Source organism: Astatotilapia calliptera, chromosome 16 (assembly GCF_900246225.1).
Source record: "Astatotilapia calliptera chromosome 16, fAstCal1.2, whole genome shotgun sequence".
NCBI lineage: Eukaryota > Metazoa > Chordata > Actinopteri > Cichliformes > Cichlidae > Astatotilapia > Astatotilapia calliptera.
In genome coordinates this window covers 25,360,246-25,421,193 of record NC_039317.1, presented here as the reverse complement: position 1 = coordinate 25,421,193, position 60,948 = coordinate 25,360,246, and the positions used below count along the sequence as shown (strand labels likewise).

Genomic DNA, 60,948 nt, shown 5'->3' with positions numbered 1-60,948 from the left:
ATGCCCAGACTGCCCTCTCCCTGTCCACCTCCCCAATCTCCTTCGGGGTGAAACTGAGGTGTTTCCAAGCAGCTGAAGGATATAATCTCCCCAACATGTATGCCCCGGGGTCTCCTCTTGGTAGGACATGCCTGGAACACCTCACTTAGGAGGTGTTCCAAGAGGCTTAGCCCAATAATTGAATCCCATCAACTGGTTCTTTTGATGTGGAGGAGTAGCAGCTCTGTTCTTAATCCCTCCTGAGTAACCAAATTCCTCACGCTTTCTTTAAGGGAGAGGCCAGGTACGATTTAGAAGAAGCTCATTTCTGCGGTTTGTGTCTCTGATCCCTCCGTTAGTACCCAGAGTTTAGCATCATAATCCTCCACCTGTCTGTTTGCTGTTTTGTGTTTTTCCCTTTGTCCAAAGTCTACATAGGGCTGGGCAGGTGAAGGTCTGCTTATAGGTGGAGTCCTTGTTTCCCACGCTTGGTCATCACACCTGCTGCTCATCAAGGCTCATTTTCACCCAGTATTTAAATCAGCTCTAACATCCACTCTCGTCCAGCTTGTCTTTTATGTCAGTGTGGTAATCAGGCCCTTAACTTCCTCATGGTCATTTAAGTGTTCCCGTTTCTACATTTCTCTGTTTTCCAGTGTTCCCCATCACACTGAGGGGTGGTTCCTTCTCCAGAATAACCCACCTGAGCTGGTCAAGCTGGTCTTCCCCTTCATCTGAGATCTCATCAACTCACCTGCCTGCCCATCCTCCTACAACTGTTCTTAGGATTCAATCAGACCAGTAGTCCCCCATTAAAAATCCTCCTCCGATTAACCAAGTTAGTTATTTTAACCATAAAAATAATAATTCAAAGTATGCTTAGTTTATCCATAATTATTCAAACCAAAACCTATTTTCAAATTATACATCCTACAATAATAATATAGTGAAATGACAGTGAAAACTATTCATTTTTCTCATATATGCCCCAATCAACCATATGTTGAACATATATGTTACATATGTTAAACAAGATTTTTCTGGGCTCTTTTTGTATTCTTGAAATTTTTGAACAAAATTTAAGTAGGCTTTCAATCATCAGTATATATTAATATAATTAATGTTCTCTGGAGATTGTGAAATAAATTTATTGTTTTTGCCTGTATGTGGCTGTTTCAGTTGTCTTAAAATATATCTATGTCTATGTCGATCGTTTATTTTGTGGAAAAGGTGTTTTCCTATCACATACAAAAAATAATCACTGATAAACTTCAGTCAACAACGGGAACCCCCTTTGTGTTTGCAACCCAGTTTCCCCACATTCCTGGTGAGTCTGTGAATGCTCCACTTAGGAGTCCTCCTAGCTGCCTGAAGAAAAAAAGCCGTAAATGTGACTCGGCAGCACAGCTGCTGTCCTTCAAAGCGGGACTTATTCCCCACATGCTAAGTTTCTGCTTGCTTCAGTCTGCCCTCGTCTTTAATACTGCTTTAGGGTAAAGTGAATCAGTCAGGTGTTTTTTTTTAAACGCAGGTCGACTATAATGGAGTGTCGCGTGTTGTCCATTCAGAGTCACGTTGTCAGGGGATACGTTGGGAACAAGTCGGCAACGTTCCCGCTGCAGGTAAGAAGAACCGGATCTAACGTTCAGGTGGTAGTTTCAAACAACCCTCTGTAGTCCAAAGAGAGAGAGACGGGGAGGGAAACAGCATCTAACTTGTAACGAAAACGTAGAAAATCTAGCACCGGTCCACAGCGACACTTCCTGATTTATGAGATTTTGTAACATTTTCTGAGAAACATCAAAGGCCCTTTTTCCATTTTCCACCCTAACCCTAACCCTAATCCCACTAAACGACTGTAAACCTAAAAATACAACAACAAATGCTGTTTAATATTTAAACTGGAGCTGAAATATTCCAGCATGATTCTCATTGTTACTAATATACCACTCATTGTCAGTGATTACATCACATTATAGCGTTCCCATTTTCATCTTTTTAAAAAAAATCTAATTTAACACGTTAGGGAAATGTATCTGATCTATATTGATATTTGAAAATAAATTAACTTTTGTTATTTAATAGAAATATGAATATATAGGAATTATTTGAAATCAAAGTCTTTCTTAACAAAACTGATAAGAAGAAACAGATAATCTCCTTCTTCACTTTCACTGGTTAATGTCTGTGTTTGCCCCTTACAATAGTGCATCCTTAAAAATGATCAGAATTCCCTGGTAACTTATTTAATTGTGGTTGCGTGACATCATCTTACATTATAATCCACTTTATTGTTCTTCTTATCAAACAAGTTTGATAACTGGAGTCAACAGTCCACAGAAGGAGCTATTTAGAAACTAAATTATGCAAAAGTTCTTGTCAAACATGCGATTTTGTGAAATGGAAAAAACTGTTGAAGCTGTCAGAAAGAGGGAGCTGAAACTTTGAAACTCTGAATGTTGACTTGTTCTCACAGTGGTTCACCTTCAGCGTGCTGTTCCCGCAGTGCAGTGTGATTCATTTAGACAGAGTGCAAGACGGAGCCCATTGTTCTCTGTTTTAACAGCTGCTTCATGTCTCTCTTCCCAGGTGCTGGGCTTTGAAGTGGACTCCATCAACTCGGTGCAGTTCTCCAATCACACAGGTTGGCTGAGTGATTTTAATGGAGCAGCAAAGTGCTTTTCATTCATTATCATAAAGTCGATTGACTCCTTTTTCTACTTGTGTAACAACTCAGCCTTTTTATGCTGGTTGGTTGGACCATTAACTTTTGTCACTGCTGCTATATTACATGGATCGGATATGGAAATCATTTATTGAAAGCTTTTGTAAGGGCGGAAAAACAATCGTCCGTTCTCATCCAGTTAGGTCTCTTGCATCCAGTTTGCCATAGTTGGTTAAAATATAACGGCTTAAGTTTAACAGAGTAGATGGATTTAAGTACATTTTAGGGGCATTTAAGGATACATGCAACTTTTTTTGGTTGGTCAAAAGATTAAAAGAAGACTTCTTTGCACGCATGCATTGGGACTATTTTGCTAGCTGTACAGGGGAGTTATCTCTGTCTGTATACTTTGGCTTGTTAGTATTGCTATATGCGACTCAGTGAAAGACAGTCACTGTGACCATCAGCCAGGTTTAGAGGGGGAGAACTAGAGAAGTTAATGTTTTTCTAGGAATCGCCTTCTTCAGCTCTCAGGTTACTCAGCTGTGAAACAGCAGATAAATCCAAACTCTGAGCATATCCATGTGACGGCGCTGTGTGATTTGATGACTTTACCTGTATATTGTGTAAGGTTGGGGTAAAAATTGACACAAGATTGTTGTGAGTATTCTGTTTGGAGATATTGTATTGGCACAGAGACACAAATATCAATATTTTATTAAATCTCTGGGAATACTACAAACAACAGGGCTCATCTCATGCACCACTATCCCTAGATAACATTTGGCGAGTAAACTTCCATTAAATCATCTCAACCGAAAAACCATCCAACGCACCTATCTTCGCAAAACTACCTCCTAATTCCAAACAAGTGAATGGCTCAGTCACACGAGTGAAAATAGAACAGCAACTTCCTTGCATCCAGTTTTAATTTCGTTCACCAGTAGTTTTAGCCAGCAAGCTTTTTTTCTCCTTACAAAAACAAGACTATGTATAAATGAAAACTAACGCACGAGGACAAAAGCACGTATTTTTTGGCTAAGTCCACACACAAATCTTTTTTTTTTACACACACACAAATTCTTTTTACACATACAGATTCTGATTTAGAAGTACAAAATATTTATTTTTTTGAGGAATTTGAGCCCATACTATTGGCTCATATACAAGGACATCCACAATTTGATCTGTGCCCAACAAACAGCATTGCAAAGGGGGGGGGGGTTCACCTACCGTATTTACCACACTAAATGGCGCACTTAAAATCCTTTAATTTTCTTCAAAAATTGACAGTGTGCCTTATAATCCAGTGCACCTTATGTATGAATTCTGGTTGTGCTTACTGATCTAGAATCGATTTTGTGGTACACGCTCAAAAATCTGTCAAAAAATGTTTTAGTACGACTTTGGTAAGCTATGAAGCCGCACCGCTTGATGGATTGTCGGAGCATTACGGCTACCATAGTCAGGAGCCTCGTGGAGTAATCTGGGTCCAAAACTCTGTCAATTTCAGGTCTCAAAGTCAAACGAATAATGCGGCATCACTGAGAATTAAAACTGTCTAAATTATTTCATCTTTAATAAAATGATCAGCATTGCTGCTTTACCAGGTGTAACAATTAAATTTAACATCTAGGCATTCATGAAAACAGAATTTATTAAATTCAACGGAGTTAGAAGTTAGCAGGAAGTTAGCTCGCTAGTTTCCACCTAAACATGATATACCATGTTCTGACTGAGAGATTTCTGGAAAAATTAAGACGTACAGCTCGGCTATCACTTCCAACTTAAATGAAGACAGAAAACTAAACAGCAGTGACATTTGTAGGGTTACTGAAATTGAACTAGCTGGTATATTATGATATGCAACGTGATCGCTAGCGACACAGCTATGTTAGCATAACATAAAGAGAAGAATGAGTTGAGTAAAGTTTGACTTATCTGACTGTTTTGTTTTGCTTTTTGCGCCTTTTGTATGGAAAAAAAGACCCATTCATCGACAGTGCGCCTTATAATCCGGTGCACCTTATGGTCCGAAAAATACGGTAACCTTCATGCTTCCTGTTCATCATAAAGTGCAACAAAATGTCAACGCTTAGGAGGAAGAGAAGTGCTGACATGTGGTATTAGATTTAGGATACTGTAAGTTTATACTTTTTAGGTGACTTATAAACTAAACTGAAAGAATTTAGATAAATTACCAAACCTAATCGATGTTTTAGTCTAAACATTAACTAAAACAAAACCAAAATTTGCTGATAAAACGAACACTTCTTGCATCTGCAAAAGTAAAATCTGTGTCTGCCCCTTGATTGTAATGAATTTATACATTATGTAACCGATTGTAACTTTGGGTGACTAAGTGGTTGCCCAGAGCTTGAGCTTGTTGCAAAGCCACATCCGATCACAAGGGAATTGCACAGGTTTCCTGATGGGAGGCAACCTTTCTGCAAACAGTTGAAGTCTGACTTGGAGTGACTGTAGTCACTCTCAGAGAGATTGTTGAAGGGCTGCAAATAATTGCTGTAACATTTGTAAATGCAGATAAATTGTCAGCATGTTGCCAGCAGTCTGAATAACTCTTTGTCAATGACCACAACTTTAGGGGACTCAATTCAACTGGCTGTCAACTATTTGTATTCTGGTTAAATTACTGTAGGACAGGAATTTTATGTCCACGCAGTAGTCCAGACAGTGGACACAGGGTATCGCTATACAAACTTTAAAGATGTTATATTTAGATGGCAGAAATAGATTTAGGATAGAAGGTAATTAAAGTACCTGCAGACTGTTTAGCATTATCTAGAAGATCATTGTAAAGATGACCATATCAATGTTGATTATCATACAGATATCTCCAGTCCAGAGACCAAATGGACACTGTTCAATTCGCTAAAAGGATCCCCAAAGTAACAGCTAAGAGCTTAAAGGAATCACTGCGGCTGGTTAGCACAGCAGGCATTACAAAGGAGACACACAGCACTCTGAGTCCTGAATAGACGTCTGTGGGAGAATTTCACAAAGGCAAAGACGACGGTTGTTTCACTCCTCTCGCCAAAGAGGCTTGATTGACAGTCCTAACAGGGAACATGTTGGTGAATGCAGACTGTAGAGATTCACAGCAGTTTTAACGGCTGGCATATCTTTTACTTATTGTTTTTCTTGGATTACTGTATCCATCATGTAAATAAACATGGTGCTTCTCAGTCTAGTTCGCACTCAACAACAAGCCGTTTGTGAAGCTATAATGTTGTGCAACTTACAGTGTGCACAGGTGAAACTTTTCAACCTTATTTTGGGACAAAAACAGAAAACCTTTAAAATGTCTTCTGTCTCTCCCACTGTTCAGTTAGAGAGCAGGTTCAAAATAACTGCCCACAGGCCTTACTTCTACCAGGACTCTCCCAGAAAGCTAATCATTGTATTGGCTTAATATCTGGTAGCCCCAGTCTGTATCCCTTATATATTAAACCAGAAATATGTTCTGCTAATATCATTTGCAGTACTGTGGAAATGTCTTGAGGCACACTCTCTTTTCTTTATACTTTGCTTCGAAGGAGCCGGACTTTCTTGTCATTTTTTGACAAATAGGTTTTGAGCAGCAGTTCTTTAAAGTTTCTTAAGAAGTTTTTAAAAGTTTTTCAAAGGGCACTGGCTGTTTTTCACTTATGTTCATTCCGTGTACCTGACCATTTTCAGACCGTTTTGTCTGTTCAGCCACTTAATAAACAGATAAAGAGATGAACATATTAATTCAATTATTTTTGTTTTTATTTAGCGCTAGTTCACATCAACAGTCTCATCAAGTCACTTTATATTGTAACACCAACAATCAGACAACCCCGTATGAGCAAGCACTTGGTGACAGTGGGAAGGAAAAACTCCTGTTCAACAGGAAAAGTATGTCCTTAAAAATCTGAGAACTTGCAGGTCTTGGAAAAACAAAAAAGCTGAACAGTATCTGAAAGCCATGGCCTTAAAAAATAAAAAAAACACCCAGGAAAAAACCTGACACAGGACCCGAGAGATTCATCTGGACCTTCAGTTGATCCGTATACTCTTCACCGAAGCCTCATCAGAAATGGTCTCAATGGAAGGGTCGATGTCAAATTGCCAAATTACCCAATAACTAGACTGAAGATCAGTGGCAATGAGTCTTATGGTGTGATGAATGAAAATTCAGAACAAAAGCAAGTAAACCTCCAAAGAAGAGCTTTGAATGTCCTTCAAGACGCTTGGAAGACTATTCCTGAAGACTAGTTAAATTACAAGAAAGTTGCCTAAGAGCGTTCAAACTGTGATTGACTGATTTTCAAGCTCGTTAGAATTGTACAGACTCTGTTTTTTGCCTTCTATATTGTATTTCCATGGATGTTTGCACATTTCAATACCCACATCTCATTTTCCTTACCCCTAATTTCTTTATATTTTGTATCTCGAGATACTGTCTAAAGATCAGGATGTATTGTTGTTCAAATAGTATCTGTGGATTCTTCAAAGAGTCCTCTAAGCAGCTGGATGAAATAAAAAATCAAATTGAAAAAAAATATTTTTGATTGACAGATTATAATGATTTTTACTTGTTTGACCCCAAAGCAAAAATGTGAGCATTCCTGATGCTATGGTTGAAATCTCAGCAATGGAAAGTAAATGGACTGATTCTTATTGAGCACTTTTCTACCGGAGCACTCAAAGCACTTTATATGACATGGCTGACTCATACACTTAAGTGTTTTTTGTGAAACACTGGCACTCTGGTGGATGCATCAGACCAACTTGGGGTTCGGTATCTTGCCCAAGGATACTTTGGCATGCAGACTGAAGCAGCCAATGATCAAACCTTTAACCCTCCAATTAGTGGATGACCCACTTTTCCTCCTGAGCCACAGGCATCCCAAGTCAATGTTTACTTGCTTGCAATCGCTACTGATCTTGGAGATTACTTCAAGCGAGTGATTCTTAAGCAACTGGTGTGGGTTTTTTTTTTTTTTTTCCCCAACCACTGTCTTTTCATTTACCTTTAAAAAAAAAAAATCTATTTGTGAATACATGCATGTTCTCACAAGTATATTGTGCAATAGTCACACAATTAGACAGTGAAAATGTCATTAAGAAAAGAAATATGGCAGTTACACTAGTGGGCTCAAGGCTAGAGTTACTTTTTTTTTTTTTTTTTTAAAGTCAGCACTGCAGGACAAACACTTAGCTGTTAAGAAAGCAGCAAAACCTGTCACAATTTTTTGCTGCCTAAGATGCACTGAACCAGGAGTAGCCATAAAGTCACAAGCTGTGCAGACTTCAGCAGATTACAGTGAAAGCTATCACAAAGAAATGAAAATGCTGGAAAAGAGCAGGAAATGTGTGTTACTGGTGGAAGCCGATGCTCAGAGAGGTTATGCAAGTTAATTTTCAATTATGCATGAAGGGAAAACGATGAGGGATAAAGCAAGTTAAACAGGGCACATGTGACTCTCCACATGAATCATGTGGCTCAGGAGGAGACGGAAGACAGTTTGGACAGATATGATACATGAGCCTATGATGACAGTTGCATCCTATCACAACAAGCCAGAGTAGTTGCAAAACCTGTAACCTACATGACTTTTTTTTTTGTTTTTTTTGTTTTTTTGTTTGTGAAATTTCTCAAGGTTTCAGTTTACACCTCAGCATTAGTAAATTACCCCATACAGATATAACCTTTGCCCCACATTTAGTTTGTTGGCATTTCTCCCCCCTAATCAACACACCTGCTGAGATGATGGGATTATTAGTTGGGGTTCATGTGTTGAAGTATGCAAAGAATGCGCTTTTCTCTGCAGGAGCAGGAGGCCTACACAGAAATCACTTGAACCAATACAAATGGGAAGCTGATGAGTTTTGAACATTCGATCATACTTTGAATGTGACCCTTCATCTTATTTCCGGTATGTTTAAAGATTAAAATTCTGAAATGTTCCAGTTTCAGTGGAAGCGCCCCCAACCACAGCACAAACTGCTGCTTTGCTGTGAGCTTTCTGTTAAGTCCTCTCTGCAGGAGGCTAACTCGCTGGCTCGTGTTCAAGTTTGGGCTCTGTGTGAGCTCTTATATTTTTTCCTCTGGTATACAGGAGTGTTTGTGTGTCCATTTTGTGTGCAGTCATTTGTAGTCAGAACAGCTTTTTAGGGTTTATTCTAGTTTAATAGTGAAAGAGGGACAAAGAAAGGCGAGCTGGCAGCCAGGATACAAGCTTTCCATTCAGTAGCTGCGGAGGCCCTGCTAAGTACAAAGGGGAGAGGGACCTCAGCAGAGGGAATTAGGTCGATGGAAAAACAGAGAAAGGATGGCAATGTCTGCTAAGTTGATTTATGCACAGTAGGGCTAATGCAGTATATGAGCCCTTCTATTAGGTTAAGTAGTGCAAATGTGTGTCCTCCTTCCTCATTTATCCTCAAAAGGTCTAAAATCATGGTTTTAGACTTTAACACAAAACATCCTTGAAATAAGAGAGTTAACCAAATCAGATCAGATTTAGCAATAGAAAAATTTCATCAGTTTTATTTATTTATTTTTTATCTCTGCCCAGGCTACGGCCACTGGAAGGGGCAAGTACTGACAGCAGAAGAACTGAATGTGCTCTATGAGGGTATTAAGCTCAACAATGTGAACCATTATGACTACATCCTCACAGGTGAGTTTAAGGAGTGTCTCCTTTCAGTATTATTTTATTAGTATAAGTTTATTGTGGGCGGCATTGATCTGATAAGGCTGGGTGGGACATTACGTTACAACACACCTGATGGAGGTAGGCTTTATCACTGAGGGGTCAGAGAGGGTGCTGTACCAGGAGCCTCCTTGTGATTGCTTTGGTTGCTAGAAGATTGCCATGGTCACCCACTGTTTGCATGGAAAAATGCTGTCTTGTCTGCAAATACTTCCCATTTGCATTCAGTCATAGCGAAAACTACAGACGTCCAAGCAAGCTATTAGCAACTACAGCAGTCTACTAGCGATCAAAGCACCTTTTTGGTGCAACAGCATATACCTTTTTGTGACCAATTTTGCACTAGCAACCTCCAGCAATCACTTGCCAAGCCGGATGCGAGTTTTCTCTAGTGCCTGGCAGTCACCAGAAAGAGGTAGATTCTGCTGAGGTGAATATCAGAAAAAATTTGGATTCACTTTCACATTTTGCTGCACTTGTATTTAATTTTGTCATCAGGATTAACAAAGCTTCAGAAAATTTGATTTTTTTTCTATTCTCCAGGTGATGCACTTGCTTCATAAAATGGTTCCAGAGACTGTGGTCCTCATTAGTACAGACTTGGTCTTTGGCCTTCATTACTGGGACTTTAGATCAGCTTACAGTTCAGTTACACAGCAGGTGTCACCAACAACACATTTTTACCTTATGACCAGTGGTTGTTGTCTGTGTGACCGAGGTCCAAAAATCTCATACCAAACTTTAGGAAGCTCAGAAACTAGAAATTGTGTGTGTGTGTGGCAATGCTGCAGTTCAGGTTAACCCAAAATTTCTTCCCAAAGGATACAGCAGGGACATCTCCTTCCTGGTGACAGTGGTTGATATTATTAAGGAGCTGAAGAAGGCCAATCCCAGCTTGGTGTACGGTGAGTGTCAGATTGGATTTTCCATTTTAAAAAGTGAACTTTTTTTTAAGCCTCATTTTTAAAATTTCTTCTTTCCAGTTTGTGATCCTGTTATGGGAGACCAGGGTGCTATGGTAAGCAGTTATCCACACACATCCAGCTGCTGACAGTTTAATGAACAGTGTCATGTTCTTTTTGTGCTCTTCAGCGCACTCTTGAATTACAGTGTAGGATTTGTTTAGTCATTTTGGACTGTATAACAATTTCCATTTGTTACTTGTAGACAGGTTGGGAAATCAGATTTATGTATTTTGTTGTTGTTGCTTGCTCAGTATGTTCCAGAGAACCTGCTGCCAGTCTACAAGAACAAAGTAGTGCCTTTGGCTGACATCCTGACTCCCAACCAGTTTGAAGCAGAGTGAGTGCATTTTAAACAGTTTTTACATCGAAGAATAAAAGAATAATGATCTTTTTTTATTTTTATTTTTTTATTTTTACAGAAGCTTAAAAATACGCTGTAAAAACTAATTAAAAGATGCAAAATGGCAACCATTGTTGCTTTTTTGTGACATTATTTTTCATAGGCTCTTAACTGGGAGGAAAATTAACACTGAGGAAGATGCTATTGAGGTGAATATCAGAAATATTTTGTTTGGCTGTGTTTAGATTTAATTTGTGGCATCACGAATGACAAAGTTTGAGAAAATGGGATTTTTATCTGTTCTGCAGGTGATGGACCTGCTTCATAAAATGGGTCCAGAGACCGTGGTCCTCACTAGTACAGACCTTCCATCAAAACAAGGGGACCAGTTCCTGGTGGCTCTTGGAAGCCAAAAAATAAGTAAAGTATCAGGCTGACTTTGTCAAAATGGCTATAAACTGTGGGGATGCAGTCCTCGTGTAGGATCAACAGAGTAACCTATAAAATTAGGATAACGGCTCCGTTTGTCCTCGTCACTGCAGAGAAACCAGATGGGACCAACACAGATCAGAAAATCTGCATGGATATCCCCAAAGTCGATGCTGTATTTGTGGGAACAGGAGACCTTTTTGCTGCCCTGATGTTAGCCTGGACTCATCAACACCCCAAGGACCTGAAGGTCAGCAACACATAAGTGTTTTCAGTCAAATGCAGATAATATATGAATCATAGCTAAACTAATCTTCCTTTTTAACAGACTGCCTGTGAGAAGACTGTTTCTGTCATGCACCATGTCATTAAGAGGACCATTACTTATGCCAATGGTAGGGTTTGTGCGTGTATCCAGTGACTTCAGTTTGTCATCAGGTTTTTTTACTTTGTCTTCAAGTTGTTTACTGGGGCACTTTTTGCTTCTGTTGTTTATATTTAGTAAAAGCTTTTTATATTTTGAAACAAATAGCTTTGTGACTGTGTATAACCTATCCTTTGAGTTCTTGTTTGTTTAGTTCACCACAGGGCAAAAACCTGTTTGTTTCCCTTAAATGTCTCCCTCTTTTTCAGAAATGGCTGGCCCCGGGAAAAGGCCTACCCCTGCACAACTGGAGCTGAGGATGGTTCAGAGCAAAGCAGACATCGAGAATCCTGCCATTGTAGTGGAAGCCAAGGTTTTACAAAAGTCTTCACAGTGAAGACTGTAATGTTCTCTGTGAACTTTTCACTTTAAGCTGGTAGAAATCTGGGCAGTCCGCCAGACAAACATAGGATTTTCACATCAAAGACTGTCACGTGTCTCTGCCTTACAGAATCACTGGGGGGGGGGGCGTTACTACTGTTTTTAATTTTTTCGTGAGTGGTCAGCAGGATTTCTGTTTGTTCTGCTCACAGACACTGAAATAACTGCCATAAGTGTCTGTTCTGTGGCTAGCAAAGGCAACATCTGCCCTTGATTCAGAACAAAAACAACACATCAGGCAGTTTTGAACCCTTTCCAGACACGGGATGCGAAACATTACTGGCTTCATCAGCCTCTCGGCTGATTGCATTGTGGCATTCTGGCATGGGTTAATTTTAAGTTAATGTCACTAACAATTGAATTCAGACATACTCGGGACTGTGACAGACACAGCTACGCTACAAACACGATATTTGTGGGTCTGGTGAGAAGGCTTCACGCTGCCCCTCTTAGACATGAAAGAGATCTCTCTTCTGGCATAGCAAAAATGCATCATGTGGAAATGTTTTAATCTCATAACAAATTTAAAATGGTTGATTAAAATGGCTGCTTTTTATGTCATCCTCTGGTGAGTTGAGAGACCCACTGAGATGCACGAGAGGCATGCACAGTTCTGGTCTAACAAACCTGTCCATTAATGTGATTGCAAACCTTCATAACTATGCCAAGTTCAAAGCGATTTGTAAAGGTAACTGCTGCAAAGCACTCTGTATTGTACCGATTAGACCCTCAGAATTATACAGAGAAACCCACTGACTTTCTTTGATCAACTGGCAATATTGAGGAGAAAAAGTCTGTTTTAATAGCTTTGCCCTCACCCCAAATTTCTTCATATAAGTAAAAAGTGCAACAAGTGACAACAACCAATATTAAAATAGGCAAAATGCAGGAAGCTATAGAAATGGAATCGATAATGGGATACAGATTTGTGTTTAGCCATGAAGCGATTGCAGCAGATTAATCGAAAGACGTGCATGTCTGAAAGGGGCTCGTGTTTATATTAAAGAATCATTTGTGAAAATAATTTATTAAGCTGAACAGAAAACGCACAAAACCAGCGTTACATGCATGGCCATTCGTCTTCTTGTTTTGAGACTAGAACATCAGTAGACTCTGTGATAACATTAAAACACGCTGGGTTAATCCACTATAAAATTATTTTTAACTGTTAAGAATGCATGCAATGTGCTTAAAATGCACTTCATTTCAAGACAAGTGTTGCCACCTTATAGATCGAGTGGATAAGTGCTGAAATGTGTTTCAGTAGGTTGTAGTCTTGTTCTCATTTTATTCCAACTCTATTTTAGAAAACTTGCAACTTTAACGATAATCGTAATAGCTGATGTCAAAAATGTTCTTTTAATCAATTTTCCTAAAAATGACGTTTTGACGTCCTTTTTTTTTTAATTACGCAATGCTTTCTTGCAGGTGTGTAACATGGTAGATTCATGTCTTAAGCATCTCAAATTGAGGTATTTGCACAGATGATCTTTAATATATTTACTAATGGTCACTGTTTTCTTTTATGACTGTTGTCATATCTCTAGAGGAGCGTCTATGAGAGACCACGTTATACTGTAGCCTTAACAAGGTTAGGAAAGCAAAACAGTGGTTGTGAATGTTTTTGTGTGCTTATATCTGATTCTCGCACATAATGTTAGAAAGTCAAGTGCCAAACCTTGAGCTGCTGCTCTGTTATAGAGCAATACATAAACAATTAAAATAATAATAATATTTTTATTGAAATTGTCATTTCATTTGTGTTAATTTATTTTTTTGTCTGTTGGGTTTCAAGATAAGTGTTCTAAGAGAACTGAGATCTGGTTATTGTAAAGTGAGCTCCCTGTCGTGTTCAAGAAACCAGTTTGAAATGATTTGATTTGTAACATGCAGCCAGAAGATGGTCACAAAGGACTGGACATGCTCAGCAACAACACTCAGGTAGGCTGTGGTGTTTGAACGATGCTGAAGTACTCCACCACCCTCAGACTAAGCAGGTGATAGAAGCCAGGATCTGTGTTTTCATCTTGTTTTTGACAAATTTTGACCATCTGAATGTTGAAAATCAAGACTTGTCATAACAGGCAACTTTTTTTTCTAGTCTTGTCCAGTTTTAATGAGCCTGTGTGAACTGGCTGACAGGAGAGGTGTGGTCTTCTGCTGCTGTAGCCCTTCTGCTTTAAAGTTGGACATGTTCTACATTCATACCTTTGTTGTAGTGAGTAGTTATTTGACTTACTGTTGTCTTCCTATCAGCTCGAAGCAGTCAAAGCATTATATTATAGCTCAGGGAACAACCACTCATTTTTCAGACCATTCTGTGAACTCTGGAGATGGTTGTTTCGGTAAATCTCAGCAGATCAGTATATTCTGAAATCCTTAGACCAGCCCATCCGGAACCAACAACTGTGCTATGCTCAAAATCACTTAAAACCCTTTCGTCCCCCTTCTGATGCCGAGTCTGAACTTCAGCAGGTCGTCTTGATCATTTCAACATGGCTAAATGCATTAAGCAGGTGCCATTTGAATGGCTGATTTCTTATTAATGTTAATGACCAATTAAACAGACGTACCTGATGAAGTGGCCAGTGAGTGTAGTTTTTCTCTGTTAAGTCTAAGTAAAGGAGGACACTGGAGCCATTGTGGAGAGGTAATTGCTCACCAGCTTAAATCAGGTACCACAGTTGAACTGGATCTTATCCATGTGCTTCAATGAGAACACATTTTAATATGAAAAGAAATAAGGGAATATGAAAGGAAGAACAAAGACAAAGATGTCAGCACGTCTTGGCAGGTGCTTACTATATTGTGTGATTAGGGCTGGGTGACAGGGCTGTATTTTGTCACTAATCCACAGTATGAATAGCCAGCATTAGCCCAGATAACCAGACAGGCCAACATGTCTGTAACCTGATCACAGCAACAAAGAAAATGAGTTCTTATTCGGGGCCAGTATACACTAGAGAAATGAGAAAGTACAGACTAAAGCTGGCTAAAACAAGCTGTGATAACCATTTTTGGGAAGCTGGCATAAATGCAACAGAAGGCAGCTTGTAGATGAATTTGATTCATTTTATCAATGCAACAAGGACTCTGGTGCATGTGTTTATTAAGCTTGTCCTGACAAAGACCCCACAGTTAAAACTAATGCTGAAGCTATGACTGTAAAATACTTAACAGCTATGAGCACACTTACACTGAAATTAATCTGAAAAATTAAAAATAAGAAAATAATATTCCAGATATGACTGAGACAGAAGGTTTAGATTCCCACAGAAGTGCGGAGTAGCTGCAGGTATGGGTATGCACCAGCAGAGGGCTAAAGAGGCTTAAAGTTAATCGAGCATGCACACTTGCTGAGGAAATGAAAAAAACCAGTGACATGACACTGCAAAGCGGGAATCTGTACGTGAATAAAATGCTTCATGTAGTATTTTGAATGCAAGGCCAAGAAAATGGTAGAATTTTAGATAAAAGGTGTAGAAAAGCTAGATATGGGACAAAATTGTAAAGTCGACTAAGATGTACTGAGAGTATAGGGCTGATATGTAATAATGTAGGCAGTTAGTAATAGTAGTCATGTTAAAAAAAAAACCCCAACTAGTTTAAAAACAGTGACTTTCTTTTATTTTGATGTTACATTATGATATCATTTTTTTTAAACTGAAGATTCAGGTTTTCTTCCCGAAACAGAAAATTTAAGGGGGTAAAACCTAAATTTGATTGGCCAAGAAATCGCTGCACTAGTCTGCTGCGCTGTATGGAGTAAACATATATTTGCAAATGGTAGCAAAAAATCAATAAAAACAGACATTATATGCCTTTATCTGCTCTTACCTGTAACCAAACTTGCAGCAGCGGCGGGAGTGCGCTGCAGTACGTCTGTGCATGTTTTTGTGTATTTTTGTGCATCTCTGTGAAAATGAATGAGGGGCTGGACCGGATGTAGGACAGGCCACCTTCAGATGGGTTTGGAGGAAATGTGGGGCTTTAACCGACAAACAATAGAGCTCCTGCAAATCCTATTGCCTCAAGTCATTTTTATTGCGTCTCTGGAAACCGACGGAGTAGGGCAACGTTTGTTGACAGGCTCATTTTACGCCCCCAGAAGGCCAGAAAGCGGCGAAAAAGTGTAACTAAACCCACCGAGTCCCCAGCGAATAATCTTCAGGTAAGGCTGACACTGGCTGCTAACGAGAACTGGCTAACTAGCCTAAGATAATAACGGGTACCTATTAACAAAGGATGGGGGAAAAGTTGGCAGGGATTAGCAGCTAAAGAGTCAATCTAATAGACGCCATCCTGTCGCCGGAAAACATTTTTTAGCCTCGCTGTGTGGATGTTGCTTATATAGCATGCTAGCTTGTACCGTTAGCACCTGTCTTTCCTGTGCCGCTCGGCTCATTTAGTCGAACCAGTGTTCACACATTTACTATCTCTATTGGCATTAGCTAAGACAGTTGGGGTGGCTTTTTCTTTAATGTCGTCTTCTTCTGAGGGAAGTGTGTGTGTGTGTGTGTGTGTGTGTGTGTGTGTGTGTGTGTGTGTGTGTGTGTGTGTGTGCCTGCAACTTTGACTTCACAGAGCAGCTAGCTTAACGGCCGCAGCCGAGCCATGTGTGACAAAAGATAAGCCGTGTCAGTGGTAGGATTGAAGGGACCTGCTGGCTAGTTGGTCTCTGAGAATCTATCAGCCCAGGCATGCCGCATTTGGTGCATACAGACATCTTAAGCATTTGCATTCAGATACAGTAGGTTGGGCTGCAACACTTTGACACTAAGGTATGATATGCTAGAGTTCATGGTAAACTATGACTGGGTTCATTTTTCGTAGTTAAATGTTGCTATATTGCACCCCCGCTCTGTCACGCTTTACGTCGTATGCGCCAGCTGGCTCAGAGTTGACCTGCGTACAGATCTCGTACGACTCTTGAGGTTACTAAAGTTCATTGAAGTCTGCGGCTGTTTTAACCCGTGCTAACTTTATTCTTGAGCCTCACTTTTAACCAGCTGGACGAGCAGTGCGTGACAGGCAAGTAACTCTCAGCATTTTTATACCAGAACGGGGATTTTTTTTTTTCCTTTTTTAAAAATAAACCAGTGTTGATAATGTGACTGCTTGGTGCAAGAGACAGCTTGGTCTCATACTACTAAGAGTAAAACCAGAAGGGCAAAAGGGAAGTCCGTTAATAAAACTTCACTTTTTTTATATTAAATATTGAATGGTAAAGTGTGCACCCACTGCTTCACACTGCCATATAGGGCCACTTGTTGGTGTTTATGCATGCCTTTAATTGACCTTGAGAGGAGGATATGTGGACTGGATCACTGCTGCTATTCATTATTTAGTAATTTTACAAGATCAATGAATCCTGTATAAGTCTTGAGCTGCCATTTATGTTTTTAAAGAGCAATAGTGCTCCAGGTCTTTAAGTTTTTCTTTGGACATTGACTGCTCCCCCCCTCATTCTCAGTCCAGTCCTTGTACCTGATGATTTTCAGAGAAATGATATTTTTTGTTTTTGCTTTATAAGTCTCTTAACACTGACACAAATCATTTAGGAATGGGGGAAAAAAAAAGAGGAACCTAAGGCTGGAGAAGAACCAGTGTTGTTTATTCTACTAAGTTGTTTTGTATAACAATTTTAAATCGTATCTTTAGGCACTTTGTTACTAGAACAAGTTACACTTGTTTAGTTGATTCTACAAAAAATTTGTCAGCATGACCAATGATCCCAAACACGCTGACAATGCAGTAAAAGTGTATCTTCTACAAGCACTAGTGTCATGTTATAGAAATTTTAAAAGAATCACTAGTTCTGCACTAAAATGTAATGGATTTTCTTCCTTTTTAATGGAGGCAATGGTGCTTTTTGTTTAGATGGTGCAGGAGGTGAATGCCAGACTCGATTTGATTTCAGTGTGGGAAAAGGTGGATTTTAAAAAAGGGTAAAAACACTAGTTCCTAGGATTTAAGACAATGGTACAAAGAAAGAAAAGGGAGAAATTCATAAATCCTACCAAAGATAACGACAGTAAGTCAATAAAAGAAGGCTGGGGTAGCTAGGTAAAATATAGCTCTGCCCACTGCTACAGTCAATGCTCAAAAAAACGATATCTCCACATCAGAGTCGTTGGACATCAGATCGGACTTTGTGCTAGGGAGCTGGCAGGTTAATATCCAAAATGGCTGCATCCGGCACATTTACCTGTTAGGTGTATTCTCACTAAAGTTAAAAATAAAATCAGCCTTTTCATAGTTTAAACAGAGTGGGATGCTCAATAAAATAGTGCTACGCTTTTCCCTGCAGCACGCTGTGCAATAAATACTCAAAAAGACAACGGCGGCCGTTACAACTTATGTCTAAAAATATATAGTTTCATGCATCGGTTAAAACACTCGATTCCAGGTACACGACGCCCAGCTGGAAACACTTCACGCAAGTCGAGCTGCCCGAGATTCACAGAATTTACAGAAAATGTTAAATTTTTGTGATTTATATCGTTATCGGACGATAGATGTCTTATATCGGGATATGAGATTTTGGTCATATCGCACAGCCCTATACCTAAAGGCATCGTTGACGTATATATGCTATTAATAATTGAACCAGCTGTTGATCCAAAGTGCAGTGACTTGCTCATTTACAAGTTGTAACCTATTGATCTCCTTTATCTAGTAATCAAGCATAGTATTGTCCTATTGGACTTTGAGACATGTGTTAAGACTTTATCTAAGCAGTGTCATCGGGGTGAACAATGTCAAACTTTTGTAGCATTCATTACCTGCATTCAGATTCAGCCTGGTGCATTCATACTCAAACTGTCTAAGAATTTCACATAACTCTCCCTGCTCTTACTAGTTGACCCTCTTTTTGTTAACCTTTGTAGTCTTATACAGAACAGTGAGGGGAGTAGCAGTATAATATTCCCACCTTTAAATGGTCTTGTGTTGAAGGACCTAATGTTTAAATGATCCAAGGCTCTTTACATCAGCCAGCTTTTCACCTAACCTCAGTGATAAACCCATATGTAGAAGCTTTGCATAAAATGTTTGACTAGATTTCCATAATGCTTGCTGTGATTATTGTAATACTGACACCATGCAAAGGTGAGATTGCTTTATTTTCATAGTTTTAAATGGTCCCAGATGGCTACACAGCCAATACACGTTAGTAGGATCATAGTTTTTTTTTTTTTTTCCCCCCCCACACATAAACAAACCAGTATAAATATGCTAATATGATCATGAGCTCAACCGGCAGGTTCACATTTGGAGCCACATTTTTGGCAAATACAGCAGGTTGAGTTCACCTTTTAATCTTCCTTGCTGTATTATTATTATTATCATTATTCCAGCATAGGGCTGGGCGATATGACCCAAAATTCATATCTCGATATTTTTTACCTAGATGGCGATATAAGATATATATCTCGATTTTTTTTTTTTTTTTTTTTTTTAAAGCCATAAAGTAAGAACAAAAAGAGAGTTCTTAGTCAAAGCTGTGTCCCAGATGTCACACAGGCACTTTTATTAACATAGAGCATAGATGTACATAAAATTTACTCAAAAATAAATTATGAGCATTTATTAAATAATAATGCTCCATAAATAAAAGAAAACAATGTTGTTTTTGTGCATAACAAAAAGCTCACAATTGTGCAGTCAAAATGTAAACTAAAAGACGCTGAGCACAATAACAAAGACAGATTTCACAGCTGCTCTGTTCCCAACTTCTACTCTGTGACTGACAGCATTGAGTTTGAAATCCTCTTCGCAACCACGTCTCTTAACAGGTGCCATTTATGGTCCTTATACACAGTAGGGTAATATTACGTTGAAGCACAGTACGTATCACTCCGCGAGGCTCCTCGGTAGCCGTAATGCTATGACAGTCCATCAAGCGGTGCAGCTCCGTAGCTTACCAAAGTCGTACTAAAACATTTTTTGACAGATTGCTGAGCGCTGTGTACCACATAAAATCGGTTCGCAGCCATCAAGCACAACCAGAATTCATACATAAGGCGCGCTGTCAACTTTTGAGAAAATGAAAGGATTTTAGGCTGTGCAGCGCCTCTGGGCTGCATGGCGTTAGCGTGGTTAGCTCGTTAGCGTGGTTAGCTCGTTAGCGTGGTTAGCTAGCTAACACGTTGACGGGGTCCAGCCCCACGCACGGGTCGATGCGCAGTAACTCATTAACGGAGATTTGCCGTGTCCGTCTTGTCGCTTCCTGCAGGTGAAGCGATGGGGGAGGAGGGGGAGTTGTATTCAGTGAAGGAGGGGCGAGGCCGAGTAACGTTGCGTAAAGACAAAAGTGGACGAAAGAGAGGCAAACTTGCGGCTCCACAAGTATAGCTTTAACGTAACATAGACTATATCGATATAAAAGATATTGTCACATCTTATATCTCGTATAAAAATATATCGATATTTTTTTAAAACTCGATATATCGCCCAGCTCTATTCCAGCATATGCTCTTTCCTGTGCGTGCATGATCATAATTAAAGAAACTAAATGCACTTTAAGTGTTCTTTTACCTGCCAAGAATTACATTTGTCTCTTGTGTAGTAAGTGTTGTGGCTTTAAAACACACTCAGTAGTGCTGTGCAGGGATTTAGAGCTCTTCATGCTTTGAAATATGAATGACCTTCATTGTCCAGCTATCACCATATATTTTTATCTCCGTTGGTATTTGGCTTTAACACCCGGTGGTAAGACCCTAGAACTGTACTGTAACGTCAACCTACTCGCTTCAGCTATCACTTGACAGTTTATTTATGCCTCTGTCTGCTAGTTTGTCCGGACCACATTAACTGTGTGCAAGTATCCGAAGCCTTTGGTAACTTGCCCGCTAGCCCTGTGTGCTATCTTTGTGTGGGTGAGGAATGGAGATCTGTAGTAAATCCTTTCCTTACCCAAGGTACTGTCAAGGAAAGAGGATGCTGGCATGGCATATAATATCTCTATATTCAGGTTAGAGTTGCATATGAAATTAATGGGCAACCAGCTTTGACAGGTGGACAGACTTGCCATTGTGTAGACAGAATTGACTAAATGTTTTATTTTATATGAATGCAGTTTACAGAGGTGTTTCATGCTAAGTCTCAGAAAGAAGGATTGTCCATGATATCATTATTTTCACATGACTTGTGATCAACAGGTTTTTAGCTACTAAGCATGTCGCGATGTTAACTGCATCCATCTTTGAAAGCTGTCTGTTGCCACTACCAACTTGTTACTTTTAAACGATTCAATAGCCTGAGATTGGTTGTTACAGCAATAAGTTATTGCTGATGTTTCACTGTTTGAAACAACATAAGCAATAGGTGATTATGTGCATTTGTTTGGGGGGGGGACCTGTATCCCCAAGGCATGGCAATAATCTGAACTCTGATTCAGGCTTTGTGGTCATTTGTTACAGATCCCATCAAAGAATTTTGTGCTTCCATCAAAGAATACCCACTAGGGCTGTAATAAATATACTTAACTAGTTGACTGGTTTTATTAAGTGGAATTTCAGTTAATCAAGATTAAATATATATTGATTTGTTTTAACAAAATTACCAAAAAAATACCAGAAAATTCATAGACGTCTGTTAAGTAAGGTAAATCAGACTCGTTGACAAATTGTGGTAACGCAAATAGCCATCCTCTGAAGGGTCCATCTTCAGCCAGTAAAAAACCAATAAGAAAACACGACTAGATATCACATGAAGAGATTTTTCAAGGATATTGCTGATCATTTCTTTGAACCCATCACTTTCATGATGCAAGATGTTAGTAACAAGCAGCTTATGGCAAGGTCAATCACAATACAGTAAATTATGATTGGTTACTTTAGCGTAACAATGCTATTCTCTTTACTTCACTATGGTTGGGCAGAGACTAGGCCTTCTCTTTGTTAATGTTAATTGAATGTGACATATCCAGGGTACCCATAGCCTGCTAATCAGCACTAATCTGATACACTGGATTAGAGGATGGGAATGCTTGTAAGACACTGCAAACAGTATGTGTGACTCCTTCCTTTCTGAAGTGAGCTGTCTGTCTTTCTAGACTTCCTTCTGATATTATTTAGCCAAATCTGATAACAATTCATTGAGGTGTTTACTTTATGCTGATTTAAATGAAGATTTATGCTTTTTAATAACTCTCGAGTTCATGGGCGAGTTCATTGGTCCCTGGTAAACTCGTGTGCTGATTAGGTAGTTCCTCCTACAGGTTCTTGGGATCTGACTGTGTTCTCGCTGTCATCATCATAATCTCCCTCTTCCCTTCTGTGGGATTATTATGGCGACAAAGCAGGGCAGCTTGTGACTATCCTCTGCTATCTGCAGGCCTTTTCTTTGTTTTGTTTTTAGTATATATTTTTTCTGGCTGTGAACTGGTGGAATACCAGAAGCCAAAATGCTGAACCAGAGTGCTGTCATGATCTTCACTGGGATCTGTGGGGCGATGGTGTTCATGGCAATGGCCTACTATGTCTACTGGTAAGTTGAATGTGAGACAAGCGTTGTGTCCTGTTTCCCCAGCATATTAAGACGTTAATATGCTGCAATGGTACAACTTAATATGCATCCTACCATTTTTAGGTATATTTTCATGACCGCCAAAAAGGTTTTGGCCTTCCACCAAATATTGAATATTGTTAGCAAATGTGGGGCTTTTTTTCCTTAAGCTTAAAATGTTTATCAGATAGCCAAAAAATAACAGGCAGTGCACAGACTTCTGTCAGGTCAGATTACTTGTGGTTACTTCACCCACCATAGGCAAATTTAGTGCCAGGAAAAACCCAGGTGTTTGCTAGAGACTAGTAGCTGTTGAAGTCCAGCCTAGACATCATTCGGCTGTTCCCTGCTGTAAGTGGAGCGCAGACGTTTGAAAGCCAAAGTAAGTTTTTATAATTAAAATGCTTTGATAGAGGAGCAGTTCCTGCCAAGATGTGGTTGAACTTTTCCATAATTTAACTAGTGTCTCTAAATGTACATTTCTCATTTTAAAAACTTATAGCAAGCAGCTGGTATAGAAGTTATATTCAGGTAATGTAGAGCAGCAGCAGCTGTCCAGCCTTAAGCAGCTTTAACACAGTCAGCAGTACTAATCTTTCCTTCAGGTTGTGTGGGCTTACAGGTGGGCCCATTACCTTCAGGGAGCTGGACATCCACCAGCTGTTTTTCCTCTATTTTTCTGGATGTCTTGTATGACAGACCAACTTCAATTTCCAGAGTATTTCTATGTTAGTATGTTTGGTTTTTGCACAACAACGTTTTGTTTGACTTAAATCTATGTTGGTGTTTTAAGCTCAGTATTGTTGAGATTCTCATCCTATTGAGGGAAAGGGTGAATGTGAGCATTAACCCTTTAAGACCTACCATAGAACCAAGGCTGCCAGAGCTTGCTTTATATTTTTACATGCTGTAGTGCCATTTTTGGGAGCATTTCAAGTTGCTATACATCAATACAACTGTTATAGCCCAAATTTTAATAATATGTATGCATTAAGTCCATAGTAACTACATAAATTGCAAAAAAAAGTGCAATAAACTACAAAAAAATTAAAAATCGTTTTAGTTTTTTTTTTAGTTTTTTTTAGTTTTTTTTTTACATATATTTCTACTTGGAGAAATTTAAGAGGTTTATCCCTCAAAACTTTAATACAAAAAAGTTGCAAGAAATAGTTTACAACAACAAGAAATTTATTTTGAGTGTCTTCATAGTTTTATTTTTGAGATACACCAATTTTTATATACTACAGAAAAAACGAAAAACAATCCTATGATGCAAATTTGCAAAGAAAACAGCATGTGCATCAAAATAAACTATTTTAAGCAGTGCAATTCGAGTTGTAAGCATCCCAGCAACTATTCAGAAGAGCATAAAGTCAAACATGACTTATAAAAACACCAGTATAGGCTTTTAAGGCCTACAAGTAAAAAACTACATTTTCCACGAAAATGACATCACTTCCGGTTTCGGGCAGGTAATGGCGGACATGCGATCATTCGCACTGACGTCTATTTCAATGTGGGAAGTGTTACGAACAGCTGATTGGATAAGCAAAGCGTGTTTCTGGAACATTATGTTTTTGTTCCTGCAAGCTCTTTTTATGCAATTTTTGCAAAGCTATATGTGGAAGGAAACCGTGACCTAGGACAAGCTGATGGCATAAGATGCAAGTACAACTCCTCCGGTTTCATATGCAAAAAATAAATAAATTATTGCGCTAGCTCAGCGGTCCCCAACCTTTTTTGCGCCACGGACCGGTTTATGCCCGACAATATTTTCACAGACCGGCCTTTAAGGTATCGTGGATAAATACAACAAAATAAAACTAGTACCGGTAACCGAAAAAAGAAGACCCAGGAAAACAGAGTTAACCATAAAAACGATAACAAAATAAAAGGGTTTAAAGGGTTAAAGCAGTAGTCTTAACACTGAACTACTTACCTAAATAGCTGACATCGAACACTGATCCAATCAGGCACTTGGCCGGCTCACCTGACAGAATGAGTTGCCTTGCCATGGTTTTATTGCAGTACCAATACATTACAGTAGCCAACAGAAAAAAAGTCCAAATAGAGTGAACATATATGTTGTAGAGGACTCGAAGTCATCCTGTCTGTAATGCCTGATTTAGACTTCAGGCCTTTTATAGAACCTACGATGTAACCTATGTGGCTGATGTTAATTACCTTGTGGCGGTGTCTCGGCGTTTAACATCCAGTGCTAGCTGTGATAGATAAATAAATAAATGTGACTTTCTCTTTCAAATGTATTTGTCTCAAATGTTTCCACTTCTTTATACATTGTTTCACATCCGTTCCACTACTTTTAGCAATCTCCCTCCAAGAATCATGCTGACCTTTGTGGTCTTATATTGATGCCATGATTATTATACTGTATATAGACATTTTCACCAATTAATGTAAATCTGCAGTGCAAAAATAGCTAGAAATGTACAGAATGAATTGTGGTTCCGCTCACAAAAGTGAGCTGTGTTGATCCAACTTGTAGTTACATTTCCAGTGAGGTGCACGTCATCTGTAGATTTCTCACTGAATACAGCCTTAGAAGACCAGGTTTCTTACCACAGAACACCGTATGATCATTGTGTTGTTTGAAAAATAAAGTTCACTGCACAAAGATGTTTGAAAAAAAATGTAGAAACCATTTACTGTGTCAAGAGTACATGTCTTGTTTACTGGCATGTTTCAAGTCATCTCCTTAACATATTTGTAGAAGGTAAGTTAGATTTTTAGTGATGATCAAGGCTATACAAGTTTATAACATTTAATGCAGTTTAAAAAAGTCTCCCTTAAACCATCTTTGAACATTTAACTGGAACAAAATTAAAATAACACAATAGAAAAACACTTAGTGGCTACCAATGTTAAACCAATTAATTGGCTCCATAAAAATGTTAAATAAAAACTGCATGGAAATGAATGTGTAAATTATACAGTTTCACATGTTTAGCTTTAAAAAGATCTGCTTATGAGAAAAAGTTAGGGAGTAATAATAATGGATTGCATTTATATAGCGCTTTTCGGGACCCCTCAAAGCGCTTTACAATTCCACTATTCATTCACTCTCACATTCATACACTGGTGGAGGCGAGCTACAGTTGTAGCCACAGCTGCCCTGGGGCAGACTGACAGAAGCGAGGCTGCCATGTCGCGCCATCGGCCCCTCTGGCCATCACCAGTAGGCGGTAGGTGAAGTGTCTTGCCCAAGGACACAACGACCGAGACTGTCCGAGCCGGGGCTCAAACCGGCAACCTTCCGATTACAAGACGAACACCCAACTCTTGAGCCACGATTGCCCCATGAGTTTCCTTTTCTTTTTTTTCTTTTTTTCTTTTTTTTTTTTTTTTTTTTTTTTTTGGCCAGTTAATTCTTAAATGTGCTGTGTGTCTTTTGATTGCTGGTGTGTAAAATTGAGTTTGTCCTGTGAATCATGGGCGCGAGTTGGAGTTGAGTGAAAGTTTGAGGTGACTCAGTTTGATTCCAGCGCTGCACGGGGAACATATGCTGTGTGTGGAGTAAAACTGGGACAAAGTTCATGATGTGTGTAGAAGTAACTCGCCTGAGCTAACATGCACACACACTCATAGTCGCTGCGGGTTGCCAACGCAAATTAAGGTTGGGGAACTTCTCCCATCGGCAGCTTGTGGCCAAACATTACACTCAGCTGCTATCAGTGTGCAGAGTTAAATCTTCCAAGAAAAGGTTAAGGCGTTTAGCTGTAAAAACATTAACAAAAGTCTCACTGATTTGGCTTGTAAACCTAGGTTTTTTGTTTTGTTTTGTTTTTTAACATGGACTCACTATTTTACATAAAAAAACACTGTGCTTTCATTTGTTCAATTATAAAATTAGCAGTTAGAAGTTAAAACAGAGAAATAAAAATAATCGTATAAAAATCCTCTTTCGTGCTTCTAATTTGACTGACAGTCACAGGTAAGGTATAAACTTCAAGCTTGAATTGCAGTTTATCAGTAAGCCTATTATAGACTACTTGTGTAGTTGCTATTAATGCTTCGTGGCGACTTATTCTGGACTTCCTCATTAACCACAGTGTTTCTTAACCCATCTCAGCCATAAGACAAATATGCAGTATTTAACTTCACCCTCCCTATCATGCTGTATGCATGACCAAAGGTCACATCTGTAACATAATGCAGAGTTAGTGCATGCTTGGAAAAGTTTAGGGTGATTTCATGTCCAGAGATTTGTAAACACGTTTATGTTGATGGTCTGACGGGACTGAACCAAACTTCTGCAGGTGTGCATTTAAGATTTAATTTTCTTTACACCCAGACTGCTAAATTGATATATATGGTTGCAGTGTGTGAGATAGTGAATACACCAGATAAGACTTGTTGCCTACACACTGTAATCTAGGTTTGTGTCCGCAATATGGTTGTATGAAAAACTGGTTGGATTGCTCTTCACTGTGATGGTCGTTGAAGAAGTCTGTTGCAGTCTTGGAAAAGGGCTAATGCAGTAGATTGGGTTACTTCATAATTTTGCCTCTTTTAGTACAGTTGTATAATTTGTTGTAATTGATAAAGTACTCAATTTAGAATATAGTTTGTTAGCCCTCTTAACTGATTCACACATTGTCTTCAGTCTACGTTATTTGTGAAGGATGGGTACTGGTTACTAGAGATGGACCGATCCGATATTGCATATCGGTATCGGTCCTATACTGACGTAAATGACTGGATCAGATATCGGAGAGAAATTAAAAAAATGTAATCCGATCCATTAAATATCAAAGCACCTCACAAAACTTGCGACATGGCGTAACTCAGCTCATAACCGTAGCACGTAGGAGCAGTGTGCTCACGTGATAGAGCGGCTGTGTGTATTTGGAGGCTCTCTACCAAACCAGCATATCATCTCCGAGGAAGTTATCCCAGAGAGAAGTAAAGCAAGTGTGTAAGTTCATCTCTGAATGTTTGTAAAGCATTCTCGCGTTAAGCTTAACAACCGATATATGGAGCGACTGCCTCTCTCTCCCTCCCTCTCCTGCTGCTACTTCAATCACGAAACTGATTAATGATCAGCTGATCGGCTTTTCTGTCGCGAGTCCGTCTGTCTTTGTTTTTGGCCCACTTTGCACCAGAAAGAGGAAACCAGCGGCTGAATAACAGCAGCACGTTTAAGCTTGATAATCTGTTGTTAGAATTTATTTAATATAACTTTCTACACCAGGATCTTTTTCTATGTAGCTGACGGCTGGTAACTGTGCAGGGGCGGATCTAGCAAAGTTTGTGTCTAGCTTTTAATAAATAATTATCTGAATCTTAAACCAAAGTTTTAATCTGATGTAAAATATATAGAAGTCCATTACTGTATATAGTAACTGTTAAGTCTAATATACCCTAGTAAGCTATAGTACTTTTTCCTTTGGGAAGACACCACCTGTGCAGTCTGCAAAGATGTTGAATCTATTTAATTATTCTCGAAAAATAATTTTTTTTCTGTGCATTTTTTTTTCACGCTGCATCAAATTAAAGTTGATTAAGTCGATTAAGCATCATGAGGTGGGGGGTGGTTCCCTATTTTATTTTATTTTTTTGCTGGGAAGTTGCAACCCTATTAGTTAGGTTGCTTAATATTTCTGCTAAGTACTCTTTAAAATACCAGAATAGGAAGGATGGAGTAGGTTTAAGTTTATTAGATTGATCAGTATTGCTGAACTATGAAATATTTTGGGTGCAGTGTATTTTTTTACATACAGGTATAACAGAATAGCTTTAGTGTTGTTTATTTAAACTTGAGTATGAACTTATACAAAATGCAGCAAGATATTAAAAAAAAAAACAGTTTTATTGATTAAAAAAACACTATCAGATTCATATCGGTATCGGCCGATATCCAAATTTATGATATCGGTATAGGGCATAAAGTGTTATCGTGCCATCTCTACTGGTTACACATGCTTTGTATATTTAATGGGAACAAGAAACAAGTCGTTTCGGATAACATGTTGAAGACTGTGGTTGAAGACTGTTGTCATTTGGACGCTCACCAAGCACACAGTGTTTTCTTGTCCCTTGTTCAGCATGCAGGCAGACAGTACACGGCTTCCCTTTTTGCTTGTTTTCTGACACAGTTATGTTAGTTTATGCAGTTGAAAACTCATGTGGATGTTGCTGGCACAAATAGTTATGTTTGTGAAAAACAACTTTAGTTTTGATAATGAGAAGAGTTTTACTTTTACTGCTGAATTAATTCTTTCAAGTTCACTACTTGATTCCTGATTAACTTCAGTTATACACTGAAATTATTTATTCAATTATTTTCCATTGTATCTTTAGAAAGTTTTTTTAGTTTTATTTGGTTCTATATGTTTACATTTAATTTAACTTGGCTTATATGAGGTAGCACTGGAGGTAGAGGATTGCAAGGTTGGTGGTTTGATCTCTGCTCCAGTCTGCATGCCAAATATCCTTGTGCAAGATACTAACCCTAAGTTGCTCTCAGAGTGTGACTGTGTGACTGTTAGAAAGCACAAAAGTGCTTGTGTGACTAGGTGAATGAGGCAAGTTGTGTAAAGCGCTTTAAGTGCTCAGAGTAGAAAAGCACTATGTAAGAGAACAACATCTGGTAGCACACAGATTAATGTATTTACATCTTCTGTGAATAATACTGAGTTCAATTCATTTTAATCAACTGGTTATGTGTATTCATAAAGACTTGCATACAGCAGCTCAGAGCTAACTATCGTGCCCTAACCTCAGGGCAATCAGATGTTCCCACTTCATCTACTGGAGGAAAATGGAGAAGCTACAAGAAAATTACAAGCCCAGACAGGACTCAGTAACCCGGGTCTCTGTGTGGGCTTCTGGCTCGTAAACTTAAATTATGTTCAAGGTTGATGATGTCTTCAAAATGCTGACTACTTTATCATTTTTATTTGATTCACCATAGAAGAAGAGATTTGAAACTGTCAGTTCAGTTTTATTTGTTTAAAACATTTTTTAAGATGTTCTCTGTTGAAATATTTGTTTTGCATTTAAGGTTCCTGTCTAAAACTTTGAAATTTGAGGGCTATGCAGCTTTGTACTCCTGTGACTATTGCTGAAAATTCATCCATGATGATGATGATGATGATATCAGCTCATCTTTGACATCAATTATGTATGAATAGTGACACGCTACTTTGCAAGACTTGTCCTAAAGTGGTTCACATGCATATTGGCTAGGGCTGCCACGATTAGTCGACTAGTCACGATTATGTCGACTATTAAAATCGTCGACGACTAATTTAATAGTCGACGCATCGTTTGAAGCTTTGTAAGATCACAAAGGACGCAGGAATGAGTAGTAGGATTTAAGAGTGTAATAACGGACTGAAACAGAAGATGGCAGCACTGCATGTACAAGGATGCCAGCTGCCGTTAAACCCCGAAGAAGAAGAAGCTGTGTCCCAGAATTCATAGCGCAGCTGTCAACAATGGCGGCAGCTAGTTAGTTTTAACTTTACTCTTATTATTCTTTCTGGGTCACAAAATAAACGTTTAACATATTTTCAGGCGAGAATGTAGCTGTGTAAACCTCAAATATCTGCTCAGTTTATCAAGACACCACATATTTTCAAAAACGCTCCGACGTTTTCGGAGACGTCTGTTACCCACTAGCTCGTTAGCTAGGCGGGGGCAAGGCTAACTAGAGCCGTGAGAACACCGGACTCCCGGCAAATCGTTTTCAAACCCACCGCCGTCTTTCGCTAGTCAGGTTAAACATATATATAAGTCACTTAGATAACTTAAAAATGTTATTGTTTGGCTTTCTTTAGTATTTTATTTGTTCCTGAGTAAATCGGTTTGGCTGAGATTAAAGTTATAGTTTTTTGCACAGCTAAAACTGTCAAGCAGACAGCTGATTATCAGAAGTGTGAGACGCTGGAGAATATACTCCGGTGTCCTGTTATAGAAAGCAAGGAGTTTATTAAACTTCACCGAAACAATCTGCAAATTTCATTAAAAATTAACTACCATCTTGTCTTTATTTTTAGCACAAACACTTAAAGCTGTAAGCTAATGATAGTTATATAAGATCAGATGCTGCTGGTGCAATAAGCTGTACGCTGTACGTCCAATGGATGATGATCTGATTAGTCGACTAATCGCAAAAATAATCGGTGACTAGTCGACTATCAAAATAATCGTTTGTGGCAGCCCTAATATTGGCATACTGTGCAAGCTCTGAGATACATACATCCACGTAGATGCAATTTTTGAAGCTACATTCAGTGTCGAAACTTGTCTGTAAATACCCGGGTTGGTCAGCCAGGTTTCATAGCCTTCCCCTTTTGATTCGCCTTTCACCCACACTGAAGAACAATATCTGTCTCTGGCCTCCTTATGTTATTAGCTAAAATAATTCATCCTGTTTGAAACGGGCATTATACATTTATTAAATTCTGCTGTAATGGCTCTGCAGTCTAGTCCGACTCCCATCACTGTTGCCTGAGCCTATCCTCTGCTGTTGTTCACAGGTCTGTGGTGCTGGCAGAAGGGCCGTGTAAACGGGGCTTGTAAAAGGACTCCACCGTGGTAAGAGTCACTGTTGCCCTTTAGAACATCTTAAAGCATGTTTGCCTGAGGATCACCTGACACAAACACCTGATAACCTTGTGTTTACACTGATCTGTTCCTTATTTAGTACCCTGCATGTCTTTTTTCCTTTTGCACTCACTGTGCTCACCTTCTTTTTCTGCTCCCTCCTCAGGTTGGTCGTAGTGTATAGAGAGGAGCCCACTCAGCCCTCCAGGCTCCTCAGCCATGGCTCTGCTGGCCTACCTGAAGAGCCTGTTCATCTTGCAGTTGCTGATGGGCTTTGTGTTTGTGGTGAGCGGCCTCATTATAAACTTCATTCAGCTGTGCACCTGCATCCTCTGGCCGATCAACAGGCAGCTCTATCGCAGAATCAACTGCCGGCTCTCCTACTCCCTCTGGAGCCGTGAGTATAGATGATTCTCATGTGTTGCTGCAGGTTTATGTAGAAATGCTAATTGTCTTTTAAATATGTAAACAAGAAAAGGTGTCAAGTGTCGATTCTGAAATTCACAGATTGCAAATAATTACAAATCTGGCAATGGTGTCACATACAATGAGCTGTGTTTGGGCCATCTGTTGGATATTATGCTGTCTACATAGAAAGGGTTTCAGCTGCATTTTCCACTTGAATGTTTGAAACACTTTCTGTGTAGAAGGGCTTTATATTCAGTCTCCTTTTAGCTAAATTAAATGAGTCCTAAGCAGCTACAGCCTCCACAATTTTCACCAGTTACTCATTAAAATTGTCTGTCAGCTGCTTTCTAGAGTCAGCTTTTTGCTGTTAATGACTTCAGCTGCTTTTATTAACCCTATGACAGACATTAAATGTGCTCCAGAGTAATTATCTAAAATTACACGAATCCTAAACGCACAAAGATTTGCTGATAATTCTCTGCAGTGTTGGTAGACTGTTTTGAGGGATTAATATAAATATAATGTAACACAAATATACTTCCATTTAGTACATTGTGTATGGTTTACACTGAAAATGCTCCAAGTGATGAATTTTCTCCTCTAACTTTCTAATGTTCCTGCTGCGTCATCGTCACTGTGCAGAGCTGGTGATGCTGCTGGAGTGGTGGTCGGGCACAGAATGCACCCTATACACCGATCAGGCTACGGTGGACAAGTTTGGCAAGGAGCATGTCATCATCATCCTCAACCACAACTTTGAGATTGACTTTCTGTGTGGATGGACCATGTGTGAAAGATATGGCGTTTTAGGGGTCAGTTGAGCACCACACTTTAAATGATTAACATTTATCAACAGTATTTGCTTTTTTCTTAAGAGTGAAGTCAGAGTTGTATAAAAATGTCTTTCCTCTTTCTTTAGAGTTCAAAAGTGCTAGCCAAACATGAGCTCCTGAAGGTCCCTCTAATTGGCTGGACGTGGTACTTTCTAGAAATTGTTTTCTGCAAAAGAAAGTGGGAAGAGGACCGAAACACTGTCTTCAAAGGCCTAGACAGGCTCAAAGACTATCCTGAATATATGTGGGTAGGTACAGTCACAGTTTGTCTGTCGCCTGGACTGTGGTTTAGGTGTAAAAGTTCATCTTACAGACAACTACTTGTGTCTCAATTGCAACCCAGTTGCTCAATCAAGATTGTGAAATATCCTCTTCAAGATACATAAGTGTTGTGATTCTAACAGTTCAGACAAGGTTGTAAATTCTTTTAAGTTAAACCAGTCGTTGCATCAACTGTCACCTGCAAATTGAGTAATCACTGCACAGCCAAACTAAGATAAGATGGAACATACATAACAAAACATTTCTAGACTTTTAAAGGGAATGATCTATAATCTATCTGATGCTGTAGTTTCTGCCCTTTGCCCCAGTTTCTCTTCCTACTGAATTTATCTTGGCAGTGATACACGAATAGTTCTGAGTACAGCAGCGTTATTTGAAGGGCCTCAACATGAGTTTGTATGTTTGTTTGTTTTCTGTCAGACATCATGAACACAAGTATCCACTGTGCGTAAACAGACTGAATAGACATTCATTATGCTTCAGACCACAAATGCCTCTTTTGTCTTTAAAATAAATAAATAAAACGTACATTTTCTCTACATCCATCACGTTTTACCTGGTGACAGCTTAGGCCTAGAGTAAAAAGCAGGATTTGGGTTTAGCAAGGAATTCCGGAATTCCACGTTGGTTTTTTTTTTTTTGTTGGTTTTTTTTCGTATTTCCATGGTTTGGGTGGTTTTGGTAAATGCAGAAGGTCCTGCTTGTGCAGAGCCACTCTGTGGCTTCCCTAACGACCACAAATTAGCGATACAGTTGAGGAAACAAATGCCTTCCTTGTTTCATCTTCAAATTACTTTTGTTGTTCGATATGATTTTGTATAGCTACATAATACTTGGTGATGTGAAATAAGATTTGCAAATCAGCCAATAAGTATTAATTATCTTTGTTTTTTTACCTGGCTCTTCACACCATTTAACACTGTCAGGGTTGTAGCTGAAAGAAAATTGTCTTACACAATATAGTAATTCCAGTCAGATCTGCGCCTGCCTTCATTAAGGAGGAATGCTAATGACAAGTCTATAAACTTGTAAAGATCTAATGTTTTCAACTGCATCTACTGTAATACTGGCTGCAGTAACATAGCTGCACCTTGCTGTTAGCTATGATGATTATCTTGTGCCAAAAACTGCACGTTTTTAATGGACAGATTCAGAAAACCCAGACTGACACAACAAGTTGATGGCACAAACGGGTATCCTGAGTTGACTGTATTTTAGCGTACTGTTAAATTGAGTTGACCTTGATTTGTACTCCAGCTAACAGAAGTAGGGTAGTGGATGGGTCAGGATAAGAGGTCACCTTAAGCTGGAGATTTTTTTTTTTTTAATTTTGGTGTGTGTGTGTGTTAACACAACTCTTCCTCCTTTCTCTCTGCAGTTTCTGCTGTACTGCGAGGGCACCCGCTTTACAGAGAAAAAGCACCAAATCAGTATGCAGGTTGCAGAGAGTAAAGGCCTGCCCATACTCAAATATCACCTATTACCCCGAACCAAAGGATTCACCACCACACTGCAGTGTCTTAAGGGCACAGGTGGCATTCACGCGCAAGTCACACAAAAACTATGTTCAGAGCATTTCTTTTATTTTGTATTTTGCTTACAGCCTGCTCTTCTTTCTCTCAACAGTAACTGCTGTGTATGATGTGACTCTGAATTTCAAAGACAACCAGACTCCCACCCTCCTGGGCATTGTCAATGGCAAGAAGTACAAAGCTGATATGTCTGTAAGGTAAGCACCGCTGATGCCCTCTCTCTACTTTTGAACAATCACTTTTTGTAATATGGCACTGCACGCTCAGCTGTTTCTTCAAGTAAACTAGAATAAATGAGTTTTAAGCATTTTGGCCTCCTCCCAACTGCATTTTGTCCTGTAATAATCAAAGAGGCACTGAGACTGGCTAGACTCCAGGACATTAGCTTTAATGGCCAGGGTGCTCCCCTGAGCTCGGAGCTTGTTATAGACAGACAGATTGGAGCACTAGTGTGATTTTACTTAAATAAAGCTGAAAGCAGGAGGGTGGTGGACACTTTGTTTTTAGTTTCAAGGTCAGGTTGACTGAAGACGGGTAAAAATACTGTTTTAGTGACCTGAAATCACTTAGTATGATAATGTTCATGTATCAGAGGGAATTGTGTTTGGGAAGAGGGAGGCACCTGGTGGCAAGAAGCTGCTACTACAGACCAAATGTCTTTGAGTTTTTTTCTCTCTTTCGTGTGCGTGCGTGCGTGCGTGCGTGCGTGCGTGCGTGCGTGCGTGCGCGCAAACTGCTCAGCAGATATGTTTACATTTTTGAATTAACCTGATGGGGTTGTTTAAAAAGTGCCTGAGTGCTGTTTATGTGAATTTATCTCGACAGTGATTATTTTGGTGTGGCTGGCTATGATTGTGGTTTGCTTTTTGTTGTGCTGAATGTGTAGTGGCCTTCAGACACACATTAGCTGCCTGTCATTCCATCAACCAGAATCACGAGCAAAATAATTAACAGGTGGAAAAGGAACAAAACTGGAAAACAAACACATTTTTTGTGCCATTAATAATCTAATGCATCTTTCCAATGAAACCTGATGGACTATAAAGGTCACAGCAATCTACATATTTTTATCTCCTGCTTCTCTATTTCAGTTCAATTTAATACTTTTTGCTTTGTCCATTCCTCCGCAAAATGCTGCGTAAATTAGCAAGGTCTTTTTGAAGTGGTCGACTCTAGCTGCAGGATATCGTCTCATTCATAACTTTATTCATTATTTGCCTGTTTCCAAATATTGAGACACTGAAGGTAAACTGTATCTGCTTCCAATGGTTATTTGCTGTTTTACATCCAGGCGGTTTTCTGTGGAGGATATACCAGACGATGAGCAGGAGTGTGCCAACTGGCTACACAAGCTGTACCAGGAGAAGGTAATCTCACATTAAAGACTCCTAAAATGCCAGATCACTGTTAATTTGGGTTAACAGCTTTGTTGTTTGGGGGATATGGGGGAAGGGGGGGGGGGGTTAGTACCCAGTGTCATGGAAATTTTCCTTCCACTTCCCATTGTTGCTGAAAGAATTCACTGACAAGTTTTTTGTTTTTGTTTTTTGTTTTTTTTCTCTAATTTGATATCAAGCCCAATCTATTTTCCCTCCCAAACATTACCAACTCTTGAACTTGTTAACGTCATTAAGCTACAGGAGGTACACTCAGACACCATAACCTGTTGATACTGAGCAGGTGACAAATTAAAGGATAAACTAAAGTATCTTAATTAGGTGTTGGGTCATGAGAACTCATCTCAGACTAAAGTGTGGTAAATTCCTTCCTTCCAAGAGACGTTACCTCAGTAGGTGTTTTGAAGATCGTGGTGGAAAACTGCTCTATTACTTTGTATGTCAAAAACACAGTTTGTGACTCTGAAGGCCACATAACTGAAGCCATGTTTACACTCAAAACCATTCATTATCCCATAATTTTGCCTGTTGATAGTATTGCTATCCTGAAAAAGACGTTTCTTATGCAGGATGTGAAAATAAAGGTGGTGACGACCCTTAGAACTATGTACCATATCAACACACTGCCCCCCACAGCATGACTAGGGTCAATTTGTTTTTTTTATTTTCTCCTAGAAATCATATCCTGATCTTTATTTTATTTTTAATCAGATGTCAAATTTATCAGCAAATCCTGTCGTTTCAAATCAAATTAAGCACAAAGGTAACCACTATCTTTCCCAACTCCCAGGATGCTTTACAGGAAATGTACAATAAGGAAGGCAAGTTCCCGGGACCCACAATTATCCCACCGCGCAGGCTGTGGACGCTGCTCAACTTCCTGTTTTGGGCAACACTGCTGCTTTCACCACTCATCAATTTTGCCTGCGGAGTGGTCGTCAGTGGCTCCCCTCTCCTCATTATTGGCTTTATACTCTTCCTCATCGTAGGTAGGTCAAACCTTACCTTTTAGACAGTTTGGTGCTCATGTCCTGTTAGTGTTTTGCACTTTTCAAGGTTCTTTTTTGGCACTAATTGTACTTGCAAAAAGAGTAAAGTCTGAGTTCTTTAGCTCCTGTGGTTTTGGGTATTTGACTGTTTTGAAGTTGGTCAGTCATGGATGTATAATTCAACCAGTCACCTGCCCAGAATGAAAACTGATGTAGCTTGTTTCATTTAAAGCTCGTGAGGTTTTTTCCTGACCTGTTGTGTCTCCCCCCCCCCCCCCCCTTCTCCTTTGTTCTCTCCGCAGCCTCTATAGCGATCCGCCGCCTCATAGGGGTCACTGAGGTGAAGAAAACAGGTTCCAGTTACGGCAACCAAGAGGCCAAGAAACAAAACTAAAGTGTCACTCCCTCCTGTGAATGGCCGTTTCTGTTGGCCACCCTGCGGTGTCTCACCCCATCCCAACTCCATTCTCCTCCTACTGTCGAGTCAGTTGGTAGGCTGGGGAGGAGTCCCAGCTGTGAAAACATTATAGAAGCCAGACCTAACATTTCTAGTGGCACTAGAGTGAGGGAGTATAGAGGGTCTGGGGTCCAAGTTCTCTGGTGTATCACAGATTATAACGAGGGGGAGATGCAGCACTGTATTCTCCTGCATCTTTCTAAATCCAGTTAGCCACCACCTCCCCCTCAATCCAGATCCCATTAAATCTCAGTAACACCCAACATTAAGCTTCTAACATGTCTGAGCTCACATGAACTACCACTTCCTACCTCGTTTCCCTGTCACAGTCATCAGCCAATGGGTAGTGGGTGACACGCTGTTTCTTTTTTGTCCACAGAACACGAGTCGATACATATTTCTAATCTCTAACCTCCATCCCAGCGGAGGCGCATTTCCACAACAGCAGTGTGTAACATACAGGACGTCTCCCTCCCTTTTCTCACTGAGTGGGACTTGTAATGGGAATCGGTGCCTTGAGGCCCAGCCTGGTTTTCCTTAACAGGGTCAACTTCACCCAAAATCATGCAGAATTGACCAGTTTTAGCTGTATATAGCCAGCCACATACTTAAGGTTCTTATATGCCTTTGAGCACAACTATACCAGTACAGTGAAGGTGAAAAAGTTGTTTTTTTCCCCCCCTCTTGTAATTTGTAATTATTTTGACACAAACAATGCGATACAGTTCACCTTGATTGTACTGGGATAGCAACAGACGTGCGTGGGCGGAGAATCAAAATTCCACATCATTTTTAGTGGTGTACATGTGGTAAAATCACTGTTCCATCTTACTGCTGTGATTATGATGGTCTGACCCCTTTTACATCCTGGTTTGGAAAGGCTGGTGTCAAACTTACATCAAGGGCTCTGAATGTGAAAACCGTCCTTATCAAGGATACCTACCATCTGTTACAGGTCTCATTTGTACCCCTCAGAACCCAAACCCACAGACACTTTTCAGTTTTTGTTTTCTGTCTTTTTACATTTACTAGCTTGCATACATGTTCTCATTCATTTTCAATTGACCTCCTAAATGTGATGTTAATTGAACCAAACACTGGCAAGGTTCAACATGCCACCCACGCCGATTACCAGTCATGACTCACCTGTCAGTGGAGCCAGAATCCAGGAAAAGGTCACCAACATGTAGCCACACATCTGAAAGCATATTGATTTGCTCTCCTGATATTTAGACTGTAGTATTGATATTTTAACCTTTGCCTTAAGTCAGGCTTGCTCAGGCAAGGGATTGCTTATCCGCCACCCCTTTAAAACAAGCACCAACATCTCACTTGCGTCTCCACCCTCTCTCCCTCCCTCCATTACAGTGATGCATGGTGGAGCAGCATGCATTTGTTTGGTTTGATCCCCCAAACTGAGTAAACAACTTACAGTCCAGTTTTCGTTTTTTTTGTTTGTTTGGTTTTTTTTTAAAGGCATCCTGTGTACATCAGTTAAAGACAGCTGCTTAAGCACATACAGTTCTGGATTTTAGCATCCCAAACATGACTGCTTGTAGTTATATCTCAGATTATCTTTTGGCTGCTACAGTACAATACAGTTTTTGAGCCATGTTTCGAGGTCCAACATAAAAGCTAATGGTAGAAAAAGATGGGGAGGGGGTATTTTTATGTTGTGTGCTCTCCTTACCTTCCCGTGCCACATGTAGTGTTTATCCTACTTTTTTTTTTTTTCTTTTTATAATCATAATGTCTCAGCAGCTAAATGTCCTATACCTCCCTTTTTCTTTAGTTAACTACAGATTTCATGCAAGCCTTAATTAGTGCTGCTTATGTTTTTGTGTGAAAACATAGACGCTAACCGCTGTGGTAGTGAAGGACTGAAAGTTTTTGTTTAAGTACATAAACATATGTACTAGTAGAGCTGGGAGGTTGGCATGGATGTAATCAGCTCTTGTGAGGAAACCTGTTTTTAATTAATCCACATTTGTACACAGAGATACTTTGAGATTACTTTAAATATTTGTAAAAGCTTTAGGATCCTCACTTGTCTCTTCTATTTTCCATCAAATCAAAACCAACAACCGGATAGAAATTCAGCCCATCAAATCCTCTTATTTAGTATGAATCAGTTTCTTAAGCAGAAGACGCTGCTGAGAAGTGCAAACCAGTATTTGCAAAAACATTTAACACTGGATGCTTTTTTTTTATTTTTTATTATTATTCAGTAAAGAAATATTACAAATGTCTTTTCTTCCCTCCCCATTTTCTTAATTCCTAAATGCGATCAAATGTGACGTTAAAATTTACAACACTAGATTAGCTGCACGATTTTCTGAAATCTCAAAGATTAGTTAGTGGAACCTCTCGCCTCAGCTTTTGTTTTGTTTTCTACAGCTGTTTTTATGTTTTCTTCAATTTTAAACACTTGAGAATATTAAAGAATTTGATCACAAAGCAACTCCTACTCCTTTGACTTATTTGGATTTGTGAGTTTCTCTGTGCATGCAGCACTTCAGGTGAAAGGAACTCAGTTTTGACACCATAGACGACGGGAGGGGTCCACTAGAGTCAACACAGGGATCTGATTTAACCATTTCCACCTTCCATCACTTCTCCATAAGAACTTTCACACAGGCATCCATCCACCGTAATTCATCATAACACATCCACAATTTTCATTTGACATGCAGTATTAAGTCACAAGTGTGACATAATGTGAGGACTGTGTAAACTGAACATATGTATATAACACAAATGATGAATGTCATGCTCACCTTTAGATATTGTAGAGATGTATTTAGCTGCTCTTTAGACCTTTTGAATGACACATTAACAATCGGATGTCCAAGGTGTGACGGGATATCGAGTCTGTATAAATATGTACATTATGTAAATGATGACTATGAGATGCTCAGCTTTAGAAAAGGTATAGATGCACCACAAGTTTATCTTACTAAACTGTGAAGAAAATGCTACAGCAGATGAAGATTTAAACCCAGCTGTCCTGGGTGCAGTTTACAAAATTATCTGCAAAGGTCACACTCAACACTCTGGAGCTGTAAATAGCATCAGCGATGCCTCACTTCTAATTAAACCACAGATGGAACGCTGTACTCACAGTGGATGCTTACAAAGCATTTTTCACAATTTGTAATTAATCATTGTTTCTTACTGTAGTCAGTTACTTTTTGCATGATGTACGATATTGCACAGTCACTGAATCGAGTTAATTCTGACTCAGGGACTCTTACAGACTGGCAATACAGCAGCTGTGGCATTAACTCTGCATCGGAATAATTAATAAAAATGGGTTTGTGAGGAAGCAAAGCTGAAAAAGTGTCATTTTTGCTTTTGTTAAAAGCTGTCTTGTTTGATCAAAAGCCCCTAAAACATTTCGAAGACAACTCGGAGAAGGCAAGACTAATAAATAGTTTTTACAATTTTACAAATCTGATTAAAAAAATGTTTGACACCAGCAGCGACATGAAAATGCGTGTTAACATGAATGACATGTGCTCTGTGCTGGTAGAGAACAAACAGTCAGGAGCTTAGGATTGTCCTCTTAGGAAATGATTGAACACCATCCTTGGCCGAAAGATGGTTGACACCAGCAGAGATGTGAAGATGTGACAAACTAGTCTTGATAACGGACTTGGTAAAGTGGTTGTGGTCAGTACCCCTGAAAGACGGGTTCACTATTCTGTTCAAGACCCCAGGCCGGTAAATATGAAAACAGCAGGCTGCGTGGTCATGTGCCCACCAGGACCTCATGGTTATTTATTTATTTTATTTTTTTGGCCTGTCCCGTTTGGCTCTTTTGCCATCAGAATTATTGTCTAAAGGCAAAGAAAGATGCCCAACGGATTTACTTTACCAAATTGACCATCCCAGCCTTGCCGTAATGGTCCATTTGATTCACCTTTTATTGTTTATTTTATTTTCACTTGCTGAATGCGGGACAGACTTGACTGGGGGAAAGAAGGGGAGAAAGAAAGAGGGAAAGAGAAACAGCTGAGAAGAGGGACGGGGGAGAAGGGCAAAAGACAAAAACCAACAGAATGAGCAGAAAAAAAAGAAAGAAAAAAATGCATATATCGATCACCTGGATCACCTGTTGAGAAAGAAAAAATAAAACAAGCAGAAGAGAACAAGAGTAATAGAATAAACAGCATCACAATGATATATGGGAATATGACAGTAAATACTAAATGTTAAACATTATTGTGCAGCACATAAGATCAACAGAACACAGTGTGCTTTGAGGTAGGAGCCAAAAAGGGTGTAGTTTGTGGGTGTGATCACCCGTGTGTACACCTGTGAGCATGGACACGCTTGTTTTTTTAAAAGGTTCCTTTTTTTTTTTTTTTTTGCCTGTCCCGTTTGGCTCTTTTGCCATCAGAATTGTTGTCTAAAGGCAAAGAAAGATGCCCAACGGATTTACTTTACCAAACTGACCATCCCAGCCTTGCCGTAATGGTCCATTTGATTCACCTTTTATTGTTTATTTTATTTTCACTTACTGAATACGGGACAGACTTGACTGGGGGAAAGAAGAGGAGAAAGAAAGAGGGAAAGAGAAACAGCTGAGAAGAGGGACGGGGGAGAAGGGCAAAAGACAAAAACCAACAGAACGGGCAGAGAAAAAAAAATGCATATATCAATCACCTGGGTCACCTGCTGAGAAAGAAAAAATAAAACAAGCAGAAGAGAACAAGAGTAATAGAATAAACAACATCACAATGATATATGGGAATATGACAGTAAATACTAAATATTAAACATTATTGTGCAGCACATAAGATCAACAGAACACAGTGTGCTTTGAGGTAGGAGCCAAAAAGGGTGTAGTTTGTGGGTGTGATCACCCGTGTGTACACCTGTGAGCATGGACGCGCTTGTTTTTTTTAAAAGGTTCCTTCATGTAATACTCTGCTAGAGGGTGTGGGGGGGCCACAGCCCCGTCCTCCAGGGCATGAAGCAGGTATGGAAGAGATCAAAACTCCAGACATCCAGAGGCCACCAGAACACAAGAGACCAAGGAAGACCAACAGAGGGGCAGCCGCGCCACTGTCCCAGAAAGAGCTGAGGAGAGTCCCAGATGAGGGCTCACTCAGCAGCCGCGGAGCAGAAGCCAGGGGGAGTTGCAGTGACGCGCCCGTGAGCTCCGCCGGCAGCCAGCTGTGCCTGAGTGACGAGCCGCAGGCCGAGGGGCCGGGGGCACCCCACCTCCGGAGTGGCCCGAGCGAGCCCCAGGCTCCAGGCCCCGATAAGCGGCCGCCAAGGAGTGAGCCGGTGTGTACCTGGACGCTCACCCCCGGAAACAAAGAACCACCAACGCACCAATGTCTGAGGGAGTCCGCCACTGGCAGGGGAAGTGGTGGTGGGGGGAGATAGGCCTCCAAACCTTGGAGGGCCTGAGATGTCCCCAGAGAGGTGGCGTCTGATACCCAACCTGACATATAGACACAGACATACAGGCACACACAGATACAAACATCCATTCCCACCCTCATGCTCTCATATGCACTTACTCCACACTCAACCAAACATAAAGAGACGCTGTACACACGATCACACTCCCCAAGCGTACTCTACGAACCGGGTCTAGGTACCCTTGCCCCTGGAGGGGGGAACTGCACCCAGACCCAGGTGGTGTTACCCTTTTCCCTGTGGTGGGGAGAGGCAGACCGCCCCGACTCCGCAGCAGCAGGGAGGCCCCACACTCCAGACCGCAGTCGGACGGCCAACTCCTCCTCCTAGCCTAGGACCTCATGGTTATACTGATCAGCCCACATAGAGGTCGGGAATGGAAGTAGAGGGACATCTGGAGGAATTAAATGACACCCTGTGGAGGAAAACAATACTGTGGATATTGTGCAATATTGTGGAGAGGGTGATTTTAAGCCGAATGAATGTGCAAATGGTCAAAAGAACCCTCACATTTCTACTGGGTAAGAATCATTGAATGTACCTACCATTTTCTTTTAACCCCCTAGAGATTATAATTGAACTTTCCTCCACCCACAGGACAGACCAAAACAAAATATGAAAATCATTCCAAATGTGGGAAAAAAGGAAAAAATAAGAAGGATTAAAATTAGAACACCCCCAAGGACCATAACTGCCATTGTCACCAGCTGACAAGAGAATCATAATGAAATTAGTGTAAAGGAAATAATTTGCAATCATTAGCACTCTGCACTACACATGTCTATATTTGCATGCACTAATCACACTAATCAATTACCTACCTCAATATTACAAATACGACTGTTTTTATTATTTAACCTGTCACTTTTAAGGATAAACCCTTTAAATAACTTTGTAGGTCCTCTCAGATCAACTCATTTATTGATGCGTCAAGCATCTCAGTCAGATTCAGGTCAGGACTTAAAGTAGGTCACTCGAATTTCTTCATTTAGTTTATCTTAAGCCATTCGGAGGTAAACTTGCTGGTGTGTTTTGGATTATTGTCTTGCTGCAGAACCCAACTGTGTTCCGTTTGAGGTCAAAAACAGATGGCCAGATATTCTCCTTCAGAATATTTTGGTAGACGTCAGAATTTATTGTTCAGTTTACCTTCATTTAGGTCCTGAGGCAGCAAAACAGCCCCAGACCATCACACTACCACCACCACCATATTTTGGTGATGGTCTTTCTGAAGTGCTGTGTGACGTTTACACTGAATGTTATCAGACACGCACACTCCAAAAAGTTCAGCTTCTGTCCCATCAGTCCACAGAGTTATTTTTCTAAAAGTCTTGGGGATCATCATGATGTTTTCTGGCAAAACTGAGACAAGCCTTCATTTTCCTTTTGCTCAGCAGTGGTTTTCATCTTGGAACACATTTTTGGCCAAACTCTTTCTTACTGACATTAACTGAAGCAAGTGAGGCCTGCAGTTCTTTGGATGTTGTTCTTGGGTCTTTTGCGGTCTTCGCTGCATCCTCGGGGTAATTTTGGTCAACTGGGCACTCCTTGAAAGGTTCACGACTGTCTCAGGTTTTCGTCATTTGTGGACATTTTCGGCTTCTGGCAAAAGAGAATCCAGTTACATGGACAAATATAAACAGCAAAGAGAAGGAAAACTTCCACTAATAGCCAGTCACGTATCCCCCCCCCCAACCAACAGAGGTTGAATTCCCAGGTGTGTGTTTTTTGTTGTTGAGCCAAAGGCAGTAATTAACAGGAGGCGTAGAGGAAGAGCAGATATTGTTAGGGGTGTAGATACAGCAGCTCTTTCCTCTGTACACTCACATGTTGTTACACTAAGAAGGTAGATGTTTCTCTGATCATGGATAATGTGTCTAATGTAAGAAGTTTCATTCTGTCAGGATTTAATGAGACGATGAATTTCAGAGTGCCTCTCTTCGCATTCACTTTACTGTATTACTGCATGATTTTATTTTTCAATATCTCTCTTGTGCTGCTTATTTTCTTGGATGAAAATCTGCACGAACCTATGTACATTTTCCTGAGTAGCTTTTGCATTAACACAATTTATGGGACCACAGGTTTCTACCCAAAATTCCTTTCAGATTTACTAAGGTCTTCTCAAACAATCTCCTATGAAGGGTGCCTTTTACAAGCTTTTGTCATATATTCATTTGTCTGCTGTGATTTGTCCATTTTAGCTGTCATGGCCTTTGACAGGTATCTGGCAATATGTCGACCTCTGCACTACCACTCTTTCATGACTAAGAGGAGGCTATCACAGCTGGTGTGTTTCTCCTGGCTGACACCTTTCTGCATTTTTGCCATTAATGTCCTGCTAACATCAAGACTGAAGTTATGTGGTATAAACATTCGGAGAGTCTTATGTGTAAACTGGTTAATTGTTAAACTTGCTTGTCCTGAAGCTGAAACCTTTACAAACCACATCACAGCATGTGCAACAGTTATCATTTATGTGTCTCATGGCTTTTTTATAATGTGGACTTACACACATCTCATTAAAACATGTGCGAGGTCCAGAGAGGACAGAGAAAAGTTTATGCAGACCTGCCTGCCCCACCTGACCTCTTTGATCACATTTATAGTTGTGATTGGTTTTCAGTCGATATATGTGCAATTTGAGTACACAGGTTTTTCTGAAAGTCTCAAAAACTTCATTACAGTTGAAATTCTCATCATTCCACCTTTTATGAACCCTCTCATATATGGATTCAAACTCACCAAAATACAAAACAGAATCCTGACTTTACTTAAATCTTACAAGAAACTAACTTACATCAAGTTTAGTTTACTTAAAAAAACAAGCGTAAAATGCAGCATTTTCCTTAGAGTAAAGAATTTACTATGTGAGCCATTCTGTTGTAGATGACTTATAGGGACAAGGCCACACTATGTTTTACTGTTTTTGACAAAGATCAATTGATAATGTTCCATGTTCTGTTTTCTCAGGAAATGTGACATCGAGTTTTGTATTTTTAGTTTTTATATTCTACCTTTTACTTCTTTTTTAATTTATGCACTTTGTAGATAAATGGTAATAGATATATAAAACAGCGTCTGTGGTTAATATTTCCTCCATGTTTCAGTCAGCAAAGCCTATGGCTCATCCCAGAGCAATAGCATTGACATGCTCTTATAGACTATAATCATGCTAAAAGATCATCTCTTGTTGCTTACATATCTTCTTTTGCAAAATTTTAAAAACTTGCATCCATAATTCTCTGCACATTTACAAATTAATTATGTTATTATTGAATAATGATCAATCATCTATTATACAGCATGGAATCCAGTCACTCGCAACCCTGAACTAGATAGGCCAGTGGACTGATAGATGAGCCTTCATTTATTTTTCATCTTTAATTCTTTAATCCTTTCTGTCTTATTATTTGAACTTGAGGTGTCGTTGTGTCTGACTCTAATCATCACATTCATTACGATGTAAATTTGTGTTGCTGTTTGCAGTAGAGGGGTAGGAAGTAGAATGCTATTCAAGTGAAAGCTATTTTAGCTACATTGTTACCTGTACATTGTTACATTGTACACTTATATCAAAAATCTAATCAGCTGTTGCATAAACCTTGCATTGGGTGGTTGTATAATCAAGTTGTTGTGCACTTTAAATTAAATATTTAAAACATAAACAATAAAAACAAATAAAAAATCCAAAACTATGATAACAAGTGGGTTTTTCAGGTTTACCGAAAAACAAAATATGAAGCATTGATTTTTATCAAAAACTTGAGAGTAAAACCAAAAGTATATTGAGGGTCCACATGTCAACTATGGATTTTCTGGACACTAATCTCATGAACTACAATAGCTAACTGTTGTTTAGTAGCTTATATTGTGTGCTGTGGCTACAACTGTAGCTTGCCTCCACCAGTGTGTGAATGTGAGAGTGAATGAATAGTGGCATTGTAAAGCACTTTGGGTGCCTTGAAAAGCGCTATATAAATCCAATTGTTATTATTATTATTATTATTATTATTATTATTATTATTATTATTATTATTATGTTAAAATATTTTTGCAGCCTAATAATCATGTTTTTCGGGCTCCGTGGTCTCTCAGCCTCAGACACATCACATACCAATAAAACATCTCAGTAAGCCAAACTAGATAACATGAACATTTTGGATTTTACTTTTATCAAACAATGCTGCATTAAGTTTCAAGCTGCTACTGATGTGGTTGCTAGACAACTTTTTAAGCTAACATTTGGCCTTAGCGGTCTTCTAGTGATCAGGTAGGCCAGACAGAGAGAGAGAGGATTGGCTAAGGCATAAGGTCTCAGAAGGTGAGGGAGAGGGAAAAAGTGAAGTATTCTTGTCTAATCTACTTAGTGCAATATACAGCATACATAAATGGAAAGCAGTAAAGAGCATAAGATGTAAGTAGACGACAAAATTCACGTTTCTTAGTTTAGAACAAAATCTTAATCTTAACTAGGGCCCCAAAATGATTCACCCTGGTCCTAACAGCATTGTTAATCTAATGTGAATATCAGGGTTCGGCTGTGTCAGAAGAGCTGATCCACTCAATCATCAGTAATGCACATGTAAGAAAACTAGGTTTATCTGGTGTTAATCAGGAAGCAAGGGTGTTTAATGCATTTTAACAGTTTTAGATTTCAGATTTCTCAATGAAAATGATCTGACCCGAAAACATACAAGGAGACACTACAATACTGCCCTTTACCAAGATTACAATTAAACGATCTATTTAATGTATTGATTTTGCTAAATTACGGAAATGATTATCTCACAGCAATCAATCAAATGCTAAAATATACTTCAGTAAACTTTAGATTACTGGAATTGCACACATATTGGCTTTTGTATGCAATATATTATGTATACAGGACGTTGGGGTTCTGCATACACAGATGTCTTAAAAGAGTTCCTCCCTCAGTAGTTTGGACCTTTTTTGGAGGACTAACAGCATGTTTAACTACTATGTAAGAACACAGAAAAGATCCTCAAATACACTCACTGAACTTAGGCCTTGGCTTCCTTGGCTCCTTGATGTAATTATACTGTTACAGAAATGTTACCTGTGTGAGCTAATTAGATGATATCTTCCACTAGCAGAGTGGTACGGGCTGGACTTTGACCTTTCATCAGACAGAGAGCTGAGTCAAGCATTAAGGCTCAGGCTGACACTGGGCTGGACGATATTTTTCCACTTCGCTTTGTTTTTGGGAAAACAGGGTTTTTAACTGTAGTGAATCATCTTTAAAGTGACTGATAAAGTTTTAATGGCTCACAGACACCATAAAGGTATGTTACCGACTTATACTTTTATATGTCTTAAATGTATCCATACAACATTTGCAAGGCTGATTGATTTTAGTATATTAAATCCAATTTGTTCTATTTTCTTATTCTGTACATAATTCATTGCAGTTAAGAGAATTTCAGCATTTTGCATAGTTCAGAGGAAAGTTGTGAAACCAGTGGGAGGGCTTTGTCTCACATCAGCTGCTTGCATGCCAGAGTTGTGGTAATTCAGTGACATGTTGTCCTCTCTGCTGGCAGAGAACAAACACATTCTCCAGGAGCTCAGGATTGTGCTCTTGGGACACGACTGGCTGGAGAAGAGTTTGACAGGAAACACTATCCTCAGCAGACAGATGTTTGACACCAGCAGAGATGTGAAGATGTGTGTTAAGAGACAAACTATTCTTGATGAAGGACTTAAAGTGGTTGTGGTCAGTACCCCTGAAAGATGGATTCACTATTCTGTCCAAGACCCCAGCCTGGTAAATATGAACACAGCAGCCTGCGTGGCCATGTGCCCACCGGGACCTCATGCTTTCCTCATGGTTATACCGATCAGCTCGCACAGAGGTCGGGAATGGACAGTAGAGGGACCTCTGGAGCAGTTAAATGACACCCTGTGGAGGAACACGATAGTAATATTCACGAGATATGAGCAGCTGAGAGGGATGTCTGTGGAGAGTTACATTGCAAAATACAAGTTTCTGAAAAGCCTTTTGGACAAATGCATGTATAGATACCACCTTTTAGATACAAGCACTTGGGGAGAAGATGATCCCACTCAGGTTAAAGAACTTTTGGAGAAGATTGATGCAGTGGTTGAAGAAAATATAAAAGCAGGAGGAGTTGGTTATGTGACTAGAAATGACAAACTGTTCAGGATAACAGAGAGCCAAAGGAAAAAGGTGGAGGAGAGGGCGACTTTAAGGCGAATGAATGTGCATATGGTTAAAAGAACCCTCACATTTCTACTGGGTAAGCGTCACTTCATGCACCTATCATATTTGTTTTTTCAAGACATAATAATAATTGAACCAAAACAAAATGTGAAAATAAAAAAAAAGTAGAAAAAAAAGAAAAATAAATCAAAATGATTTAAATTATACCCCCCTCCCAGGCCCATAACTGCCATCTTCACCAATTGTGAGGCATAACGGCATTAGTGGAAAGGGGAAAAAAATACAATCATTAGCACTCAGAGATTCAGTGATATTTATTTACACATATCAACATTTGCATTCAACAGACTAATCATCCATCCACCACAAACTGTGATGTTATTACTTATGTAGCTCAGAAAATTAGATCGGGTACAATCATTTTTATAATACTACAAACATTAATGTTTGTAATATGATAAATTACCTGGACTCATTTCTCCTTAGCCCAAGTAAAACATTTTTGCTGTTGTCTCTGGTTCCAGGTGTTTCATTGTGGTTGTACTTACTGTTTTATTTTGTTAGTCTTTTGTGTCATTTATATTATGTTCAGTTTTCTTTCCCCCATTTCTCCCTCTAGCTGTGTCTTTCTTCCTGCTCCTGTTTTCTCTCAGTTTGGATGTTTTAATCCTGATTCATGATTCACGGCAATAATGCTCTTTTTTGCGTGTTGAGACTCCTCTCAAGACTGCATTCATCAGTGTTGCTTGTGCACTTTTCTTACCACGCTTTTCCCTTCTGGTCAACTTTCCATTAATATGCTTTGATTCTGTGGTTGTCTTTTTGTTTGTTTTTAATAAGAACAATGCAAATACTGCTTTAAATACCAAGAATTATTTAAATACATAAAATGCCAAAATGTTTATTTAAATGTATGACACTAAATTAGATCATTTGAATGACAAAATTGCTCTTTACTGCTGGATGTGTTCATACACAACTTTATGCTAACAGTGTCATGATATCAAAATAAGTCAGGTATTCAAAGGTTCTCTTTGAATACCTGAAGCTGCTGAAAATCAGCTATTATGGTTCTTCCAAGTACTAACAGTAGTAAAATCTCTAATGAAGGAAACTTCTCATTCAAACCAGCATTGTGGAAACATCTAAAATTCATCATTCTCATTTACCTGAAACAACTGCAAGATGGAAATATACATTTGCAAAGCTAACATCATTACCTAAATCTTGCATTTCTGCAATACAGGAGAGTTTCCCCCAATTTCAGTGCTTCGAATTCTGGTAGTGGGACCGAAGCAGGCTGGGAAAAGCTCAGCTGGAAACAATCTTCTTGGTGGTGAAGTCTTTGCTGTGGGACAGTCAACATCACAGGTCACTGAGAGGGAGGGTGGTGCTGGCAAACTGCAAATAACTGTTGTGGACACTCCAGGATGGCATGGACGATACTGTTCCGAGGACACTCCAAGGGAAGTACAGGATCTAATTACTAGCAGTGCATCCCCGTGGGCTCCTACTCCTCATGCTGTCCTGGTGGTTGTACGTGCCGATGAGACCTTCACTGAAACCGACAGAATTAGAGCGGAGGAACACTTAAGCTTGTTCGGTCTCTGGGTGTGGATGCGAAGTATTGTGTTGTTCACCTGGGGAGACAAACTGGGAGTCACTCCCATTGAAGAGCACATTGAAAGATGGCCAGCTCTGCAGCAGCTTGTGGACAAATGTGGAAACAGATATCATGTTTTTGATAACTTAAACAGGGTCGGAGACATCCAGGTTAGAGCACTACTGGAGAAGATTGAGGAGACGGTGGTGGAGAACGATGCCAGATACTTGGTACAGAGTTTCATGAATCTCCAGGAAAGCAACAAAAAGCTGGAAAAGAGCTCCAAAAAGACTGTGAGGCAACTGAAGAAGGTTAAAGAAGAGAATAATGTCCTGAAAAAGACAGTTGAGGAGAGGGAAAGGACAGTAGAAGATATGATCAAGATAGCTAAAGAGGAAGATGGACAGGTTCGGGCTTTGAAGGTGACAACAGAAGATGAGAAGGAGTGGTTAAAGAAAGATTATGAAGAAAAGATAAGCATTCTAAACACTGAAAACACTCAACTCAAGAAGGACATTATGGAAAAAGACAGGGTGATAAAAGAGCTGTGTGCAGTGAAAAGACATTTCATAAAGTCTACAAAGCAAAGGAGTGAAGGGGACAAAGAAAAGCTTGAGGAAAAGATGAAGGCACAAGAGCAAGAAATTGCAGGCTTAAAGAAATTGTGTGTAAAGAAAGAAAAAGACACGGAGCAAATGCTGATGGATCACAGGCAAGAAGTGATGAAGCTCAAAGAGATGACGGAACAGCTGAAAAAAGAAAATGAAGATGCAAAGAAAATGTTGAAAGTGGCGATCAGTAGGATGCAGTGGCACTACAAAGAGACGGAAACTAACGGGACAAATAAGATGAACACCGTGCACTTTAATAAAGGTGATCATGGAAAAACTGTGGCAGACCTAAAGTTGCTGGAGGAGCTTAGCAGAAGACCAAAATGGGCATTCACAATACCTTCAAGTCATCATCGACATGTCATCAACCACTGTGAGTATGAGAAAGTGATCCTGAGTGTGGTTACACAATAATGAGTATACTCTGTAAGAACAAAGTCAAAATGTCACTCATTAAGTTCCAGAAGCAGAGCAGAAGAGCCTGGCTGTGCCGGACAGTGGTGCCAATGTCCAGTACAAGGTGAGTAAAAATGGAGTTGACAGTCCGACCATGATGAACGCACAAAACGCTCTAGATAAGACTAAGTTTCTTTTATGTGAACACAAAGGTCTTTACAGCTTTCCTAAAATACATTCCTAAAGTTTTTCATGCATCTCAGACTCATTTATATCCATAACACATCAGTTTGATTTATTTATTTGTGCTTCATTTGAAGCATCAGAGTGGAACATGTATGACAATTCATTCAAATTATGATAAGGATTAATTCATTGGGCCTCCCTAATTTAATGGCAATCAACCAGAAGTAAATTATGTAAATATTTCACGCTGGGTTGAGGTATTTGACTCCACAAATACAATTTATTTCACTAAATTCACATCACTTACCTGAAAAAGTTATTTTAAGTTTCAGGAATATTATACGCATCCAAAATGTTTTGCAGATGCATTGTCATCAGGATTTTTTAGATTAGCTGTTTTCCCATTTTCCCAAACTACTGCCCAAATCCATTTAAGTGTGTTTACTCCAATGCTACTACGTCCTTTACTTATTCTTGCAAAAATCAAGTATGCTAACACACTGTACTGGAATACAACCCACAGTGTATTAAATAACTGAAAGATTGCCTAGTACAGTCCCTTTTTTCCCCAACAGAAAGAGTCTGCGAACCCAGCAAGCAGACATGAAGCAGGCTTGACTTCATCATGGCTCAGAGCCGGAGGTGCAGCCTTCGGAGCAGCAGCTGGAGCCTTTGTGGCCTCATCCAGGGTGGGCACAGGGATGAATGCCAGGTCAGCTGGCTGGGCTGCAGCTGGGGCTCTCCTGGGCAGCTTATTGGTCCAATAAATTAGATACCTGATTCAAGAGACCTAAGATCTATTATATGACCATGTTCAGTGTACAGACGAAATATGGTCTTGGCTTCTACTGCTTTTGTGTTCTGTACGTGAAACTCAGTAACCCAAAGTGCATTTATTTGATTTTTTTAATGCCACATTGGAAATAATGTCAGCTGTACACTTTGATCTGCTGAATGTTAACAGCAACTGAGTAACTAGATGCAGATGCCAAAATTATACTCACATCACAACAGTTTTTGTGCTTTATTTTGGCTTTGAATAACTGGTAGTTTGAACATAAGTGCTCTGTATGGAAATAGATGGTAAAATAAAATATATATTGTACAGGATATGGCAGAAATGTTGGGGCATCTTAAACTATCAGACTTTTAGAAGATTTTCTGCTCACCCAACTCTGTGCCTGAAAATTGTACGTTCCAAAGTTTGACTTATACAAGGTCTTTTTTCACACATGGAAATCTAAAGCAAAGTTTGAATTAATATGAATATCTCAAAAACTATTAAAGATAAAAGCCTGAAATTTTCCTTAGTCTTACTGATTCAATTGTATGATTGTATGCTTCTAATAAGGAAACCTGATCTCTGACCTGACACATGCCTGACAAAAATCCTATTGATGGAAAAAATGTTTTTCCAAGAACATTTTAAAATAAAATAGTAAAATAGTTCCTCAAACCCTTTTCCGTTCTATTTATGCTATGACACAAAAAAGCTTCAGTTTAAGACAAATGTTTTTAATTCTCTTACATTCCACATGTGTATTTGTGTGTCTATTTTCAATTTGATTTGCATACAGCAGCAGAAAAACATCTTGTACTTCATATAACAACAAATAATTTCAATAAAAATGAACAATGAGCTGAAACAAATCCCCATTATTTTCCTGGATAAATGATGGGGCTCAGGGATGTATCCCTGACAAAATACTGAAACATGAATTTGCACCCTGTTTTGTCACTGTCTATGAACAAAGAAATAATGAGAAAAACATTGAGTGATTAAACTTTATTAAAGTGGTTATTTTTGTTTACGGTAAACAAAACTCAGAATTTTATTTCGTATTTTGGTAAGTTTAAATCCATAAATGAGGGGATTCATAACTGGAGGGATGACGAGAAATTCAATAGCGATGAAGTTTTGGAGGCTTTGGGGTAAATCTGCAGAGCCAAATCGCATATACATCAAATCAAAAAGTATTACAATCAAAAATGTGATTAAAGAAGTCAGATGGGGCACACAGGTCTGCATAAACTTCGCCCTGTCTTCTTTGGACGTTACAGATGTTTTAATAAGATGCATGTACGTCCACATTATGAAAAACCCATGCGAAATATACATGATAATTGTTGCATATGAAACAACACTATTTAAAAGGGTGTCTGTGTCAGAGCAAGCAAGTTTAACAATTACCCAGTTCACACAGAAGACCTTCTCAATTTTTGATCTGCATAAGGTCAGTCTTGATGTTAGCAGAATACTGATGGAAAAAATGCATAAAGGAGTCAGCCAGGAGAAACACACCAGCTGAGAGAGCCTCCTCTTAGTCATGAAAGAGTGGTAGTGCAGAGGGCAACATATAGCCAGATACCTGTCAAAGGCCATGACAGCTAAAATGGACAAATCACAGCAAGCAAATGAGTACATGATAAAAGCTTGTAAAAGGCACCCTTCATAGGAGATTTCTTGAGAAGACGACAGCAGATCTAACAGGAATTTTGGGTAGAAACCTGTGGTCCCATAAATTGCATTAATGCAAAAACTGCTCAGTAAAATGTACATAGGTTCATGGAGGTTTTCATCCAAGACAATGAGCACAATCAGAGACACATTGATTAATATGATCATACAGTAATACATTAATGTGAGTGAGAAGATGGTAAGTCTGATATTCATTGTCTCATTAAATCCAGAGAGAGTGAACATTCTCACAACAGAAACATTATCCATAATCAGAGAGCAATACTCACAATTTCAAATGTTCAGATTATACCTGACGAGTGTTCAAAATGCAGAGTGAGCAGCTACACTGTGCTGTGTATTCTCACTCCGCTCTCATTCAGCACCGTCTATTAATAAACGCTTTGATGATGACAGCACAACAGCTGGGAATTCAAACTCATATTGCCGGTCCTCTAATAACTCGTTTCTGTACGTATAAAAAAAATTGCATTCAGTTTCAGTAATTGAGTATTTTTGATTGTCTAAGGAGCTTGGAAAGAAAAGCTTCTGGACTTCTTTAAGTTGCTTGAAGACGTTGCACCTCTCATCCGAGAGCTTCTTCAGGTCTAGCCTAGAACTGAAGAACCTTCACAGATGAGTGTTTTTGATATTAGAAAACTTTAAGAATTTGTGAATTGTTAACTTGTTAAGTAATATTTTTTCTAACTATGAATTATGTAAAAATTGCTGTAAAAATTAGATTATGTTAACTCTAGATGTCTGGCCTGTAGTGTTTTATAAATTTGATTTTTGCAGTGTACAGTGGTTAAGGTGTTCTGGTCCTGGGTTCAGTGTATAGAATTTTGTTCTGTTATTATTAAATATTCTTTGTTTAATGCCTAGTTTGTTTGTTTACATTTTCATCTTGTATTTTTTCTTGTATTAGTATTTTAAGTATTGAGTTAATTGTTCCAGTTACTATTTAGATCAGTTTATTATTTATAGTTTATACTTTTACTTTGTGTTTCTCAGTTTAGTTATTATTGCTAACTTCCTATTTTACTTAGGCCCTGTCTTGTGTTTTGTGCTACTTTCCCTCCTATGATGTGGTGATTATCCGCACCTGCAACTTATTTTGCACTTCCACTACACATAACATCTGGACTAATGGCGAAACAACTGGTTGCTCAGTGTTTCAACATCTGGAAGAAAAAACTGCTATCACAACTAAAGATCGACAAGGTACAACACGAATGCTACACCAGGGGGGAACAAGGTCGTCAGGTCAGGGGGGTGATATCATCTCGACCCTCCGAGATTGGGTATCAAGTGCCAAGGCCAACTGATGTGTGTGAGGTGTTTATTGTAAGAACACCTGACTTGACAGATATGATCATTGCTAAGCTGGAAACCTGGACCCTCTATGGCTGATTACAAAGCCCATATGAAGAACCATCTGAAGGTTATGGAAAATCCCTACTGTGACTATCATCGAAACCAACCAGCTGATCTACACTATGGCAGCAGTGATCAGTGAGGTGCTTGGCTACAAGATGAACAGCTACAAGGAGCAGTACCCTCCTTGTAGAAGGAGACTAGAAGCCAAGACAAGATGGAGGGAAGTGAGCCAAACATCGGAGCTGCAAAAAGGTGTGACGAAGAAATAAAATCATACTTGAGGCCTTGGAAATAGGGATGGGTATTAGGTTTTATCCGAAACCAGTGCCAAACCGGTACTTTTGAAATGGTGCCGGTGCTTAAACGGTGCTCGAACCGGTGCTCGAACCGGTGCTTAAAGAATGGAAAACACAAACTTTGTCCAAAAACCTCTCATGTTTAGCTGTTTTTTGTAAAAAGATAACAATGTTAGCCCTTTCTGCAGCTATGGGGCATATATGGTATCGTTCTTGGCTGGAGGCAGTGCTTAAACAATGGAATAAACACAAACTTTGTCCAAAAACCTCTCATGTTGTTGTTGCTGTTTCCCACTTTTTCTTTGGTCATTTTAGCCTTTTTGGCCAGGGTGAAGGGAGTACCTGCCATCAAACAAGAAGACAGCCGCATGTAACTACGACAGTGTTTGCTAGTTCACCTTACATGCATTGATTTAATAACGTGGTTAGCCTACACAACGTAAATTAAACACGAACTACATTAAGCTACTGACCCAGAGGAGAACGGCTGCTGCTGCCATCATCATCCGTCATCATTTCTGCTACACCGGCAGGGCTAGGGGCCTGGACTCTCCTCCGCGGGTTCTTGGGGGATGTTGCTAACCCCGGGTCCGAGGCACCATACCCGCAGTAGATGTGCTCGGTGTGAGGTCTCGCAGCAAGCTATCAAATACGGTTCATTTCTCAGCTTTTAACAAAACACTATAAGTCGCCAGGTTCGTCGTCAGATTCAAGGAGTTACCTCCTTTGCACAGTATCACCTTAAAGTACTTGTTGCAGGCTGCTGAGTTTGCATATTTTGCTGTGAAGTACAGCCAGACTTTTGACTGCTTCGCCTTGGGCATTTTTAATCTGTAGCTCTGCTCTAAAAGAACGTACGTACCTGGGCCCGCCTACTATCCTTGGAAAGGTAAAATGATTGGCTAGAATCTGAAGTGTATGACATCTCAGGAAAAAAAAAGCACTGAAATAAAGCACCGAAATGTGTTCTACTTTTCGGTCTGGTTACTACCGTTTATGTCACAACCTGTGCCATCATGGCACTGGATACCAGTACCCATTCCTACTTGGTAACTGCCAAGCAAAGACTCACAACCTTGGCTTGCCGTTTGAAGAGGTATGCTAGAGAGATCGGAGTGAAGACCACACCAGCTTCCCTGAACAGGCTCCAGTAACCATCACAGTGGCAGATATCCAAGGCATAGTCTCAAGAATAAAGAGCTGGAAAGTAACAAGTCCCTGGGAGGCAGCAAACACCAAATATCTGCAGAAAGTAAGGCAAGTCCTGAGGAGACAGCTGAATGGGAAGAATGCAAGATTTAGGCAATCAACATCTCATCAAATACCCTGTTGGGATAATCAGTGAGACAAAGGAGGAGAAAGAAGCCACGGACCCCAAAACATCGAAGCTCCTAACAAGGCATGAATGGTTTCACCACAAGTCCACCCCAACCCTGAGACTAAACTAAGTGAAAGGAATTAGAGAATTACAGGACCACTATCCAGGATGAAACAACAAAGATCCAGGAGTACATCAGGAAAATGATCACGACCTATAGAGTGCTTAGTGAATACTTCAGGCAGCAGAAACCCGAGATAAAAGAAGAGGAATCATCATGGAAGCAAAGGTCCCTGAATGGTATGTACCACTGGAAGATAGAAGAGGTGACTGGTATCAAGAAATCCTATAAAGCGAGACTGAAAGACAGCACAAAGGTACTAATCATAGCAGCACAGGAACAAGCCCTAGGTACAAGATCCATAGAGGCTGAGGCTACCACACCAGCAAATACCCTAAGACCAGGTTGTACACTCTTGGCTTCCTTCTCCCCTCAGGCCATTTAGTGCTCAATACTAGACTAAATACTAGTTCAGCAACACTAGTTAGCAGAGGTTAGCAGATACTGTTGCTCAGGCGCTCTCGGGCTCTGTTGTTAAACTGGATTGTTTATCAATTGGAAGATCGATGGATTGTTCCCTGATTCCCCCAGATTCCTCCCGAGTTGCCCCCAATGGATCCATCAGAGTGTGTAATATCCATCCATCCATTCGCTTCCGCTTATCCTTTTCAGGGTCGCGGGGGGCGCTGGAGCCTATCCCAGGTGTCATAGGGCGAGAGGCAGGGTACACCCTGGACAGGTCGCCAGTCTGTCGCAGGGCCAACACACAGGGACAGACAACCATTCGCACTCACATTCATTCGCACATTCACACCTAGTGACAATTTGGATTATCCAATTAACCTATCCCCACAAGTTGCATGTCTTTGGACGGTGGGAGGAAGCCAGAGTACCCGGAGGAAACCCACGCAAACACGGGGAGAACATGCAACCTCCACACAGAAATGATGGAATTGAACTCAGGACCTTCTTGCTGTGCGGCAACAGTGCTAACCACCGTGCCACCGTTCTGCCCTAGTGTGTAATATTAATATTTATTTATTTATTTATTTTTTTATTATGTTGCTCTTTGTTGTTTGCTTTCTCTTCTCTTTTTTTTTTTTTTTTTCTCCATACAGGTGACCCAGACTGGTACTTTTAAATGGACTGGTACTCACATAGTGGCTTTCTACTCAATTTGAGCACTCAAAACACTTTGTACTCATCTCATTCACTCAGTCATACACACAGAGTGTTTTTACCTTTTTTTTTTTTTTTTTAGTGTGTAATATTAAAAAGGTAAAAACACAAGTACCAGTCCGGCATTTTTGTTAGTGGGTCTGAGGCGAGGCCCACTAACAAAATTGTGAAGAATGCTGATAGAATAAAATAGAATAGAATAGAATAATAATTTATTGTGAGTCTCATCCAGGACATCAATGAATAAGTTAGCAGGTGAACCAACTGGAGAACTGTAATAACACCTTAACACTAAATACTGAATAAAAAAAGGAGATCAGCATGAGCCAGCACAGTCACATATCACTTCTTTTCAACAACACCACAGTGAAGATGGCCAGCAGCACGAAACTCCTGGGCGTACAGATAGACCTGTCCTGTTCACTGCACAGTGGAGCTCTTGTAAAAGAGAGCCTTTTGCCCCAATTAAGAAAAGGTCACCTTCCCTTTCCCATCTCTACTACTCTCTTTGCATCTCTGATTGGTCAAGAGCCTGCTTTGCTTTAGACTGGCAATCCCTGAATATAGTGGTGGGGACAGCAGAGAATACTTATGGGACTCCACTTCCCCACATCTGGGATGATGCCTGACCAAAGCAAACAAACACATACGTGACCTCTCCCACCCCTACCACACACTGTTCTGCCTGCTGGATTCATGTTTAACTTTTGGACCTTCAGGCCATACTCAGTGCAGATGTTCCTGTATACTATACTGGCTACTTGGTTATAGGATTTCGTGCTATACGTCTATATCCTTCTGCAACAGCACCCTATCTGAAAAAAGGGAGGCAGCTTTTAAAGCAGCAGCCACCCACTGTGTGGATTCCAAATTCATAGAAAATATTGTTCTATCTATCTATATATATCTATATATACCTATATATATATATATATATATCTATATATACCTATATATATATATATATATATATATATATATATATATATATATATATACATAAAATCACTTATTAATAAATTGTTGAAAAAGAAACATGTGTAGCTGTAGCAGTAAACAGTGTGTTAAGTGGATGTGTTGTACAGGGAGATAGCCACAGGCTGGTGCTTTTCGGTAATCTCAGTCTCTCACTGAACGTGCTCCTGTGACTGACCAGCATGTCATGGAGTGGGTGGGAGGTGTTATCCAACATTGTCTTTATCTTGGACAGCATCTGCCTCTCCGACACCACCTTGAGGGAGTCCAGCTCCATCCCCACAACATAACTGACCTTACGGATAAGAAGAGGGGTATTATATTCTCACTGTTTCATTAAATCCTGACAGAATGAAACTGCTTAGATTAGACACATTATCCGTGACAAGAGAACACATCTATCTTCTTAGTTGAATAAAAATGTGAGTGTACAGAGCACACATCTGCTGGATCTACATCCCTAACAATGTTTGCCCTCCCTCTACATCTCCTGTTAAGTACTGCTTTAGGCTCAACAATAAAACAAACACCTGGGAATTCGTAAACTGTTCCTTTGATTTTCCTCTTATAAGGTTTCATCTGAATCGTTCTTTGCCTGGCCCTTCAAACAGCCAGCAGGCAAAAACACAGCCAGGCACATAGCCCCTGAAGTCAATGGGACACACAATCCACTTCACCATAGTAAGGTGGAAATTCTTAAAGAGGATAGATTTTTTATTTTCAAATTTGAAAAAAGATAATAAGGTTCAATGTCAAAAATTTACATTACTCTGTTGCACGAGTGATAAGAGCAGGCCTCATAAGATACACTAAAATGCAGCATCTTATAGCATTTTATTAGCATGTTGTATGTGTAAATATACCACCTCAGATAATGTATGCTATATGCTTTGTATGTTTCATTCATTTCATTTTTTATTTTTTTTACTTTTTAAAATGCCATTTTTTGGTTCATTTCCAGTTTGCTTTCTCCAGTTTTATTATTATCTAATTAAAAGCTTGGGTCTATTATTATTAGTGGTGGTGTTTCTCAAGGGGAAAATGTTTAAACTACATGCAACAATAAAAATATAACTCTTTCTGAAGACACAGACTCTCAGTCAACAACATTACTGTTCAATTAATTTTGACTAAATTGTCAATTATCTCAGTTTATAGTTTATTTTTAAACTACCTACGGTAAACAAATATGAACATGAACCCTTTCTGTGTCTAATACATCACATCTCCATTTTATATAAAATGAGAGCAATAAAACACACACAGACACTTTTTAAATAAGGGAATATATAGATAAACCCTAGAGTTACCCTATAAACCCTGGTTTGTCTGTGAAGGTTCTCAGTCATCCAGGTCATCGTAGTCTAAGGAGCTTGGAAAGAAAAGCGTCTGGACTTCTTTAAGTTGCTTGAAGACGTTTCACCTCTCATCCGAAATACTTTCTTCAGTTCTAAGGTCAAATGGTGTTGCATCTCTCCTCTTGATAAAAACCTTTACAAAATAATATTAATACAAAAGCTAACACTGAAAGAATTGACCACACTAAACCTAAGCTTTTAATATACAAAAGTCTATTGTATTCACACATATAACATGTAAAACAGTTCTATAAGATGTTGCATTGTTAGCTGGTTTTGCGAGGCCCGCTCTTATCAGTCATATTCAACAAAATAATGTACATTTTTGTGATTTTGCTGTCTTTTTATTTTTGAAACTCTTAACTCTGAAGGTGTTTCATTTTCTTTTAAAACAAACTAAACCCAAAATCCTATTTCGTATTTTGGTGAGTTTGAATCCATATATGAGAGGATTCATAAGTGGAGGGATGATCACAAATTCAGTAGCGATGAAATTTTGGAGGCTTTGAGGCAAATCTGTGGAATCGAATCGCATGTACACAAACTGAAAAACAACTACAGACAGGAATGTGATCAAAGAGGTCAGATGTGGCACACAGGTCTGCATAAACTTTGCCCTGTCCTCTC

General features: G+C 39.5%; 3 protein-coding genes and 1 pseudogene across 5 annotated transcripts; 2 read left to right on the top strand and 2 right to left on the bottom strand.

Annotated features, from left to right (window-relative positions):
- Window positions 1-1,260: 1,260 nt before the first annotated feature.
- Window positions 1,261-13,618, top strand: LOC113008041 (pyridoxal kinase-like). The gene is made up of 12 exons (XM_026145169.1): window positions 1,261-1,306; window positions 1,511-1,601; window positions 2,569-2,623; window positions 9,208-9,312; window positions 10,167-10,250; window positions 10,329-10,363; window positions 10,562-10,647; window positions 10,814-10,859; window positions 10,959-11,070; window positions 11,193-11,329; window positions 11,408-11,474; window positions 11,713-13,618. The coding sequence occupies exons 2-12, from the start codon at window positions 1,521-1,523 to the stop codon at window positions 11,838-11,840; spliced, it is 936 nt and encodes a 311-aa protein (XP_026000954.1). The 5' UTR covers window positions 1,261-1,306; window positions 1,511-1,520; the 3' UTR covers window positions 11,841-13,618.
- A 2,125-nt stretch (window positions 13,619-15,743) lies between these two features.
- agpat3 (1-acylglycerol-3-phosphate O-acyltransferase 3) lies at window positions 15,744-40,192 on the top strand. Of its 3 annotated transcripts, none has more exons than XM_026144732.1 (10): window positions 15,744-16,055; window positions 30,898-30,955; window positions 31,131-31,361; window positions 32,015-32,184; window positions 32,292-32,453; window positions 33,866-34,019; window positions 34,114-34,216; window positions 35,311-35,386; window positions 36,207-36,405; window positions 36,708-40,192. In XM_026144732.1, the coding sequence occupies exons 3-10, from the start codon at window positions 31,184-31,186 to the stop codon at window positions 36,797-36,799; spliced, it is 1,134 nt and encodes a 377-aa protein (XP_026000517.1). In that variant the 5' UTR covers window positions 15,744-16,055; window positions 30,898-30,955; window positions 31,131-31,183; the 3' UTR covers window positions 36,800-40,192. The 3 variants fall into 3 exon arrangements, with proteins under 3 accessions (XP_026000517.1, XP_026000519.1, XP_026000516.1); XM_026144734.1 differs by lacking the exon at window positions 15,744-16,055 and adding an exon at window positions 16,526-16,665; XM_026144731.1 differs by lacking the exon at window positions 15,744-16,055 and adding an exon at window positions 21,918-22,375.
- A 12,902-nt stretch (window positions 40,193-53,094) lies between these two features.
- LOC113008209 (olfactory receptor 10Z1-like) lies at window positions 53,095-54,030 on the bottom strand. Its single transcript, XM_026145473.1, has one exon. The coding sequence runs from the start codon at window positions 54,022-54,024 to the stop codon at window positions 53,095-53,097; it is 930 nt and encodes a 309-aa protein (XP_026001258.1). The 5' UTR covers window positions 54,025-54,030.
- Window positions 54,031-60,697: 6,667 nt separating this feature from the next.
- The window catches only part of LOC113008198 (olfactory receptor 142-like), a 940-nt pseudogene continuing 689 nt past the window's right edge, over window positions 60,698-60,948 (bottom strand).

What these genes read in the sequence shown, in the direction of transcription:
- LOC113008041 (XM_026145169.1), top strand. Translation starts at nt 1,521, where the DNA reads ATGGAGTGTCGCGTGTTGTCCATTCAGAGTCACGTTGTCAGGGGATAC. An exon ending in CGGCAACGTTCCCGCTGCAG is followed by an intron (nt 1,602 to 2,568) that starts GTAAGAAGAACC and finishes CTCTCTTCCCAG; the next exon opens with GTGCTGGGCTTTGAAGTGGA. An exon ending in CAATCCCAGCTTGGTGTACG is followed by an intron (nt 10,251 to 10,328) that starts GTGAGTGTCAGA and finishes TCTTCTTTCCAG; the next exon opens with TTTGTGATCCTGTTATGGGA.
- agpat3 (XM_026144732.1), top strand. Translation starts at nt 31,184, where the DNA reads ATGGCTCTGCTGGCCTACCTGAAGAGCCTGTTCATCTTGCAGTTGCTG. An exon ending in ACAAGCTGTACCAGGAGAAG is followed by an intron (nt 35,387 to 36,206) that starts GTAATCTCACAT and finishes CCCAACTCCCAG; the next exon opens with GATGCTTTACAGGAAATGTA. An exon ending in TATACTCTTCCTCATCGTAG is followed by an intron (nt 36,406 to 36,707) that starts GTAGGTCAAACC and finishes TTCTCTCCGCAG; the next exon opens with CCTCTATAGCGATCCGCCGC.
- LOC113008209 (XM_026145473.1), bottom strand. Translation starts at nt 54,024, where the DNA reads ATGGATAATGTTTCTGTTGTGAGAATGTTCACTCTCTCTGGATTTAAT.